Source organism: Macrotis lagotis, chromosome 7 (genome assembly GCF_037893015.1).
Source record: "Macrotis lagotis isolate mMagLag1 chromosome 7, bilby.v1.9.chrom.fasta, whole genome shotgun sequence".
Classification (NCBI taxonomy): Eukaryota; Metazoa; Chordata; class Mammalia; order Peramelemorphia; family Peramelidae; genus Macrotis; species Macrotis lagotis.
In genome coordinates, this window is record NC_133664.1 from 180,052,466 (window position 1) to 180,124,554 (window position 72,089).

Consider the following 72,089-nt stretch of genomic DNA (forward strand, 5'->3'; position numbering starts at 1 on the left):
GAACTAGTCAGAGAATAAAACTTTTACCTTAAGGGAGGGTCATGGTATCAACTCTGCCAAGGCTGGTGGGATCCTAAGCTTCTCCAAAAGTATTCTTCTTGGATAGACTGTGCAAGACATTTCAGTCTTGTACTTTTCTTGTTCTCTGATCAATTAGACACCTCTCTTCAATCTATATTTCAATGAAATTTAGTTTCTTCCTGGAGATATCCATGGCTCAAGATTCCTGAAAATTCTTCAATCTTCTTGAAGCACACACACACACACACACACACACACACACACACACACACACACACACTCACACACACACATACACACATATATCAAAACTATAAATAGAGTCAAGTATATAGGTCAAGATTGACTTTGTCCTTTAGTAAAGCTCAACTTCTTTGCATAATTTTCTAAGCTAATATCTAAGAATAGACTCACCAGAGGCCACTTAATCACCAGAACAGATTTCACCTCTTTGTAACCTCCCTACACTTGTGAGGAGCAATGCCAGAACATTCATTTATAATTTTGTAGAAATAATTTTTCTATTGAATGTTTTACCTGAAGAAACTTTTGCTTTTTAAACAGCACATCACACAATAGAACTCATAAACAAATCTGACTTCTATTTTAAGCAGAGAATGTCTGAAGCAGCAAGCTGCATAGAACATTTAGCTAGATTCAATCTTAAAAAGAAAACTTTAATACACTTGTAGGTGTCTGACTGATAAACAAATACCTTTGTTTTTAAATCCCCCATATCTCAAGAAGACAATAGTTTGTTGTATTATGAAATATGAGGCTTGATGCAGAGGGAGTTTGTTTGGTTCAGATAAAAGTCAAGAATTTATATGCCTGTGTTTCTAAATGTATGTGTACACATGCATTGTCTTTAAATTATACCGGGAATTAATCTAACATAGCTTCTGTATTTGCTTCAGAAGAATTTAATAGTGTTAATTTTAAGCATTTTAGGTATCATCTGTCTGACTCTGGCCCCAAAAGGCATCTGTCTTTTTCATTGAGTGCACATTCTCTTAGACTCAAAAGTGAATAATCAACGATCCTTACCTCAATAATTGGTCTGAAATCAATATCCTTTTCAACTTTTAATGCAAGACATTCAAAATAACAAAGACAACACTGTGCCTACATACATCAATCAGAAAAAGGAAAACTGAAAAATTCAATCATCCAGGAATGTCTTAAGTGCATGACATCAGAAAACAGAAGATCCAGATAATGATATTTTGACAAATCTCATATGGAGCTATAACACTGCCTAAATAAGGATGTGCTTGTACTTTGCAGAGTTGAGTCCACAATTACCAGTACAATGTCACAACCGGACATGCAGTTTGAAATACTTCTATTTTTTTCCATATGTCTTTGATTAATTTCACAATTTTTCCCCTAATCTTGTTTCCCTCCCCCCACCCTCCACAGAAGGCAGTCTGTTAGTCTTTACATTGTTTCCATGGTATGCACTGATCTAAGTTGAATGTGATGAGAGAGAAATCTTATCCTTAAAGAAGAAAAATAAAGTATAAGAGATAGCAAAATTACATAATAAGATAACTTTTTTAAAATTAAAGGTAATAGTCTTAGTCTTTGTTAAAACTCCACAATTCCTTCTCTGGATGCAGATAGTATTCTCTATTGCAGATAGTTCCAAATTATGCCTGATTGTTGCACTGATGGAATGAGCAAGTCCATTAAGATTCATCACACCCCCATGCTGCTGTTAGAGTGTACATTGTTTTTCTGGTTCTGCTTATCTCACTGAGCATCAGTTTATGCAAATCCTTCCAGACTTCCCTGAAATCCCATCCTTCCTGGTTTCTAATAGAACAATAGTGTTCCATGACATACATATACCACAGTTTGTTGTCATTCCCCAATTGAAGAACATTAACTTAATTTCCAATTCTTAGGCACCACAAACAGAGCTTCTATGAATATTTTTGTATAAGTGATGTTTCTACCATTTTTCATAATCTCTTCAGGGTATAGACTCAGTAGTGGCAATGCTGGATCAAAGGGTAGTAACATTTTTGTTGCCCTTTGGGCATAATTCCAAATTGCTATCCAGAAAGGTTGGATGAGTTCACAGCTCTACCAACTATATATATATATATATATATATATATATATATATATATATATATCCCAAATTTCCCACATTCCTTCCAACATTGATCATTCCTTTCTGGTCATATTGGCCAGTCTAAGAGGTATAAAGTGATACCTCAGAGAAGCTTTCATTTATATTTCTCTAATAAGAAATGATTTAGAGCAATTTTTTATTTAAATTTATTTTTTATTAAAGATATTATTTGAGTTTTACATTTTCCCCCAATCTTGCTTCCCTCCCCCACCCCCAGAATGCACTCTGTCAGTCTTTACTTTGTTCCCATGTCTTACCTTGATCCAAATTGGGTGTGATGAAATAGAAATCATATCCTTAAAGAGAAGTCTAAGAGGTAACAAGATCAGACAATAAGCTATCTGTTTTTTTTTCTAAATTAAAGGGAATAGTCCTTGTACTTTGTTCAAACTCCACAACTCCTTATCTGGATACAGATGATACTCTGGTTCCCGATTATTGCACTGATGGAATGAATAAGTCCTTCAAGCTTGAACATCATTCCCATGTTGCTGTTAGGGTGTACAGTGTTTTTCTGGTTCTGCTCATCTCACTCAGCATCAGTTCATGCAAATCCATCCAGGTTTCCCTGAAATCCCATCCCTCCTGGTTTCTAATAGAACAATAGTGTTCCATGACATACATATACCACAGTTTGCTAAGCCATTCCCCATTGAAGGACATTTACTGGATTTCCAATTCTTTGCCACCACAAACAGGGCTGCTATAAATATTTTTGTACAAGTAATGTTTTTACCCTTTTTCCTCATCTCTTCAGGGTATAGACCCAGTAATTGTATTGCTGGGTCAAAGGGTATATACATTTTTGTTGCCCTTTGGGCATAGTTCCAAATAGCTCTCCAGAAGGGTTGGATGAGTTCACAGCTCCACCAACAGTGCAATAGTGTCCCAGATTTCCCACATCCCTTCCAACACTGATCATTATCCTTCCTGGTCATACTGGCCAATCTGAGAGGTGTGAAGTGGTACCTCAAGGAAGCTTTAATTTGCATTTCTCTAATAATTAATGATTTAGAGCATTTTTTCATATGGCTATGGATTATTTTGATCTCCTCATCTGTAAATTGCCTTTGCATATCCTTTGACCATTTGTCAATTGGGGAATGGCTTTTTGTTTTAAAAATATGACTCAGTTCTGTGTATATTTTAGGAATGAATCCTTTGTCAGAAACATTAGTTGTAAAGATTTTTTTCCCAATTTACCACATTTCTTTTGATCTTGGTTACATTGGTTTTATCTGTGCAAAAGCTTTTTAGTTTAATGTAATTGAAATCATCTAATTGGTTTTTGGTGATGTTCTCCAACTCTTCCATAGTCATAAACTGTTCCCCTTTCCATAGATCTGACAGGTAGACTAGTCCTTGATCTTCTAATTTGCTTATAGTATTGTTTTTTTATGTCTATGTCCTGTAACCATTTGGATCTTATCTTGGTAAAGGGTGTGAGGTGTTGGTCTAATCTAAGTTTCTTCCATACTAACTTCCAGGTTTCCCAGCAATTTTTATCAAAGAGGGAGTTTTTATGCCAATGGCCAGACTCTATGGGTTTATCAAACAGCAGATTACTATAATCATCTCCTGCTTTTACACCTAGTCTATTCCACTAGTCCACCACTCTATTTCTTAGCCAATACCAAACAGTTTTGATGACTGATGCTTTATAATATAGTTTTAGATCTGGTACAGCTAAACCACCTTCTTTTGCACTTATTTTCATTAAGCTCCTGGCAATTCTTGACTTTTTATTTCTCCATATGAATGTACTTACAATTTTTTCTAAGTCATTAAAGTAATTTTTTGGAATTTTGATTGGTAGAGCACTAAACAGATAGTTTAGTTTTGGTAAAATTGTCATTTTTATTATATTAGCTCTACCTATCCATGAGCAGTTGATATTTGCCCAGTTATTTAAATCTGATTTAATTTGTGTGAGAAGTGTTTTATAATTGTTTTCAAAAAGATTCTGAGTCTGTCTTGGCAAATAGACTCCCAAATACTTTATATTGTCTGAGGTTACTTTGAATGGGATTTCGCTTTCTAGCTCTTCCTGCTGTTTCTTGCTAGACATGTATAGAAGAGTTGAGCATTTCTGAGGGTTTATTTTATAACCTGCAACTTTGCTAAAATTGCTAATTGTTTCCAGTAGTTTTTTTACATGATTTTTTGGGATTCTCTAGGTAGACCATCATGTCATCTGCAAAGAGTGAGAGTTTTGTCTCTTCCTTCCCAATTCTAATTCCTTCAATTTCTTTTTCTTCTCTAATTGCTGATGCTAACATTTCTAATAAAATATTGAATAGTAGTGGTGATAATGGGCATCCTTGTTTCACCCCTGATCTTATTGGGAATGCCTCTAACCTCTCCCCATTGAATATAATGCTTGTTGATGGTTTCAGATAGATGCTGCTAATTATTTTAAGGAACAGTCCATTTATTCCTACTCTCTCTAGTGTTTTTAATAGGAATGGATGCTGTATTTTGTCAAATGCTTTTTCAGCATCTATTGATATGATCATATGATTTCTGATAGGTTTGTTGTTGATATAATTGAGTATACTAACAGTTTTCCTAATATTGAACCAACCCTGCATTCCTGGAATAAATCTTACTTGATCATAATGTATTATCCTAGTGATGACTTGTTGTAATAGTTTTGCTACATTTTATTTAGGATTTTTGCATCTATATTCATCAGGGAGATAGGTCTATAATTTTCTTTCTCTGTTTTAACTCTTCCTGGTTTAGGTAACAGTACCATATTGGTTTCATAGAAAGAGTTAGGCAGAGTTCCATCTTTCCCCATTTTTCCAAAGAGTTTATATAGGATTGGAAACATTTGTTCCTTAAATGTTTGGTAGAATTCACTTGTGAATCCATCAGACCCTGGAGATTGTTTTTAGGGAGTTCAGTAATGGCTTGTTGAATTTCTTTTTCTGAGATAGGGTTGTTTAGGTATTTAATCTCTTCTTCATTTAACCTGGGCAACTTATATTTTTGTAAATATTTATCCATTTCACTTAGATTATCAAATTTATTGGCATAGAGTTGGGCAAAATAATTTCAAATTATTACTTTAATTTCCTCCTCATCGGTGGTGAGTTCACCTTTTTCATTTATGATACTAGCAATTTGGTTTTCTTCTTTCTTTTTTTTAATCAAATTGACCAGAGGTTTATCAGTTTTATTGGTTTTTTCATAATACCAACTTTTGGTTTTATTTATTAATTCAATAGATTTTTGCTTTCAATTTTATTAATTTCTCCTTTAATTTTTAGAATTTCTAATTAGGTACTTAATTGGGGATTTTTGATTTGTTCTTTCTCTAATTTTTTTAGTTGCATGTTTAGTTCATTGATTTCCTCTTTCTCCAATTTTTTCATATAAGCATTTAGAGCCATAATATATCCCCTGAGAGTTGCTTTGAATGAATCCCATAGGTTTTGGTATGTTGTTTCATTATTATCATCCCTAGATAAAATGCTTAATTCTTTCTATAATTTGTATTTTGGTCCACTCCTTTTTTAAAATGAGGTTATTCAGTTTCCAATTTGTTCTGGGTCTATATCTCCTTGGCCCAGTATTGCATATGACTTTTATTCCACTATGATCTGAGAAAGATGTATTCACCATTTCTGCCTTTCTGCAGTTGGTCATTAGGTTTTTATGTCCTAGTACATGGTCAATTTTTGTATAAGTTCCATGTACTGCAGAGAAAAGAGTATATTCCTGTCTATCCCCATTCAGTTTCCTCCATAAGTCTACCATATATAATTTTTCTAAGTCTATTTACCTCCCTAATTTTTTTCTTGTTTGTTTTATGATTTGATTTATCTAGATCTGATAGTGGGAGGTTGAGGTCTCCCACTAGTAGAGTTTTGCTGTCTATGTCTTCCTGTAATTCTTTCAGCTTCTCCTCTAAGAATTTGGGTGCTGTCCCACTGGGTGCATATATATTCAATATTGAGATGATTTTATTGTCTATGGTACCTTTTAGGAGGATAAGGTTTCCTTCCTTATCTCTTTTAAGGCTATCTATTTTTGCTGCTGCTTTGTCTGAGATAAGGATTGCTACCCCTGCTTTTTTTTACTTCAGCTGAAGCAAAATATATTTTGCTCCAGCCTTTTACCTTTACTCTATATGTATCTCTCTGCTTCAAATGAGTTTCTTGTAAGCAGCATATTGTAGGATTCTGGTTTTTAATCCACTCTGCTATTTGCTTACGTTTTAAGGGAGAGTTCATCCCATTCACATTAAAGGTTATGATTACTAATTCTTTATTGCCCTCCATGCTGTCTTCCCTCTGTTTGTATTTTCCCCCTTTCCCCCTTTTATCCATATTCCCCAGTCTTTTGTTTCTGAAAACCACCCCCTTCAGTGTGTTTGCCCTCCTATATCATGCCCTCCCCTTTCTTTCCCCTTTCCCTTTTTCCCCTTTCCCTTCCCTTCCATTTGTTATTTCCCCTTATTTCCCCCACTCCCTTTCCCTTTCTCTATCCCCCCCTTGCCTTTTCCCCTTTTAATACTAGAAAGGTTAGATGTTTTATAAGTTAACTGAGTATGTGTAGGTTGACTTTAAGCCACGTCTGATGAGAAGAAGATTCAGGTGTTTCTCCTCTGCTCCCTTCTTCCCCACTATTAACCTTTGTTTTTTGTACCTCTTAGTGTAATGAGATTTACCCCATTCAATCCCCTCCCTCCTCCCATCTCTTTTCTGCCCCCTCCCTTTTTAGGGCAGTAGTGTTTTTTTAAGATCATTCTATCTAAGTCATAGAAAATTCTAAGTGTCTGTCCCTTTTAGTTCTGTATATTCTATCGCATAGAGTCAAAATTCCTGAGAGTTATTAGAGTCTTTCCCCCAAGTAGGGTTAAAGCCAGTTACCTCCCATTAGATAGTAGTCTCATGGATAGGTCGTGAATGTCCACCATTTCTGGCTAGGTGTATTCTCTCTGTTAGAGTTACATTTCTCAAGGTTTATGTGAATCTTTTTTTTTACCCCCATGCTGGGATATAGCCAGTTTCAAATTACTGGATTGCAATTTTTTTTCTTTTACCCCCCCCTTTTTTTACCTTTTCATGTGTCTCTTGAACCTCCTGTTTGATGCCCAAATTTTCTGTTTAGCTCTGGTCTTTTCATCAGAAATTTTTGGAATTCTTCCATTTCGTTAAATGTCCATCTTTTTCCCTGGAAGAGAAGGCTCAGCTTTGCAGGAAAATAGATTCTTGGCTGCATTCCAAGCTCCCATGCTCTTCGAAATATCTCATTCCAGGCCCTTCAATTCCTTAAAGTTGATGCAGCCAGGTCCTGCGTGATCCTTACTGTGGCTCCTTGATATTTAATTTTTTTCTTTCTGGATGCTTGCAGGATTTTCTCTTTTATCTGATAGTTCTGCAGTTTGGCCACAACATTCCTTGGTGTTTTCATTTTAGGATCTTTATCTGGTGGGGATTGATGTACTCTTTTAATAACTACTTTGCCCTCCGAATACATGATATCAGGGCAGTTTTCCATAACTAGATCCTGTAATATTAAGTCCAGGCTTTTCTTTCTCTTCAATGTTTTCAGGAAGTCCTATAATTTTCAGGTTGCCCCTCCTTGATCTATTCTTGAGGTCAGTGGTTTTGTTGATGAGGTATTTTACATTTGCTTCTATTTTTTCTATTTTTTTGGTTTTGTTTAACTGACTTTTGCTGTCTCATGGAGTCATTAGTTTCTGTAGACTCCATTCTTTTTTTGGGGAGGAGTTTTCTTTGTTAACCTTTTGCAACTCCTTTTCTAATTGGTCAATTCTACTTTTGAAAGAGCTTTCCATTTGACCAATTGAGGTTTTGAGAGAATTAATTCCTTTTTGCATTTGCCCATTTGAAGATCTGAGAGATTTGTTTTCTTGTTGCAAGGTATTAATTATCTCCCCCAAATTTTCTAGTTGATTTTTAAACTCCTTCCTTATTTCTTCAAGGAAGTCTCTCTGTGCTGAAGACCAGATTGTATTCTCCTCAGAGATTCCAGGTCTCTCTGAGTTAGTGTCTTTCCCTTCCAAGAATTTTTCTATGGATCCACCTTTCCGCTGACCCTTCTTCATTTTGCTGAGATCTGAGTTTTGGAGGGGCTGGTTCACAGGGGCTTGGGATCGCTAAAGGCTTTACTCACTGAGTGCGGTTTCTCTGGCTGGCCAGTAGGAGGTGCTGGTTGCTTTCTCTGGAGTGTCTGTGACTTTGGTTGAAGCCCTCTCCTTTTCCTTGAAGGGAGGAGTTGGAGCTATTGAATTCTTTTGCCTTCAATCAGTGGTGGGCTTTACCCTGGCCTGAGGTCATTCCTCAGCTGGGCTGGTTCTTCTGCTCACACACCTGGGCCTGAGGCAGAAGTAGTTTGCATTTGTTTGTTAGGGGGAGAAGTCTGAGTTGTAATGGGACTCAGACCAGAGGAGCCCAGGGATGGTGTCTGCCACTCCTCTGCTCCAGAATTCTGGAGATCTGGGATCTCCAGGGGGACAGCTCCAACACCAGTGCCTCTGCTCTCCCACAGACTCACGCCCCCGTGGTCCAGCCCCACTTCTGATCCAGCAGGTCCAGCTCTCAGGCCCTCAGACTCCCGGTTCCAATTCAGCTGCTAGTCTGGTTGATCGGGGCTGATCTTCCCTCTGGGCCCAGACTCACCCGCCTGAATTCAGCCACAGATCCTGCTGGAGACAAATCCTGAAGTAGATATTCTTTCTTCTGGCTTTTCTTCCTGGGTTTTTTTTGACTCGCATTTCTTTTAAGAGGTTTGTTTCATGTGGTAGATGGGGAAGAGATCAGGAGACTTTAGAACTGTGCCTGTCTTCTCTCTGCCATCTTGGCCAGAAGTCCCTAGAGCAATTTTCCATATGACTACAGATCATTTTGAAGGAAAATACTTTTATATCAATTGATCTATGTATTCTCTTTCCTTTCCTTGTCATTCTTGTGCTTTTGTTTATTTAAGGCTGTGTCTCCCTATATCTTGCTCAGGTTAGGAGTTTAGGAGTCCAACTATTTATTGGTATGAATTTTTGTTATTGTTTTTAGCCCACTCTGATTCCAATCTAGAATTCCAATCTAGAATTCCAAAATAGAATGGGTCAACCTCATAGACTTAACGGTGGCCTCCTATTCCAAGGAACTCCTCACTTTGATGCCAAACATAATTGAACACCTCTCAGCTTAATTTACTTCACTCTGAAATCTTGAGGACAAAAGATCTACCAATCTCAGTATTCCAAAAATAAGGAATATATAGGTGTGTTCTACCATGACTAGCTGTTACTTTCTAATAGTACTTGTCATACACACATAAATACACACACACATGCAAATTCACACATGCACACAGAGTTTTAGTCTCTTCTGGACTGTATTTGTACTCTAGAGAGTTTTGTATTTGTGTAAATATAGGATCCTAGACAGTATAATATAAGCAATTTTAAGAGTTAAAAAAAATAAAATAAGTGGCAGAGGGTTATTGACTGGTCCCCCTTGGGGCATAATGATCAGATTAAGAAGGAAGATAGAAAAAAAAGACCGTGTGCGTGGATGTGTGTGTGTGTGTGTGTGTGTGTGTGTGTGTGTGTGTATGTGTGTGTGTATGTGTGCATGTGTATTCTACTACAAGAAGAATATATGATAGACTGGAAAAATCAGAAATAACAAAATATTAACCACTGGGAATGGCTTAGAGAAGATAGCAGTAAGCACTAATGTGAGAAACCACAAATGTGCATGGAATGTACCGAAGGCAGGGATATTTTCAATACAGTTCTATAATATAACAAAATTGTAAATGGATCTTGCCTGTTATGGAATAGGTTTCTTATTGCATTCTGTCATTGGTACCCTCAACTCCAAAATTATATAATGACACATTGCATGTAAGTGCAGAATAACCTCAAGAAATAACTTCTTTACTAAATCACTTAATTACTAAAATACTAAAACCTGAAAAGGTAAAAATTGAAAAATCCAAATCATTAAAAATCTTCAGTTGATGTAAACTCAAGAAATTGTACCAAATTATAAATTATAAAGCACATTAAAATGATTTCTCAATGGATTTTGCTTTGCGGAGATGCTCTACTCCTATCATTTAATTGTTGAAATTTTCTTTTTTTTAGGTTTTTCTTTTACAAGGCAAATGGGGTTAAGTGGCTTGCCCAAGGAGACACATTAAGTGTCTGAGGCCAGGTTTGAACTTAGGTACTCCTGACTCCGGGGCCAGTACTCTATTCACTGCACCACCTAGCCGCCCCCAGTCATTGAAATTTTGAAGAAAACTTGCCCCAAGAACTTGTCATGCTCAACCTTGGTTTTGTTTGGATTAGATGAAACTCACATCTTGTTTGGTAGTCAGAAACTTGACCTTGACATCAACTAATGGTCTCAAATGATTTTGAAGATCAATTTCAAAAAGTCATTTTTTAGTTCAATGGCAAGAATTCAATTAGTAGACCATCTGTATGAAAAAGAATAATTCCAAAAAGCTGAAAAATATTTATTTGAATATTTTATTTATTTATTTACTTATTTGTTTGTTTATTTGTTTATTTCTTATTTTAAATATTTATCCAGTTTTCCTTTTAATCCTCCTTTTTTATCATCTCTCAGGTAAGTGTAAGCTTAGTTCATTCAATCCTCCATTCCAAATCCTTTTTTAAAACTTTTTTTCTTTTTTCTGTATCTTTTCTAAGAAGGGTTTCTTTATATTGTTCTCTAAAATCCTCCTAATCTAAACTTATATTTTTGATCTTTGGTCTCTAAACTTATTTATTTCTTCTTTATATTTTTATATTCCTCATAAAAATAAAGTTTCTAAATTACCAAGTGTAGTTTCCCCTTCTAACCAGTTTCTAGGTAATTACCTTATATATCTTGTTACCTCATGGCATTTTACTTTATAAGGTTTATTCCATGGTGCTTCTGACTTGTTTACCAAAAATCACTTCTCATATATCTTTTAATTCTGCTTTCATCTTGAAACCTAGTGTATTTATAGAAAGGAATTCTTTAATAGTTTTTCTGTTGTTTATTTTTGTTAACTCAACAGATATCTTTTTCTTTAAAAGTTTCTAAAAAATAATTTCTAGAGATAATTGAATTTATTTTGTTATATCTGCTTTCCTTCAAAACTGAATAGAGTATGGGGTGGCTAGGTGGTGTAGTGGATAAAGCACCGGCCTTGGGGTCAGGAGTACCTGGGTTCAAATCCGGTCTCAGACACTTAATAATTACCTAGCTGTGCGGCCTTGGGCAAGCCACTTAACCCCATTTGCCTTGCAAAAACCTAAAAAAAAACTGAATAGAGTAAAAAATTGGAAAGTTAAGGAGAGTTATTGAACTAAGTAAATATTTTTCATGGCTTTTTCTAGAAATTCACAATGGATATTTCTTCCCCTCTCTTGTTCTTAGAAAAATTATAAGGTCAGTTCACTATTCATTTATTAGAACCCCTTTATATAAAGTCACCATTCATTTGTTATAACTTCACTGTGGAAACATAACCAGTGGTAGAGTGGCAAGTGCACTAGACATGTGTAAGAAGACCTGGGGAACAGTTCTTGTCCAATCACAACTTAGTTGTGTGACTTCGAGTATATCACATGTCTTCTCTCTTATTCAATACAATCATGGGCACTATGAGATGTAAAAAAGGAGTTAGTGCTGGAAAATTATATATCTAATAATAGCATCTTTGTGCCAAAGAGTAAAAAACTTCAAAGTTCCAAAACTTAAAATTTCTTTATCTTTTTAATATGTAAAAACTTCAATTTCAATAAAATAGTAATGTTTTGACACCAGGTCAAATGATTTTTCCAATGTACACTAAGTCATGATTTTTTTTTCCATTCTTATGTTTCAGAGCAACATGAAAAGAATAGAGCCTTTGTTTCTTTATATGAAGTAGTTTGACTTGATAACACCTTGACTCAATGACACTTTTCAGTTCTGAATCTTAATATTCTATAATTCTACATTGAACCAACATCAGAGAAATTAACTCTATTTTGATCCACCATGGAGTATTAATAGTTTTTGTAGAAATAATACCCTCACAAAGACCACCTTTGCCTTGGACACTCAATCAGCATATTTTTAGTGCATAAGCTCTTACCTAGGTAGTTTTATCTTGTAATATGTATCTGCCCAGTCAACAATGGAAAATTTCTTAACTGAGAGTTGCCAAATTTCACACCCCAATTCTGTAGAAACTTTCATTTTCACTCTATGCATTTTCTGTTTTAACTCTCAAAAAAATCCCTGGAGTGGAGTAATTAGAAAAGCAATTGTACAAGGTGAAATAAAAATTCATAAGGATTTCCTGAAATAGCAGATATGTGTGTGTGTGTGTGTGGGTTCATGCATATATATATGTGTTTGTGTGTGTGTGTGTGTGTGTGTGTGTGTTTGTGTGTGTGTGTGAGTGTGCATACATTTTTCAGCCTAAAGAAACATTCAATGCTTATGTCTATGGATCGTCGTTCTGATACCTTTTAAAATTTTTACTTCCAGTTGTAGGGTGGGTCCCCAGAGAGTGGTTGCTCTGACAACGAAGAAACAGGAGAAGTTTATTATAGTTCATGATCTTCCCCAGTATGCTTTTCACTTGCATTCAAGCAATATACTCAATCAGCTCTTAGCAAAGACATATTTTCAAATAAAATAGAAAGAGCAGTAATTACAATCTCCCTCAGTTAACCATAGGAAAAGTAGGCTCAAATTTAGAGTTTAATAATAGTGAGGTATATGTTGAGAATACATGTGTGGCAAAGGTAATTTGATTATTCTGGGCCATCTCTGACCAAATTCACTTAAGTGTGGGTCAGGAAATTCCTTCCTTATAACTATGACTTATGGTTTATTTCTATAAACTGTGGACCTAAAGTACAGAATTTAGTCTTAGTGTTGTCTACCTACCCCCCCCAACTCTATTATATACACATTCTTTTTTATTTGCTTTTGGTTCATTTTGTCTGCACTCAAAGTTGCCTCTGGGGAATATAGCAATGTATCCTTAATATAGCCATTATCTTGGTCTTCACAGATGTGGTTAAAAAGGTGCTCAGCTCCCACTGAATTACTCAATGTAAGAATTTTAAAAGCACAAAAAGAATTCTTATTTGTTAATATATGATTTATAGAATTCTCCCCCCCCCCCCCCGGAAAAATGTATCTTGCCCACTGGTGCCCCATATAGGACCATCAAATGTCATCCTGTAATAGTCAAATTTTGATTTGTCTTTCCCTCTAAATGGAAATTAACTTGAGATTACAAGAGATGCAGACCTTTGGCATTTCCTTTAAGTCTGTTAAATAAAATTCTATGGCAGAACATAAATGTGATTTATCAGTATAATCTATGATTTTAATCAATCTGTATTTTGATTACCAATATAATCAAATTACATTTCTTAGGCTTGTAAGTACATATGATAAGTAGTGTTAAAAAACATTTTTACATGCAATTTATCTAGATTACTTCAAAGTAAATTTTAATGAAGGTTTTATTACACATATAGTTTTGCACTTGCCTGGACAGATCGGACATCCTTAATAAAAATAATAAAATAGGTATATAGAAGTAAAATATCTAATGAGGGGGTAGTGAATGAACAGTAAAAAGTTAGAATTGGAGAACTGTTAAGGCTTCTTATTTGCAAAGCATTTGCAAAATAGGATTTGATAGAATAGTACTAAGGGAAAAGAGATATCCATACAAATCTAGAGAAAATTGCTAGGTGTTTCTCAACTTTCTTTCATCTGAACAAAATACTCTCATTATCAATTACTAATATCTATTACCATTACCAAAGAGTATAAGTAATATTAGCTGGCTCATATTTGTTAAATAATTTAAGTAACTTGGTATGGATGAAGGCTTATACATATATGTTAATATATCCATTCATACATATTTTAAGTTAGCAATGATTCAACTCAAAGGACAAAACAAAATCTCAGGTTCTTTTCTGTCATTGTTTAAAATGAAACATAAATCACTTCGAGGGAAAACAAAGAAACTGATAAAAGTACATGAAAATACACACTTAAAGTTTTGGTATTTGAGGGTATCTTCTACTATATATGAATATAGTTTAGGAAATATAGTCTTTGCATACTCTTGGATTCTGAGACTGAATATTCTTTAAAGATAATGTGGGTGATTCACTGATTAGTTCTAGACACTTTTAAAAATGATAATGGAATCATTTCTTGTTCTTCTTTGGCTCTGATGTCAGAGTCAAAACAGCTTTAGCTATGACAATGCTTTCCAAAATACTTGATTGTTGTATTTCTATATCAAGACACAGTTTTGCTTCTTAGAACTCTCTAGCTACAAGAAGTTTATTACAGTTCATGATCTTCCCCAGTATGGTTTCACTTGCAGTCAAGCAATAGACAATTAGCTCTTAGCAAAGACATATTTTCAAATAAAATAGAAAGAACACTAATTACTGCTACAGCCTTCTTCAACTTGGGGAATGTGAATAAACCACTATTGCTCACTCTAATACACACATATGCATACACATAGCTATTTTTATGTTAGACCTTATTTTTATATTAGAACTTAGAAAATTAGAAATTTGTTTAGAAAATTTCCTGTAGTAACTGAGTTAGCCTTTAGTATATAGAAAGAAACCCAAGAAAATAAACCATGAGAATCTCTGATTTCTCACTTGAACTAAATATGAGGGCACTCTCCTGCTTTAAAAAGAGAATGTCGCCCTGTCTCTGTCTCTCTTTCCTTCTTTCTAGGTGTATAAATTTGAAATATATATGATAACATGTATATGATTGGCAAGTCTATCAATGTGACATTTACTCACTTTGAACACATTCCCATTAGGCATGCTTTGACCTGCTCAAGAAAAATAATTTTTTTTCTGCCTGTAATATCAGTCTTCCTCATGTCATTGGGTCAGCAGAATATTTTAGAGGAGATCTTACTTAGATTGGGCTCAGCTGAACATAAAGTTGTTGAAATCAAACAAAAAATAAAATGTGACCTGGTTGAATTAAGTAGTAGCAAGATTCTGTCAGCCGTTATTGTTTTTCTCTAAGTATCCATTTTCTGGGACTAACTACTTTCAAGCCTGGGACATTTATCTGATCACATAGGTAGTAGACTTTCTGATCTAAGTTGTACTCTAAAAATGTCAAAGTTTAAAAGTAGATACATTTGGGACGGCTAGGTGGCGCAGTGGATAAAGCCCCGGCCCTGGAGTCAGGATTACCTGGGTTCAAATGCAGTCTCAGACACTTAATAATTACCTAGCTGTGTGGCCTTGAGCAAGCCACTTAACCTCATTTGCTTTGCAAAAACCTAAAAAGAAAAGTAGATACATTTTAACCTGGCTACAATTGGCTATCAGAAATTCTTTAAGTTAGAAGAGATCTTAATGGCAATGCATTGAAACTTCTCTATGCCAAAAGGATTCTCTTTATAAGATACCTTACAAAAATGGTCATTCATCCTTTGCTGATTAGGGGGAAATTCACTGCAATCCAAAGAAGTTCATTCCATATTTGGTTAGCTCTAATAGGTAATACTTTCTTATATCAAACCCCAAACTGCTTTTCTCCAACATCCATCTATTTCTATAGGAAGCAGATGGTATGGTGGTTGAAAATTAGGTTTAACCATCAGGAAGACTTTAATTCATATCGGTCTCAGACATTCAATATCTATAAAACCTTGTAAAATCATTTAACTGTGCTCTTGTTCCATTTCCTCATTTATTAAATGGAGATAACAGTGTCGGGTTGTTGTAAGGATGAAATGAGATAATATATGTATAGCAACTTACAAATCTTAAAATGTAATATAAACATTAGTTACTGTTATTACTGCTCCTACTTATACCTTCTGGACCAAAAAGCACAAATTTATCACAACCCTTCAAACATTGGAAAATAGTTCTCACATCTCCTCAATTTCTTCTCTTCTACATTGCTAGCACCTCCATTCCTTTCAATAGGTCTTCATATGGAATGATCTCAAGGTCTTTTAGATTATCAGCATCCTTCTCAAAATGCAGTTTTGAAGTTGAACTATCACCTGTCTAATCTTAGACCTTATTCTGTTATAAATGCTATCTATTCTATAACACTGTTGATGTAATTATCTTGAAGTCTCCCTAAATTTAACATATCTTTTTCTCAAAAGAACTGCTATTATTAGATTTCTTCCTTGCTGGATATTTTATTTATTTATTGGGGATTTTTGTACTTAGATATATAGATGGATGGATGGATGGATATATAGATTGATAGATGTGACTTATCTCTATAAAAATAATTTTATTAAGTTCAGACAAATGTCCTATCCTACAAAGTTCTTGCCTGACTTGATGAGTGTGTTTTACCTTCTGACTTTGTTTCATCTGTACATCTGATAAACATATCATTTATGTCTTTAATCAAATTTTGGATAAGATCACTAAGATTTGCAAGATTTAGAACAAAGCTCCAGAATACTCCAACAGAGAGCTTCTTCCAAATTAATATAAAATAAATAGTGACTATATTTTAGATTAGGTCATTCATTCAACTCTGAATCTACTACTAAAACTACTATTTCATTCACATCTTTCCATTGTGCCCAGAACAACATAAGAGAGTTTGTCAAATGCTTTGCTAAAATCTCATTAAACTATATCCACAACATTCCTTTTTGTTTGTCCTGTCGTGTATTGCCCCTTTCAAACCAGGAAATGAAGTTAGTATGACATGACCTGTTCTCATACAAGCTGTGCTGCCTCTTGGTGATCATTCCTTCCTTTTCTAAATGTTCACCCAATTATACTGTTCTTAAATTTTGAAAGAATTTGAAGTCACTTTTTCAGGTTTCTATTTAACAAATCCCACTGCCTGCATTTTAAAATTAAATTATTACTCTCTTTTTTTAGCACTGTGATACTTCTTTTATTCTCCACAATCTTTCAAGGATCAATGGCATCGAGTCAGCAATCAAATCCACCATTGCTTTCAATAACTAAGGATTATGCTCATCTTGACTTGGTGATTTGAATTTCTTAAGAATGGCAGGCTGCTCTTGCTGTCTTTTAATGATCATCTCCTTGGAATAGAACAGAAAAAAGTAAAATATGAATTAAGCAGCTCTACATCTCAGCCTGTGCTAGTCATCATACTGCCATCCACCCAGAATGGCAAACCTATCCTTTCTTTTTTTCATATTTTCTTCCATAAAGCTTTTTAAAAATCTTTTTTTGTCTTTACCTTTCTTTGCCAACTTTATCATATTCTGAATTTTTCAGTATTGAAACTATTCTTGCAGGGGCAGTTAGGTGGCAGTGGATAGAGTACCAGCCCTGGAGTCAGGGAAGACCTGAGTCCAAATCCAGCCTCAGAAACTTAATAATTAACCTAGATGTGTGACCTTGGGCAAGTCACTTAACTCCTTTTGCCTTGTAAAAAAAAAGAAAAAGAAATTATTCTTACAAGACTGAACCATGCTTTGGTATCTATCTATACTTCATTATCTATTTTTATCTTTTATCTTCACTGCATAATTAAAAAAATCTTAGTTGTTCATTTAGTTACCAGTATATCTCTATTGTTGCCTTCAGGAAATTCCCCACTTATCTTCAGAATTGTTTTTGAAGATTGTGTTTCTCACACCAAAAAATCATCATTTTTTTCCTATCTTCAGAATTGTTTTTGAAGATTGTGTTTCTCACAACAAAAAAATCATCATTTTTTCCCCAATAGTTGTTTTGTTTTAGTTTATGAAAATAATAATTTCTGGAGAGACTATGGGAAGTGTACTATAAAAAAAATTGTATGTAAGCAAACTGTAGAATCCAAAGTAAACCATTCTTAAACCATCACCTAAAATGAGGATTGGTTTTATATATATTTCAATTCCAGCAAGGGATGCAGCCCTACTCCATAATTAAAACTATTAAAAGTTTATATTTTAAACATTTTCAACTTTTCCTTACTTCATTTTCAAACAAAAAGGAACCAATAAAAATTTACTGGTTTTCCAACTAATCTTTTCAAGTTACTGGTTTGTCAGAGGATATATGTGAAGAAAAAAAATTACAACTAGATTTCAAACATTGAAAGAAGTAAAATTCTGAATCCAGCAGAAGAATAATGAAAGAATGTGGGGGGATGATGAATGTCAGGATCTATCAGACAGATGAAATTGCCATAGCTGATTTTCATTATGAAGGGAGGATTCTAGTGAGAAAGGGGAAGAGAAAAAATAAGTAAGTCAATATAAATAAAAAACAAAGACAGAAGTAAAACTTTTATTTTTAGATTTAAAAAAAGTATAATTAGGTTGGTTAATTTTAAGTGAAAAGTCAGATTCACTCAGGAGTTAAAAGATAAAACAGACAAAGTGATTTCCCTCCTGTGGATAAAAAAGGATTGGAATGCTTAAGTAAAATTTAACCTATACTGCAAATATATGACCCATTTTTTTTCATTTCTATAGTCCCATTTTAAGCTCATTTACAATGTTTTTGGAGATCCTGTGTGCAAAGGAGACCGGAGTGACATTAAAGGAGTCACCATGAAAAGAATAAGCCTTTGACACTAGTGAGGAAAGAAGTTTCTTCTAATTTTGAAATGACAGCTACCCTGTGATGTGCGTATGTTATTCCTGCATGCCTATACAAAACAAGAACCTAAGCCTGGGCAGTCACACATACTCAGCCGGTATTAAAGGGGATTTAGAAACAGAGGTGGAGACATTCCCTGGAAATATTTAATAGCACAGTCCTTGTCAAAAATCCTTTCCTGCTTGCCAGTATGCAGAAGAAAAATGTATTTGAAGTCGATTCCTTGTTGATGGCAGTTGTTGTTTCTTTTTTCATGTCATTCTTTCTGTTCTATAAGATATTTCCTATGAAGAGAGAAAAATACTGATCAAAAATAATTAACATATTCTTAAATCCAATTTAACTGTCTCCACTGAATTTTTTTTTGGTAAGTACACTCATTACAGATGTGTTTTTTTTTTTCTCTTAAAGCTGCAACTTTGAGCCAAATGCAGTAGTACGGATTATGGGCATTAGTCCTTCCCTTTCCAATCTTCACTCAACTTCATCCTGTAATGGGGTAGGGAGATACCAGAGAGATTGGGGAGTCTTAGGATGTCTATTTAATCTTAAACTTCTTACTAACCATTGGGACTTTGCCACAGATGAAGACAAATTTTAGCCATAATGTAGGATAATGGCCATTTGGTTGAAAGCAATAATAGTATGGACTTCTATCATCATATCAAAGCCCAAAAGCCCAACATAAATCTCAATATTAGTTATATACACTCATACACATTTTATATACTGAATAAATACTGGAATGGATCATCAAAGACACAGCTTGTGAACACATGAAGGAGAAGCCATGCTCATTAAAAACCAGGCTAGGTTCATTAAGTAAAAAGTCATGCCATATTAACTTCCTTTCTATTTTTAGATAAGATAATTAAATGAGTAGTTCTAATAAATTAAGGGAATCCTGTGGAAAAAATACATCAGTTTCTAGAAAGACACTTGATGAAAATTTTTCATAGTTTTCCTTGTTTAATAAGATCAAAAGATCTAGATAGTAATGTGATTATATAGATGAACTCAGAGATGATTGACAGACTAGAGTCACAGACTTTATTTGCTTGTTTTAACTTTTGCTAAGAAGTATTTACTTCTAAGATATGATAAGAACAGAAATACAAAATTTTTCTCTCATTATCTTAGGGGATATACTTTATCCTATGTCTCTTGATTTCTGGGAAGAGTAGATTCATGCTTAGCTCCATTTCTTCATAGTTTTGTCCCTACCAACATGTTATCCAAAATACAGCATTATTGCTCCATGAGTACTCTCATCTTCTGCTGAACTGTTTCCTGAAAATAGCTTCTGAGACTTGAGGTCAAGATGAGGGAGTAAAAGCAGAGATACTACTAGCTCTACCCCAAACCACTCCAAATACCTTTAAATAAATGACTCAAACCAAGTTCTAGAGAGGCAGGATCCACAAAAAGACTGAGTGAAACAATTTTCCAGCTCAAGACAATTTGGAAGATCAAGAGGAAAAGTCTGGTGCACCTTGGTTAGAAAGGACTCACAGAGCAGCCTAGACCACACTAGACTGGACCATCCCCAGTAAGCCAGGAGCAAGAAGCAGGATTACTGGGTCAGTGGCAGCAGCAGTTGCTTCCAGACCTCTCAGTCCAGGGATTGACAAGTACAACTTGGGAGGTCAGCAAGAAAACTCTGTGGCACTGGGGTGAGAGTGGATCACAGTCCAGCCCTGGCCACAGCAGTGTAGACTCAACCCTAGTAGACTTGGGGTCTCAGCAGTGAATCATCAGAGGCAGCTACTTCTAGAACTCTCAGTCCACAAATGATTAGTGGGGTCAGAAGGAGATAACAAGGGTCTCATTGCCATCACTGACGCAGGACTATGTTGCTTTGCCCATACTACGTTTGGGTTATATTCTAGGGTCCCAGTCCCAGGAAGAAGAGCAAAAGCACAAGAGAGCTTACTGCCTTAGAGAATCAGGAACCCTCCTCACAGGTCCAGGGAAGAAAAAAAAATTACTTGTTATCACCCACAGACTAGTATAGACCAGGAGAGTTGTGCAAACCTCTTCATAAATCATAATACCTTGGAAGAATTGGATAAATGCAGGTTCCTAGGAGTAGATCTGAAAATTTCTGCAAAAACACTCAAAAATTTGGGACAGTGTGTCCTCTACTCTGGAAGCAGAGCCCCTTAATGAAGGGATGAACTCAAGGCAAAGACTAAGGAAATAAGAAAATAACAGAAGAAAAAAATATGATATAGATGTTATTTGATCAAATGGAAGATCAAAATACATACTCAGAAGAAGATAATAAAGTCAAAGCTTCTATATTCAAAGCCTCCAAGAAAAATACAAATTGGGTTCAGATCATAGAAGAGCTCAAAAAGGATCTTAAAAAATCAAGTAAAGGAGTAGAAGAAAAATTGGGAAAAGAAATGAGAGTAATGCAGGAAAATCATGAAAATTGAGTCATCAGCTTGTATTACCAAAAATATTGAAGAAAATGACATCTTAAAAATTGAATAAATGGAAAAAGAGATCCAACAAGTCAATGAATAAAAGAATACCTTAAGAAACAGAACTGGCCAAATACAAAAGGAAATACAATTGCTCACTGAAGAAAATAATTCCTTAAAATATGTAATGGAGCAAAGGGAAGCTGATGACTTTATAAATCAAGAAGCAATAAAAACAAAATGAAAGGAATGAAAAAATAGAAGAAAATATGAAATATTTCATTGGGAAAACAACTGACCTGGAAAACAGATTCAGGGGAGATACTTTAAAAATCATTGAACTACCTGAAAGTCATGGGAAAAAAAAAAACTACATGTCATTTTTCAAGAAATAACCAATGATAGCTACCCTGATATGCTAGAAGCAGAGGGTAAAATAGAAATTGAAAGAATCCACGGATCATCTCCTGAAAGAGATTCCAAAAGGGAAGCTATCAGGAATTTTATAGCCAAATTTCTGAGCTTTCAAGTAATGGAGAAAATATTAAGGTCAGAAAGAAGCAATTCAAATATTGAGGAGTTACATTCAGGATTACACAAGTTTTAGCTTCTTCTACATTAAGGGATTGTAAAGCTTGGAATATGATATTCTAGAAGACAAAAGAGCTTGGATTACAACCAAGAATCAACTACCCAACAAGACTGAACATACTCTTTCAAGGGAAAAGATGGATATTCAATGAAATAGAGACTTTCAAACTTTCCTGATGAAACAATAAGAGGTGAACAGAAAATTTGATCATCTTCAGTTACAAAACTCAAATGAAACATATAAAGGTAAACAAGAAAAGCAAATCATAAGGGACTTAATGATGTGAATTGCTTATATTTCTGCATGGGAAGAAAGTTCATATGAACTTTCTCATTTATTAGAGCAGTTAAAAGGAGCATATGTAGACAAGGCAAAGCTGCAGATTGAATTTGAAGAGATAATATATTAAAAATACATTTAATGGATGAGAGAAGAATGTCCTGGGAGAAGAGAAAAGGGGAAGTAGAATAGGGCAAGTCATTTCACATAAAAGAGGCAAGAAAAAGCTTTTACAGTGAATGAAAGAGGGGGAAGATGAAAGGGGGTGAGTGAACCTTATTCTCATTGAAATTGGTTCAAAGTGGAAATAACAAATACCCTCAATTGGGTATAGAACTTACCCTAGAGGAAAGTAGGAGAGGGGAGGAAAGGAATAGTATAGAGGAGGTAGGGCAGGACATAGAAGGGAGAGAAGATTGTGAGAAGTAATGAGATGCAACACACTTTTGAGGAGGGAATGGATGAAAAGAAAGAAATAATAGAATAAATGGGGTGAGGCAAATGGGATAGAGGGAAAGTAACTAGCAATAGCATCTGTGGGAAAAATTATTGAAACAAGTTTCTCTGATAAGGACCTCATTTCTCAAACATAGAGAAGGTGAGTCAAATTAATAAAAAAAAATAAGAGCCATTCCCCAATTGATAAATGATCAGAAATTATGAAGTTTTCAGATTAGGTTATCAAGTTATCTATGGCCATATTAAAAATCTATCCTAATTTACTATATTGGCAGGAGAAGTGTAAATTGGAATGATTCTGATGTATCTTATATTTATTTGATTGACTAATAGGGCAGAAAGAGAAAATGACAAATGTTGGAGGGAATATAGGAAAAATTATGACATTAATGCAGTGTTGAAGGGGTTGTGAAAGGATTCAACAATTCTGGAGAACAATTTGGAACTATGACCAAAGGGCTGCAAAGTCATGTCTAGTAAAACCTTAGACCTAGTACCACAACTACTTGGCCTATAGGAAAAGAAAGGAAAAGGACCTTTATGTATAATATTTATAGCAGTTCTGTTCTTGTGGCAAGGAACTGGAAATTGAGGGCATGCCCATCAGTTAGGGAATGGCTGAACAAATTGTGACATGTGATTGAGATGAAACGCTATTCTGTTTTAAGAAGTGATGAACAGGATGCTCTCAGTAAAAACTTAAATGAGCAGATGCAATGGAACATGTACAATATACAAAGTTACAACAATATTGTAGGATGATTATCTATGAATGACTGACCTCTTCTCAGCAATGCTGTAGCCCAAGACAACTCTGAAGGACTTATGATAAAGATATCATCTATCCCAAAGACAGAACTGATGGTGTTTGAATTACAGATTGAAACATATTTTTTGTATTTTTCTTGAGGTTTCTCTTTTTCGGTGGGGGGGAGATTTACTTTTTCATGACTATTGTGGTAATGTTCTTATAAACGTATATATTTCTAACCTTTATAAAATAACTTCCTTCCTCAATGAGGGGGAATGGAGTAGAAGGAAGGGAGAGAATTTGGAACTCGAGGATTTAAAGATGAATATTGAAATCTTGTTTTTTTACATGTAACTGGGAAAAATAAAAGAAAAAGAAATAACTTTAAAAAGAAATTAATCTAAAAAAGTAGTTTCTGGGACATCTATCCAGGGCTGGCTACAATCCATTGAGGATTCAACATTCTGCTACTTGGACCTTGCAGAACTAACCCCTTTTGAAATTCATTAGGTCATAGCCTCCTATACAATTACCTTCACCTAAAAAGAAAAGAATAAATGTAAAGGCAGAGATCACATGCTGACTTCAAAGAGAAAGAGAGGACCTGAAGCCTTATGGTACTGTCTTTCTGTGGAGTCAGTCAGCCAGGAAGAAGTTAACAAGGAAAAGTAATCAAAGTAAGAGCCAAAAGCATTGAGGTCAATGTAGGGAGAGGTATTAAGCCAAGTGTCAACTGACTCCATGATTTTATCAATTACATGAATAAAGGTGTTAATGACATCTCTAAGTAAATTAGAGAAAGACAGAAAAAGAGAAAGAAGAGAAAAGTAGACGCTGAGACCAGGGAATGCTCCTGTAGAGTATTCAGATAAAGTGTATAGAGACACAGACTGTTCAGATGAAAGACAAGTAATATCAATTCTGATGCCTCATCACAGTCTTGTTGTTACTAATTCCAAATACCATGTCAATGGAGTTCAAGCTAGGTTGTTAACAAGCTGAAAGGATATCTAGCATGGGTCTATGAGCTAGTTTAGCTAAATTTGGAGAGGCTCATCACTAGATTCAAAGATTATAGAATTTAAAACCCCTGATTTTAGAGATTAGGGAACTGAGACTCAGTCAACTAATCAAGAACATTTCTTAAGTGCTTACTATGTTGAAATGATTCTCTGAAATCACAGAGGTGATAAGGTGCAAAGCCAGGATTTAAACATCCCAGATCTTCCAGAAGTTGACTATGGAATGATACAAAGACTTATTCTTTTGGTCTTAGCATGATACATTTTTCAAAAGACCACAAAAACTTACTCTTAAGTCATGGAAGTGCTATGATCTACATATAACCTGTGTATATATTTGGACTCAAAAGCAGAGGTTCTTAACAGTTTTTGTGTCATGAACTCCTTTGGAAGTCTGGTAACATCTATGTATCACTTCTGAAAATTATGTTTATATGTGTATAAAATAAAACATAGGATTACAAAAGAAGCCAGTCACCAAAAATAGTCATCAAAATATATTTTGTCAAATGCGGCCTCAGACACTTAATAATTACCTAGCTGTGTGGCCTTGCGCAAGCCACTTAACCCCATTGCCTTGCAAAAATCTAAAATACATACATATATATATATATATATATATATATATATATATATATATATTGATATTGACATCAATGTTATCAAATATAAATATTTAAAATATATTTATGTACTCTGAGTTTAAAAAGTTCTTAAAGTAATGATTGTTTTAAGAAAATGATAGAAGGTAAAATAATAATCACTACTTTTATGTATATCTCTGGATTTCTCCACAATAAATTCACCAATTCACTATTTCTACTCATATCTTACTTAACCTTCACCATTCACAAATCTATTGTTTAATCAGGACAGCTTCATTGAGGACTTGTCTTGAGACAATGATTACAGATGTAAACCAATTTCTAAATCAAGACATTGTGGTATGACCCTCTAGGGGAAATAAAAGATTGTCTCTTAAGTAATGGATCTGGTGATGTCAAGCAGTGTGACATAGGAGAGACTGATGAACTGGAATCAAAGAACACCTGGGTTCAAATCACCTCTCACACATACCCGAGCTGAGAGATTCTCAGTAAATCACTTAGCATCAAATCACTAGGCTTCAGTTTTCTCATCTGTAAAATCAACTCCCAGAGTTGATTTGAGGAGACAATATTTGCAAATTGATTTCCAAATATTAAATGTACTATGGTACTATGGGAAAATGACCTATTTTCATTTCACTGACAAAGGCATGGTGACTTCCACATAGGAGACAATAAATCATACAATGTCAGAGCCTCAGTCTTTTCAGACAAAAAAATCATTGTAAATATAAGGAAACTAATACTCAGAGACATAACCAGGATACATGACTAATAAGTGACAGAAATGAGATTGGAACCCAGATCATCTAACTTCAGTCAATAATTCTTTCAATTTCATCAATGTCTATTTGCATGACCGTCATGATTGGTGTGAAGAAATTTTAAGATAAGCAAAGAATTTTAATATAGCATGTAGTTAAGCAGTTCATTATCTTCTAGAGAATGTTGGCATTAAAGTACATCAAAACTTCTCACCTTATAAAGGATGACACTAATCAAATCAAAGTTCTATTACCCTACAGAGAATCTAGTTTAATCTTATTGTCTTGAAATTTCTCAATAACTTGTCAAGTTACAGAGAATATGAATTTCCAATTATCCTGACTCTATAACTGAGGTCATACAACCAGGATTTTACCAGGATTTTTCTTCACAACCACTCAGGCAGTTTAAGTATTATTAGTCTCATTTTTACAGGATAAGGAAACAGAGTCTAAAAAAAAGACTAATAAACTATTCAAAAGTTGTTCAGTCATTATCTCAGAGGCAGGTTTTCTGACCCCCCAAATTCAAATCCCCGCCATTTTTCTACAATTTGAAGAGAAAACAATTTAAAGTTTAAGATGATATTCTTCCTTATTTTTGGTCTTCTTTTTTACCTTTCCTCTTACCTAAAAATTTTTGTGGTCAGAATATATATAAGCCTATATTTGCAAAAGACTAAAGAAGCCAGCCTAAAGGGAATCTCTCCAAAGAGAAACCTGTATCAAAAGATAATTTTGGTTAGCTAGGTCAACATGACATAGTAGAGGGAAAGAGTTGGGAAATTCTATTGTTAAATCCTGTTTCTGACACATATTACTTTTGTGACTATGTGGAAATAATTTACTTCCTCATTGTCCCACAAAGTTCTCTAAGATTTTAAGTTATAGACAGAATGCTGATGACTTGCCACAAGGGTAGGAGTTTCCCTTACTCTAAGGATTTCTTTACACTTATGAAATCAGAGGTTTGAATTAAAAAAAAGAAGCAAAGAAAAAAGAAAAAGAATCCCTTCTTTTACTTTGAATTTTTTATAATTTTCAGTCCAAAAAAGTCCATTAATTCATATTAATTCAACAATTCTAGAAATCTTCTGAGATTTATATTTAATCAAACTTAGACACCCTTCATATGCTGTTTATTGGGATACTCATTAAAAATACACTAAAATCTGAATAATGGTTTTGAATGCCAATCCAATTAGATTGGAAGAGTGGGAAGGATTAGAAAAGAATCTTCATAAAGATATTGGTAGGACCATTCTAAAGACCTATTAATTTCCTCCTTTGAAAGAGGGAACCTTTACCTGAATGACAACAAAAACTATTATTTCTGCCCTCCCCACTCCACCCCCATAGTAGAAAGCTTTATTCTAAGAACTGTATCTAAATGGGAAAAAAGAAATTGGGCCACCAAAAGTTACACAAGGTCGGGTTGCAATTTCTGGATCAGAATTTTAAAAAATTCATTCTGCAGTTCTTTGTATTTCTCTCTTTCTTTCCAAGATAAGTAAAATGGAAAATGACTGTTAGGCTGCCTACTTGTCTATATAGAATAGAAACATTTCTTTAGGACCAAACTAAATAGAAAGATTTATAATTTATCAAAGAATTTTTTCTATATGTTCCTACTACAAACAGGACAGGAGAGCTAATGGTGTCTATAGTTATATCTCTATTTCTATATCTATCAATAAACAAATATATGTATATGTGTACTTTGAAATACATAAACTGAATACAGAGAAAAATAAGAAGCAGACATGGGAGGGAGAGACAGGTATATGGTCCCTTTGGGACTAGGGATACATCCCGATGGTCCACACAAAGGGTCATGCAAAGAAAGTCACTCAATCTCATCTGTTGAGAGAGCAAGCCACACACAAGAACTGGCCCTCATACCTCTAAAATCATAGTTAAAGATAATTCTTGGTTTAACCTGCATCTCAGACTCACTGAAGAGTTTTAACAAAGTCGATTCATTTTAAAGCCAATCAGTTGTGATTACCCCCCCAAAAATACTGTGCATTAATTTATTCTGTATACATATAGGATTATTGTTTCTAGGTTTTTTATACTTTGTTCAATAGCATGTTCTGGGTTCTATTCAATTTGTTTAATAAATGAGGAAAAGATGGCAACAATAAAGTTGCATTTAATAAAGTAAAAAAATGGATGTCAGACTTGTTCTAAATTAAAGGAGTTCTAAGAAGATTGAAACAATTCATGTTTCACCTTGTTTCAGATTGTACTGTGAATTCACTTCTGACAGTTCAAATGATGTCCCATTTCATCTTCTAGGAAATGCTGAGCTAGTATTAGTCACCAAAACTCAAGAGATCATTGGCAGAGACTTAAAACAATGCCGCTCACTATGACTGTTGGGCATCATGAAATCATTCTAGAATGAACAAACTGAGGGGGAAAAAAGAAAACAAATCAAAATAAAGGGAGAGATACAGGCAGCAGCAGAGATACAAAGATAAAAAAGGAAAGACAGACAGAGAGAGAGAGAGAGAGAGAGAGAGAGAGAGAGAGAGAGAGAGAGAATAGTATACATTTTATTGATATTAAATACTGAACTAGACTTATGTGGACATCAATGATCAGACTAAAAGCGATGATTATAGCAATAAATAGTCTATTATAGGTCATATTTGCAGGAATTATTTAGTAGGTTATAGTCTATGTAGGAAAATATGGTTATTCCATTTTTTGACCATAAAATATTTGCTAAATCCATCACTAAAATTTATAAAGCTAAGGCAGTATATAGAGCATTCTGAAACCAAAAGAAAGGGAATCTTCTCTCCTTCCCCACCCCCCATCCAGTTGCTGATCCAAAAATTCCCCAACATCAAACAGCTGTTTCAAATTAGAAAGGATGGTGAATATCCATTTGAAAATAAAAAGAGAATTTAAGCAGGTAGGATGCAATTAACCAAACTGGAAGAAAGCCAGAGCTCTTCAGCTAACATCTCTGCTCATTATTAGATAACATTATTCCTGCCCTGCTTAACTCTGTGTAAGGAGCTGAAAACATCCTGGCTTCCCTTCCTTGTTGGTAAATATCCAAAATTAAATGAGATTTTTCAAATTGAGCATTTAAACCCAGAGTATGTTCACATTTATATGTAGTCACAGATACAACAATAGCAACAACTTACTGAAAAAAATTTCTAGAGCACTTTTCTCACAATATACTGTTGAGGTAAAAAGTTCAACTATTTCAGTCTTTCTTAGAAAAATTATCAATGGGATCTAATTTGGTGGAATTTATGCAGGATTGTATGTTTAGAGGTCGAAGAAATTTTAAAATCCATCTATTACAACTTCCCTCTCCCCTCTTTTATTTCAGATAAATAAGCAATGACTGTAAATTGTGCAAGGTCACAGAGATATTAACACTTGAACCTAGGTCTTCCTGACTAAAATATAGGTTATTGTCTAAAGAGAAGGCAGGATCAATTATTTGATTAGTAATAATCCATGAGTAAATATTTTTTCCAATCTAAAAGTGACTTGATTTCTCCCTGGTTTAAAGAATGCAGAAATTTAGAAGAAAGGGATTATATAAAGAAAATGTTTTAAAATATCTTCACATTATCTCTACATTATTCTTCATGAAAGTCATCAACAAAAGTTCTACAAAGTATTAATGATAAATAAAAGACAAATTAAAACTCTAAGATTTTATTTCACATTCTTTCACATTCTTTCCTAGTCAAGTGACTTAAACTCTCAATGTTCTAGGTAAATCTGTAAATGATCAAAGAATTACTGATACACACTGGTATAATGAGTTTTCTTCCAAGAGCTGCCTAAACTGATGAAATCACAGATATAATCCACCTGTAACTATTGCCTCCAAAATATAATTATTTTTTAAAAAAGCAAAACCTTTTTAGTCATTGCACTTAAAAGGAGTAAAAAAGGCTAAGATTTATTTTATTGTTGAAACAAAGTTGAAAAGGATAAAGTAACTTTCTTCATCCTCATCATTATCATCTCATACCTAAATAGCATTTACAATTTACAAAGTACTCTTTCACATCAGTCATATGAAGTTATGATGAAGATAAGAGGAAAATGAAGTTCAGAAAGGTCAAGTGATAGTCACAAACCTATTAAGTGGTAGAATAAGGAATCAATCCCACGTCTTTCTTCAACCTTACTCTTCTACCATTCTGCCTTTATGATGGCATATGCAAGTTCAACTCCATGGATTTTATATAATGTAATATATATTTTCCAGGGACTACATAAGGGTGTGACATTGGCGCTTGAATTCTAACCATGAACCATCAATACATTATGCTAGAAATCTTCCTTGTCTCTGTAACATAAATCTCAAACCCAGAAGGAATTATGATCATTATTATTTTCTTCCAAAGCCTCATGAGTAGACCTTAGCCCATCTCAAATAATTATCAAATGAAAACACTGAGAGGCATAATGAATTCAAATGGGTCTCAAGGACTTCATTATGGATGTGACACAGTAAGTTTTTAATAAAAAATAGACGAAAGGCACTTGTCCCAATTTGCCTGTAGCAATATGCAGAAACTTTACTTAGATGCTTACAATTTTCTTAATTGCTAGCACTACAAAAAGGTTGAGGGTAAACTTGGAATTTGTAGATTCATTTTCATACTCATGTTTCATGCTATGGCAATATGTGAAATGTTGATTTGCTCATTCTTTCTTCTTAATATCTGAATTGGTTCATAATTATTTTCAGAGTAATTTTTAGCAAATACCTGAAAATAAAATTTGGTGTGGGATCTATATAATTTTGAGCATTTGATAATGCTGCTATCAATATTCTGATTTCACAGACTACTTACTATGTCCCATATATGAAGTATTGAGAAAGTCTAACAACTTAGAATTATTTCTGCTACTGTTTCACCCTTAAAACTGTTTCCAATTTTTCAAGAAGAAATTCTCAATTGTCTTGGAGTCTATGCACATTTTTTATTTGATTATGTCTTTTGAAGGACTAGGTATGAGATACCAGATCTGATTTACTTTCTAATGAAATAGACAGATGATGTTACATTAGCAAGCATTCTCTAAGCCAAATGAGCAGCCCTTTCCATCACAGAAATCCATGGGTCTTCCCTATTGTCAGGAAATGAGCTTTATAGCTAAAGCACACTGGCTTGAGACAAGGAGGGAAAATCATAAATGAGTTTTGATAGGTCTTTACAAAATATAACCAATTACCAATTTAAAATCCTGCTTAGCCACAACAGAACGCTCTGCGATCAATTACATTTAGGGTTTTAACCTATAGATTGAAAAAATGAAAAGACTGTGTTAATGACTTTTTCAACTGGCCAAATGATATCCCTGGGAAAAAAAATGTAATCCCCAAACCCTCGGTAATTTCCAATTGTTGCTGTCACATTTACTACTGGGGGCAGAGCTTCCTACTGCTCAGCCAACAAGCTACTCTAGACCATCACTTATGTTTCTACAATAAAAGACCACTGCAGACCATTTTTTTCTCCTTCTCAAATACTACTGATCTTCCTATTTCCATGGCAACCGACTCCTGCTGGCATGATCAAGAAAAAACTGATTTGGGATTTTAATTAATTGCTTAGAAATGGAAATGTAACAGCGACTGGCAGTTCAACTAAGCACGTTTTGCAAAGTGAATAAAAATAGAGTTTCTGAAATACTTGAAATTGTTTCAGTGGCTGTAGCACATCTTTTGCTAGACACCTTAATTTATTCCATTCTCCAAAATAAATCTGCCAAATGTACTAAGCCATTTTGTCAACACAAATCATTTTGGCAAATACTTTAATCCTTCTTCTTAACAAAATGTATTGTAATTTTAAAAAATCTAACCCATCAGTGTGAACCCACTGGGTTCCATCTGAAAATACTCATAAGCCATTAGTAGGTCATGTTTATAAAGAAGCTGTCAACTACTCTCTGTAAAGGAAGAACCCTATTTCCAATCTTGTGAGTACAGTCTAAGCACTCAAAATTAGCAGTTCCTACAACTTCTATAGGGAGGGAAATCTAGTAGGTCTTTTGAGGTTGTATCTTTCAGTATATTTCATATTTGGGACATCCAGAGAAGGTTTTGAAATTTGTAAATAAGAGTAGGACCAAGGAATAAGGCAGTTAGATATCACAGTGAATAGAGTGCTACGAAAAAAGGAAACTAAAAGATCAGAATTCAAATTCAACCTTAACGATTTAGTAGCTAAATAATACCAAACATATTTAGTCTGTTTTCCTTAAATGTCTTATCTGTTAAATGGGGATAACAACGGTCTACTTCCCTGGGTAGTTAGGAATATTAAATGAAATAATGTTTATAAATCAAAGGACCATTTAAGGGGATAACAATATATTTACAAACCATTTGTGATCTGTCTGTTATCTTTCATGTGTGATTCTATTGCTTGAACAGTCACAAAATTAGAAAATTCTGAACTTTGTGAATGATGAAGTACAGTATAATGGACTGAACACTGTATTTGAAACCAGAGGGATAGACCTCAAAATTTGGTTCTCTTAGTTGTTACCTATATGTCTGTGGCCAAGTTACTTAACATCCTTGAGTTTTAGTTACCTCATCTATAAAATAAAAGACTTCCAGTTCCAATCCCTTCCAGCTCTTAATCTATACTTTCATGATCATGAAATATTTACAATTCATTTTTTTATTAACAACAATAAAAAAGTTAAAACAATTCCATGGACATTGCAGATAAAAATGCCACTTTTATTTGAATTATATAATTATGATTGCATAGATTCCGGTATGTTACAAGTAAAGAAACATTACCATGATAAAGCCTGGCATTTCTGACATACGGCAATATTTCTTCTTATTAATAAAATATTCAAGTCGATATACCATTATCATATATGACATCAGTTTTCAAAATGAAGGGAAGGAGCTTTATATATGCATATACACATTCTATATGTAAAACTTAACTGACCTTAAATTAATTTCTTTTGAATTTGTTCCAAAAGGACTTCAGGGTCTTACAATACCTTAAGATCTTCCTTATGCGTATTGGTTAATATTACATTGACAGTGGTAAGAAATGTCATTTAACTGGTCTCTGGTTAATGGAATACACAAAATAAAATTGTCAGCAATAATATTCAGCCATATAAACAAGAACTTTATGGTTCTGACCTTACTATGTCAAACTTAAAATTGTAATGGCCAATATTTGATGAAAGAAGAATTTATGGAAGGAATTCAAAAGGGTAAGGAAGATACCAAAATCTATCATAAGCAATTAAAATTTAGCAAAAAACATTAATTGATGGTAAGTTTATGAAATGTATATTGCATCAAAACAATTACACCTACAATAAAAAACAAATCACTTTAAAAGGTGCTTATACCTGCTGACAAGGAAAATAATGTTTCATCATATACCACAAATTTGTGTTCAAATATTTTTATATTTTGATGGATGCGTGATTTCATCATTGTCATTCAATTTCTAAAGATGCAAATCCTAAGCCATCCATGACTTCTTATCCTATACAGTTATTATCCGTATCTTACCATAAATAATTTACCCAACCTATTCTTGGCCTTCCTAAAGATTTCTTCATATTGTGTAGAGTAATGTATGGGAAAGAAATTAGCATTCATGTAGTACTTACAATGTTTGACAGAAGTCCTTATACCAATAAAATCATAGATACCTATATATTCACTTAATGATTATTCCACTTTGATTAAAATCTATATATGATAAATTATACTTTATAACTATAGTCTATACATGGTTTCTTATATAATGATGATGTCAGAATTCCATGGATATTTTCCCTAGATGTTAACAAAGTTTTTGATAAAAAAAAAACATCTTATGGTATTCTTCTGGTGGTACCACTTAATTTATAGCTCCAGTCTCTATTTCTCTTCTGTTGAAGGTGGAGAGATACAATTTGGTAATATCTAATGAGTTCATAATGATTTGGATGGCTGAAACAAAGAATAGTTATTAATGGTTCAATGTCAGTATGGCAGGATGTCTCAAGTATAGTAGCCCTGGGATCTCTGCTTGACCCTGTGTTAGTGAATATTTTTCTCAATGACTTTAATTAAATTCTACATGATAGAGTTATCAAGAAGGTGATGCAAAATTGAGGTGTATATCTAACACTCTGGATGATAAAGTTAAGATAAAATTGGATCTTAAAAAGTCAGAGCTTTCAGTTGAATCTAGCAAGAAGAAACAATTAAAATAAGTAAAGTTTTGAACTTGGGTACAAGAAGTTATCTTCACAACTATAAGATGAAGGAGGCAAGGTGACTGCAATCCTGACTTTTCTATAATTAACTACATGACAGCCAGTTGGTTGAATTCTTGTGGAGTTTGCTCTTCATGTTACAATTTCATTCTTCTCTTTAAAGTTAGTCATTTCATACACTCGGTTTAGAGATTAAACTCCATCCATTTATATTCAAAAATCCGGTTGTCACTCACTTTGTGAAGTCTGTTTATTATAAAACTATTTTTCTCAAGTGTTTAAGCTGTTTGTCATTAAGTTAGATAAAATCTATCAATTATTATCCTCTTTGGGGTTAAAGGAAGTGTTCATCTTTCTAAAGTAGCCTTGCTGCCACAGTCCCTATATTTCATTAATACCATTTTATTTTTGTTTTGGATAAATTCAAGATCTACTGTCATCCATTATACTATGCCAAAAGTATTCACTGCATATATGTCAATTTGTCCTAGCATGTTATCCTGGTATGTTTTAACTTGAGCATAATAAAAAATCTCTTCATACTCAGCCTCAATATTTTCCTTAAGAAACATACAGATTGCATTCACTAGCAGAATATAGGATATTTTGTATCACTTGTGATCATTGGTTCAATTTGGTCTCTGGAGTCAAGCTCACATCCCTCAATATCTAGTCTTCCTTAGCATACAAAAAGCATTTTTCATTTATTATTTACAAAAGGCATTTTTGTATCATGAGATAAAGTAACTTTTTAATGTGCTTTTTAAAGTAACAAAATAATTTAATGTCAATCAGTTAAATCAAATTATAAATAAAGTGTTTTTGTATAACTCCCTTTTTGAAAGCTATGCTCACTTCTCTTCAAAAGAGATGATAATGAATTTAATGATAGATGTCCAGTTGACATCTTAAACTTATGATGTTCAAAATTAAACTCATTACTTTTCCCTTCTCTCAAATCTCTGGTCTTCTTATACTTCCCTTTTTAGGAGGACATCCTCCTCCTCCTAATCATCCAGACTTACAACCTACATATTATCCCCAACTCTTCTCTCCTTTTCATCTCTCATAGCCTAAAATCATTTGTCAAGATCTATCCTATCTAACTTTGGAACACCTAGAATACACCTAGTTCTCTCCACTAATGCTGCAATGGCATTCATTACCTCAAGCTTGGATTATTGCAACAATCTGCTTGTTTACCTTCCATTCAACTGTCAAATTGACCCCCTTAAAGTACAGTTCTGACCCTGCCATGCCCCCATTTAGTGAACTCTACTGATTCCCTATTAACTCCAAGATAAAAAACAAAATCCTTTCTTCATCTTTTAACCTGCCTCTTTTTTACCTCTCCAGTCTTCTGACAATTTAGCCTCAACTCCACCACTTAAATGTGAAATACATTCTTCCAGTGTTTGTCATAAGATACTCTTCTCCCACTTTATGCCTTTTCAGTGACAGTTCCCTCCTCCTCTGACTTTCATAGTTTCCTTCAAGTTCCAGTTAATGTTCCACCTTCTGCAAAAAGTCTTCTCAGATCTGGCAGTTAACATTACTTAATTATGTGATCTTAGGCAAGTCATTTTACCCCATTGCCTTGCAAAGACAAAAAATAGAACAAAACAAAAAAAAAAAAAAATGAAGTCTTCTTAGGCCTCTCTAATCACAGTGATTTCTTTCTAAATCTTTTCCCCAATTTATTCTGTATATAGCTCTTACATAAATGGTCTCCCCCTTTAGACTGTGAGCTATTTAAGAAAAGGGACAATTTTTTTGTCTTGCTTTGTATACTCAGTACTTTGTACACTGACTGAAATTCAGTAAATGCTCAATAAATTCTTGTTAAATGGTTAATACGGAAATGTTTTGCAATACTGAACATGTATAATCTCTATGAAATTTTTTACTTTCTCAAGAAATAACAAAAGGGGAGAAGAAGGAAGGAGAGGATTTGGAACTTAAAATTTTGAAAAATTAATGTTAAATTCTGTTTGTATGTAATTGAGAAAAAAGTAAAAATTAAATGTAAAATGAAAAATAAAGAAGTACTTGTTAACTGACCAAGTTAAACCATAATTTTCATCTATGTCTCCAAAGGTTCCATGTATTATATTAACTTTGGCATTGTTATATAAGAGATGTGTTTTAAATAAAAAATAAATTTTCCAATCAAATATTATATATGTGTATAATATGTATGTATGGATATAATTATACAAAAAACACTAATCTATGAGTGATGAACTGAGTTGAAAATATTGCAATAAATAATAACAATTGGTATCAATATCATAGAACTTTCATGTGATACATTAAATAATTAGCAAATCAATGAACTATTGTTCACATCCCTGAGACTTTTGGAGCATCCTTTCTGCTTCTCAATAAATATAGTTTCTTACAAGTGTTTCTAAATTTAGTAATATTTTAATATGCTTTTTAAAAAGTACACATACATAGTAGTAACATATTTGCAAAAGTCCCTTTTAAAAAAGCTTTGGATAATAGATATGCTGTAATTTCTATTAAGAAAGATTTAAAGAAGCTTGCATCACCAAGGAAACTGGCAAAGTATTCTTCTAGTGATTTATCCACAATTATGATGAAGCTGAGTTCATAATTATGGATTTTATCTGTACCTTTCCAGCTTTGTGGACAATTTAGAGTTTTAGTTGCTCCTTTGACATAATCATTTTTGTCATTCATTGTGATAATGGTACAAAAGCTTTCTTTTTCAAAGCTGATTCAACTCACATTTTGCTGGATTTTTTTTTATCATTTATTTGGCCATCGATTATCTATATTATCCTATATTATCCTTCTTCCAACTGAATTGATTCTCGGGACCATCTAACATATTTAACATTTATTTTGAGGGAGTTGTTTTTGATGATGTTCTTTGGCTTCTCTAACTGATTTTTTTACCTTAGCCACCTGACTATTGCTTTCAATTGATGATTAAGGATGCTAATAATTTCTGAAATACTTTTGATTTCCAGATTCCATTTTCATATTTTTCTGTTGTATATAACTAGACAATATTGTGTTCAAGTTCCCTACTGCTTGTTCCATTCAGATATTGACATAATCTTTCATTGTTTTTCCCACAAAACTTTAAGAGTTTTCTCAAATTTCTTCTCCCATGGTGCTATCTGAAGACTAAATGAGAATTTTTTAAGAGATTTATTTTTCCACATTTGGATCTCCATTTAACATTATAGTATAGCACTTGTGTAGGAGCTAAAATATTTTGTACATTTTGTGAGTGAATGCATAAAGTAAAAATGTTAAAATGGATACCAGAATTTTTAATTGCTCCATTTTGATACATTTGGCTTATTAGTTGGATTCATTTTTTCAAACTCAGAATTTGTCAACATTCCAAGATAAATATGTCCATCTTCTGTGTTGAATCATTATTTCATTTTGAAGCATTATTTTTTACCACCCAATTAATTCCCATGCCTATTTTATCTAACCTGAGTTCATGAATGCAGTTCTTACAATAGCTCTGCACTGATCTGTAATACATCATCATGCAGCTTAGAATTGAGGTTATTAATGGCAAAAATACTGTTAATTCCTTGCTAATAAAGGATAATATGTGCTTCCAATTTCATTACAATGAATGCACAAAAGAAATGCAGTCATATTATGGTTGCTATACTCTAGTGGTTGGTACCCTTTGCACCACAGCAGGTGAGGTATGGATGGTTCTAATTTATTTTGATATATCTTGCCTACTTATGGTATTAATACATGGAAATGATACTTGTTCTATTACCCTCTGTGTAAAATTGACCATCACAATGATTCTGAGAAAGGTTAGACTACAACACTATTCTGCTCTGCTTACTTTATAGAAACAATTTCATCATATAGCCAGGGTAATAATCAAATTAGTGGCATTATCAGATTCTATTATCCAACTTAGCAAGGTTCAGTCAAGACCTTCATGGTCACTCCAACTACTACAGGAAACAGAGAGAACCTGCTATATATCACTGCTTTCTTTCATTTATATTTCCATTGATCTCAACTTTTCAATCCCACTGGATGGAGACAAGATAGTGACAGGAAGTTAGAAAGCTTTATGAGCTTTTTCAGGAAAAAAACTTTAAATAAAGTGCAAAATGGACTCTAAGCAACAGAACTCACAAAAAAATAGAGTGAAAAGTGCAGAAAAGGTCTGTCTCATGAGGGTAAAAGCTGAATATAGTCCAGGATAGTCAGGAGAGCTGGGAAACCAGCAGAGTGCTCAGTCACAGTATAGCTCAGGTCCTGCCAGTAGTATAGCAGGCCTGCACCAAGGGTCCCAAACCAAGCTCATGAGGTAAAGTTTGAGCCTGGAAATGCCATACAACAGACAGTACTGGACTGGACTACCCTAACATAGTGAATCAACTGCAAATACTTGAGAAGTCTAAGTGAAAAACCAGGGACCAGATTCCCCCTATCCCAGCACAAAAAGCTTGGGAATATGCTCCCAGGAATAGGGCCCAACTATCAAAAAGAACAATAACAACAAAATATATATAAAAGTGTGCTAACCATAGAAAGCTACTATTCTCATTGAATGATAATAACATCATCTCAGAAGAGGAAAGCAAGTGACAAAATGCCTACATGTGAAGGCTCAAAGGGGTTTATGATTTGGTCTCAAATCTAAAAAGATCACCTTGAAGGACTTAACAATAATTTTAAAAATCAAAGAAGAGATGAAGAAGAAAATTGAGAATGAAATGAGAAATGAAAAAATATGAAAAGTTTACTGGAAAAAACCCAGTATCTTTAAAAGTAAAAATGGGTCAAATAAAAAATTAAACAATTCCTTTAAAAGTAAAATTGTTGGAGGCGGTGCTAAGATAGTGGCAGGAGAAGAGCCTCTCTTAGGTGATCTCTCCAAAATATTTCAAAAACCTTAAAATTATGACTAAATTTTTGACAGAGAGAGAGAGAGAGAGAGAGAGAGAGAGAGAGAGAGAGAGAGAGAGAGAGAGAGAGAGAGAGAGAGAGAGAGAATCCACAGAAAGATCCAATAAGTCAATTCTCCGGTTCAAGGTAACCTGGAAAATAGTGAGAAAACTGTCTTCCTTGGGGTTGTAGGGATAGCAAAGGAACTTCAGAATCCTGGTAACAGCCCCAGGGTGCCTGGAACTGCTGGCTCCTGGCAGTAGAAGCAGTTCCCTGACTTACACCCCAGGGAGCACCAAGGACAACTTGGAAGATCATCAGGGAGAACTCTGCCAGAGCAAGGGCAAAGCTCGGGCCAGTGTGGGCCTCCTCAGCATAGCCATGGCCCTCAAAATAGCCCCAATCCCAGGAAACAGAAGCAGGCCCTGGAGTCACCCAGCAGAAGCCTCCAGACAGTTGTGCCCTGAGTGCTCAGCCCATCGAAGGTAAGGAGGTAGACGGAGACTGCCAAGGTCTGTCCTATATCCCTGGAACAGGACTCTTGGGCTTTGACCACATTCAGACCCTGGTCGCAGTCTGGGCCCCCCATAGAGCAGGAACCCTCTTCACAGCCTCTAGGGCAGAGGGGTGAGCTTGTGGTCATTCACAGACCAGGAGAGCAGTCAGAGCCTCACACACTGAGGTCCTTTGGGGGAGTATCCCAATAATATTCAAAAGCTCAGGAAGCACCCCAAAAGCAGGCACAGGCTAGGGAAATGAGTAAACAGAAAAAAAAAAGAACCTGACCATAGATAATACTTTGGTCCCATGGAGGAACAAAATACTCAATCTGAAAATGAGAAAGTCCAAGTTTCTGCATCTAAAGACTCCAAGAAATATAGAAGTTGGACACAGGCTATGACAGAACTCAAAAAAGATTTTGAAAATTAAGTAAGAGAGATAGAAGAAAAATTGGGAAAAGAAATGAGAGAGCTGTAGTAAAAGCATGAAAATGAAGTCAGTAGCTTAATCAAGGAGATCCAAAAAAAATCCTGAAGAAAATAACATGTTAAAAACCAGCTTGGGAGTGGCTAGGTGGCACAGTGGATAAAGCACTGGCCCTGGAGTCAGGAGTCCCTGAGTTCAAATACAGGCTCAGACGCTTAATAATTATCTAGCTGTGTGGCCTTGGGCAAGCCACTTAACCCCATTTGACTTGCAAAAACTTTAAAAAACCCAGCTTAAGTCAAATGGATAAAACAATTCAAAAAGTTATTGTGGAGAGGAATGCTTTAAAAAGCATAATTAGCCAGATGGAAAAGGAGATAAGAAAACAATAGTTCAACAATAGCTCAACACCAAAAGAATTAAAAATTTGAAAATGTGAAAGATATCACTAGAAAAAAAAACTGATCTAAAAAACAAATCCAGTAAAGATAATTTAAAAGTCCAATAATTTGATGAAAGTCATGATCAGGAAAAGAGCCTTGACCTCATTTTTAAAGAATTTCTACAGGAAAATTTGCTCTGATATCCTAGAAGCAGAGGGTAAAATAGAAATTGAGAGAATCCACCAATCTCTCCTGAAAAGAGATCCAAAAAAATAGCCCCCCCAGGAATATTATAGCCAAGTTCCAGAATTTCCAAATCAAAGAGAAAAATATTACAAGCAGCCAGAAGGACACAATTCAAATATCATCGAGCTGTAGTCAGGATCACACAGGATTTAGCAGCAACTACATCAAAGGTTCATAAGACTTGTAATATAATATTCTGGAAGAGAAAAGAGCTTGAAATGCAACCGAGAATCAACTACCCAGCAAAACTGAACATTCTCTTCTAGGGGGAAAAAAATAGACTTTCAGTGAAACAGGGGACTTTCAAATGTTCCTGTTGAAATGACCAGAGCTGAACAGAAAGTTTGATCTTTAAGTACAGGACTGAGGTGAAGCATAGAGAGGGTGGATGAGAAAGGTAAATTATGAGAGACTTAATGATCATGAACTGCATGTATTCCTGTATGGAAATATGATATGAACCTTCTCATTTAATAGAGCAGAAGGAGCTGTTATAGATGAGGCACAGAAGAGAGCTGAATTTGAAGATTTAATATTTTGTAAAAATGAAGTCAGTGGGTGAAAGGGAAATGTACTGGGAGAAAAAGAAAGGAGAGGTAGAATAGGCTAAGATATTTCATATAAAAGATATTTCATGTCGCTTTTGCAATGGTTTGGAAGGGGAATGAACAAACTTTCATTCTCATTGGAAATGGCTCAGAGAGGAAACATTGTACACACTCAATAGAGTATAGACATCTAGAAGAAAAAAGGAGAGAAGGGGGATGGGGAGGGTAGGGGGGGTGATAGAGAAGAGGGTAGATCATAGGAGAGGATAGTCAGATATAACACCTTTTCTTTTTACTTTTTTGCAAGATGCTGGAATTGGGAGGTCTGTCCAGGCCATGGGGCTGGGTACTTGCTGGGTCTCTGGGGTATGTAGGCTTGAGGTCTCCTGGCCCCAGAGCCAGTGCTCTGTCCGCTGTTCCCTACAGCACATTTTTGAAGAGGGATAGACTGAAAGTAGAGAGAAAATATAATCGATGGTAGTGGGTAGGAAAGGATGGAGGGAATTACATTCAGCAACAGCAAATTATATATGGAAAAATATGGAAGTAATTACTATGATGGACTTATGATAAAGAAACTGATCCACCCAAGGTAGAGCTGATAGCATCAGAACACAGACTGAAGCATATTTATTCTTTTTCTTTTCCTTTATTTCTCATGAGTTTTTATATTTTTGTGGGGGAGAGGGTATTATGTTTACTCTTAAAGCAGAATATTTTAGGAATGCATAAATAAATTAAAGAAAAATTTAAAAATTTAAAAAAAAGAAAGGGAACTTGACTTGATGGGATGAAAAACATAGGTATCTTTTTTCAGTTTGAATTTTTCTATTTTCAACTTGACAAACACCAAATCAAATGGAAATTTCCATAACAGAAGTTCATATATAAAACTCTGAAACCCTACTGTGTACAGTTTGCCTTTTTAAAAAGTATATAATACATTCACCATGTAACTTTCATAAAAAAAAGTAAAATGGACCAATTGGAAAAGGAAAACTATTCATCTAAAAGAAAAATTAATCAACTGGAAAAGAAAACATAAAAGTTAACTGAAGAAAATAAAACCCTAAAAATGACAACTGGACAAATGGAAACTAATGACTCTGTGAGACACCAAGGTCTCATCAACCAAAATCAAAAGGCTGAAAAAAATTTTAAAAAATTGAAAAATACCTCTTAGGAAAAATAAACAACCTGGAAAACAGATCCAGAAGAGATGATTTACAAATTATTGGTCAAGCTGAAAGCCATGATAAAAATCCCATTCAATATCTTTCAGGAAACTGTGATGAATTCAGAATATCATGTTTTGGTCCTCTGATTATTTGATGTTGAAGCTGATAAATCCTCCCTGACATTTAAATTGCTACATTTTTGGTGCTTTTGTCTTAGAACAAGAAAATTTTTAAAAAATCCATCACTTCCAGCAAGAGTTAATAATAAAATCTCCAAGCAATATTATAGCCAAATTTCAGAATTATGAACTAAAGGAGAAAATACAAAAGCACAAAAAAGAAGCAATTTAAATATCAGGGAGCCACAGTCAGGATTATGTGGGTCTTATCAGCTTCAACATTAAAAAATTGGAGGACCGAAGCATTATATTCTGGATTCAAAGGAGCTTGGATTACAACAAAAATCAATATGGATTTTCAGCAAAATAGAGGACTTTAAAACTTACCTGATAAAAAGACACAATTGAACAGAAAAACCTGTTCTTCCAAAACAATACTCAAATGAAGCATAAAAAGAAAAATGGAAAGAAAAATTGCTGGTCAATAAAACTAAACTGTCTATATCTCTATCTGAGAAGACAATACTTATAAATCTTGAGAACTCTCTTGGGACAGTTGAAAGGAACATGCTTAGAAAGAGTGTGGATAATAAACAGATTATGATGTAATGATATGACTCTTGGGAATTATATTTCTTTGGGACAATAGAAAGGAATGTACTTGAAGGGTAATGGCAAAAACTGATTATGATGTGAGAACTGTGTTCTAATGGAACAGTTAAGGGGAGTATACTTGGATAGAGGCTGTGGATATAAAGTGATTATAATGTGATCATACTGGTAACCCTTAAAAACTGTACTTCTATCAAAACAGTTGAAAGTATTATACTTTGATAGTGAGTGTTTATACAAGACAGGTATAAAACAATTAGGACCTAGAATTATATTGGAAAAGGTTAGAGGTATTAGATGATAAATAACATCACTTGAAGAGGAAAAAATGACCTATTATAATAGCAAGAAAGAAGGGAGAATGTGTCCCAAAGAGAGAATAGATACCTTCCCAATCAAGTTTAGAAATTTTTCCTACCCAAAAGGGAAGTAGGAGGAGAAAAGAGAAAGAGAGGGGAAAGGGGTTAATAGGAAAAGGGAAGATTGAGGGAGGCACCAGTCAAAAGTAAAACATTGGTGAGGAAGAATAAGGAGAAAGTAGAAAGAAACATACAAACAGCAGGAAGATATAATTGAGGAGAATACAGTTAGTAATCAAAATTATGAATGTGAATGGGATGAACTCTTCTATAAAATGGAAGAAGACAGCAAAATGGATTAAAACATAATCCTATAATTTTTTGTTTACAAGGAACATATTTGAAGTAGAGAGATATGAACAAGGTAAATGCAAAAGACTGGAGCAGAATATACATGCTTCAGTTTAAATGGGTGGTAATCCTGATCTCAGATAAAACAAAAGCAAAAATGGATCTAATTATAAGAGATAAGGAAGGAAACAAAATCTTCCTAAAAGGTTCTATCTACAGGCAATGAAATAATATCAATTTTAAATACACCAGGTAGTATAAAATCCAAATTTTTAGAGAAGCTAAGTCAATTACAGGAGACAGAGTAAAGTTATATTAGTGAGCGACCTCAACTTTCCTTTCTCAGAAGTAAATAAATCTAATCAAAAAAATAAACAAAAAGGAAATGAAAAAGGTCAGTAGAATTTTAGAAAAATTAGATATGATATAGATTTCTGGAAAAATTGAATGATAGAAAGGAATATGCTTTCTCTGCAGTGGATGGTATCTATACAATAATTTACCATGTCAGAGATAAAGCAGAAATATGTCATAATCTTATGCAGAAAAGCAGAAATTTCAAATGCATCCTCTTTAGATGCAATAAAAATTACATCAATAAGCATGATATATAATGAGGATAAACTTGAAGCATTCACAGTATGAAACAAGGATGTCCATTGTCACCACTATTATTCCTAGTGTATTGAAATGGTAGTAAGAGAAGAAAAAGAAATTGAAGTAATTAGAAGTAATCAATGAGGAAATAAAACTCTTACTCTTTGCAAATGATATGATGTTTATTTAGAGAACTCTAGAAAATCAACTTAAACTACTTGAAACAAAAAACAGCTTTAGCAAAGTAGTAGGATATGAATAAACTCATAAATTATCTTTTCTATTTACTATCAACAAAGAGATAGAAAGAGAAACATCACTCTTAGGTGTCTATATCCTAAGGGGATCATAAAAAGGGAGAAAAATCCACATGTACAAAAATTTTTACAGCAACTCTCTTTGTAGTGGCAAAGAATTGGAAACTGAAGGATACCTAGCTAATAGGAAATGGCTGGACAAGTTATGGTATATTAATATTATGGAGTACTATTTGTGTTTAAGAAATCATGAATGATCAAGCTTTAGAAAATCTTGGAAAGACTTGCATGAATTGATGCTGAGTGAAGTAAGCAGAACAAGAAGAACATTATAAATATTAACAGCAACACTGTGAGATGATCATCTATGAAGGATGCAGCTTATCTCTGCAGTTCTGTAATCAAGGACAATCCTAAGAGACCTTTTATGAAAAATTTCATCCACATCCAGAGGAAAAAAATTTTTGGTTTTATATGCAGAGCTAGTCATGCTATGTTAACTTTTTAAAACTTCTGTGTGTGTGTGTGTGTGTGTGTGTTTTCCCTTAGTTCTAACTCTTATTTCACAATATGACTAATACAAAAGTATGTGAAACATGATGCTACTTGTACAACCTAACTCAGATTGGTCTTTGTTATGAGGAGGGGGAAAGAAAGGAATGGTGTTTAAAGAGCTCAAAAGCTTGCAAAAGGATGAATATTGAAAACTATCTTTGCAATTGGGGAAAAAATAAAACCAATAAGATCAGGTGTGAAACAAGGAAAAAGTAGCAATAGTAGTAATCACTAGCTGTTTATTGTAGCAGTGAAAAAACTGAGCATCAGAGAGCTTAGAGGATTTCCTGATTACATAGAAAATTAGTAACAGTCAAATCTGATGATGTTTTGTGGCTTTGTAATCTAATACTAAATATGTGTGTATGTGTATTCACATTCACATTCACATTCACAAAGAGATATAGAATTAATTGAGAATAAACCTACTTTCAACAGCAACAGATTCCAAAGTTTACAGGAACATTCATTCAGCTAAATCTTGTGTGCACATACTTCCTAAGTGCAATGAGATGAGGTTGATTGGTAACCTGAAAAAGGTTAAGCTGGGTTGATAGCCAAGTTTTTCTGATCTCATATCAGCTCCCAAGAAACATCATTCACATGTTTTTCTACTTGCCATGGGCCCAGCCAGACATTAAGAGTGTGTGGGATTGGGTCTTTTTTTCTTTTTTCAGTAAGTACTCAGGTCACAACCTGACTGGGACCCCTCACCTCTAATCAGCTGATAATAAAAACAAAAAATCTGGGCACCCCTAGAGAATTGGCCTGTACTATGCTGCCTCAATGATTCATCCCACTTGCGAAACAGCTTTGTTGACATGGCTGAGAGCCAGTTCAGGTGGTTCATTTTTTTTTCTCCTTGTCTTTGACTCTGCCAGACAGCTGAGCAATGATGATAATTAATGTCAAGACTTTCTGCATCTCTGAGGCAAGGAGGCAACCCTTCAGAGAATGATTCCCTGCCAGAGTGCAAAGAAACTCAATGAGGTGAACCAAGATTTATGTGTTTGTTACCACCACCTGGGAACAGAACCGTTGAGGACAACAAAGGTTGGTGCAGCTTCAACTCTTTTTATAATGAAAAAAAAGGTTGCTTCTGGAAAAGGAAGATGACAAAGTTCCTAGCAACACATCTGTGATGACCACAGGTTAAAGCAAAGGGACTGAAGTCCATGGACTACCTATGCAATGCTCCAATTTCCCCTGAAAAGAGTTATATCTAAGTCACATTTACATATAAGGAAATTATTCTTTATACATCAATGTTTTCATTTTTGTAGCTTTGGGTAAATGCTTGTAATCTCATTACCAATTATTAGAAAGTCTTGGGATCATAAAATCTTAGGATCATAGTTTTATGATTAGAAAGTACTTTAGAGGTCAATAAGTTCAGTACCTTTTCCAGATAATGAAATAGCATTCCAAATCAATTAAGTGAGTTACCAAATGTCACACAGTGAGTGGCAGCCAGCATTCGAACCCAAGTTTTCACAACTGAAAATTTCTTCCATGAGATGTCTCATAAGATTCTAAATTTAGCTGGGTTGATCACTGGATGTAAAGCATACAAGATTCCCTCTTTGAATCATTTCTTGTTTGACTTGACAGAATTCCTGTTTTCCTAGTCTTTGAGGGTCAGTGGTCACCTCCACATCATAGTAAGGTATCAGCAAAATTTTCTAGAGGAGGACTAACAAAGAAAATCAGGAAAAATTAAATAAACCTCCACAAATAAATGAGGCCACCATAATTTCTCTGTTTCCTAGTAATGTAATTCAATTTCCTAATCTCTTTGAACTTCAGTTTCCTTTTCAGTATCACGCATTTCATACTAGTATTTAAGACAGTAGTTGATTTTGCTCCTTAAAGGTGAATTTTGGCCATCATCATCATCATCAGTATCATTAAATTATTATTATTATTATTATTATTATTATAGAATATTTAAGGAAATACCAATAAATTTACTATTTATGTTATTTAAAATGAATCAGAAGATGTACCCTATATTTTACAAGATCAAAAAAGATAGGAAAGTCTTTAGCAAAAGGAAATCTGCAAAATATTTTAAAACCACATCTTTAATTAAAATACATATATAAAGAACTTTTAGATAAAAAATCAATAAAAGGCAATGGTAATTATTTAAATGGAAGTCATCAAGAAGTTTATGATAATAAAATAATAAAAATAAATGACATCTAGAAATGTCAGGAGAAAATGTTGGAGGGAGAAAAGAGGGATTTCTAGGTAGTCTTTGATTTCATCTTGATGAGTGGTAACTCTTGGAGGATTAAATATATATATGTAAAATTGTGGGACTTATTTTTCAGTTTTACTACTTCATTAGATTTTTAATCTAATAGAGTTTCCAGTAGAAAAATAATTTTATCATTTTTGAAGTATATTTAAATTAATATACATTATCTTCTCATTTTCCCCTTATATGTTGAATAAGTTAATTAGTTAAACTTGAAATCATATCCTCCCAGGATACCTTTAGCCTTGGGGACTTTCTTTGACCATTAATTCTTTGTTTCTAAAGACATTTCAATGAATTAGAGAGCATAGGACACAATAATACTGTATCACAATTAAATGATGAAAAATGAAGTTTGGGTTTTGTTTTCCCTTGCTAACACTGGTATTTAAAAATCATGCTCTAATCAAAACCAAAGGAAAATAAAATTGTAGTTTCTCCAGTTCATCATCCATGATTGTTTAAGAAAATTTTGGTTTCTAGTTGCCTTATCTTATAGATGCTGTATAAATGTATTATAGATGAATGCTCCAGTAAACAATAAGATGGTACAGATGAAAATAAAATAATCATCATTTGTTATTATGAATTTTCTAAGCTATTAAATTTTTCATCCCTCCCAAATTTGGAAACTTTTTCTAAAAATATTTTGAAATGGAGAATTTACTAATATAGTGAAGCTTTCATAGTCCCAGAAATAAGGGAGGTCTATTCAGATTCATTGTTTTATTACTCTGATATAACATCTCATTCTCCAACCCCAGATACCTCTGATATTTTCTTTATTGTCATTTGCTTTTGTCTTTCCCATTTTTTTGACAAGGGTTGAGATCTTCAGAGGCTCAGGAGAAGTGGAAGTAAACTTCTGTATTAGGAGATATGAACCCCAGATACAGGGCTGAACAGTCCATATCCTACAGAGGTCTGTCAATATAAATAGGAGAATCACATTATACAAAAGCATTGATTATATCAAAGAACTGAAAAGGACCTTTTCAATCATAGTAACCCTGATTCTTAATTTTAATATATTGAATTAATTTTAATATAATAGATTCTACTTTTAATCAGATACTCTAAAGAAGTCAAAGGCAAAAACAAAAATTCTAAATATGCATAACAGCAACTTTGTAGTAATAAAAAAACAAAAACTTTTGATGGTCCATCTATTGGGAAGTCGTTGGGAAAAAACAAATGATGATATGTGAATATGGTTTAATATCTTATGGTTAAGAAATGATGATTGTAAAATTTGGAACCAGAGAAGTAATATATATAGGGACTCCAATAGAGTAAATGAAGTGATCACTATAAAGGAGTAACTGAAACTCCAGTTATGGTTCCCATGAAAAAAATTATGAAGCAAATCCTTCATCATGGTTGACAGGTGGAGGACTAATAGTGATAGAATATTGCATACATTGTCAAATATATCCTTTATCTGATATTTTGGTTAATGATTTTTCCTTGTAACCAATGAGTATTTAATATTGGAGGTGGGGTAAGAAATGACTAATATAAAGACTAAAACATCAATAAAATGCATTTTTGAGGTGGGGAAGTCCCTCCAGCATTACACCCCCCCACCCCCCACCCCCATAGGCTCTGTGGATCATATAACCTTGGGTTCCTCTTTACTCTTCTAAGTAGTTTGGCTATACTTTGAGATGGTAGCTAAGAACTCCACACGATATAATTATATTAGTCTCCCTATGAAAGATAAAACAAATTTAATAGCTTACCACATATTGAGAATACAGTTCACAGAAATTCACCAACTGCTTCTTCATACAAGATAAGATCTCTTAGAGCAGTGTATATGCTGAACGCCAATAAAACATTACATACCTGAGGGCATTCATATGGAGCCCCATAGAGTGTCCAGCAGTAAGGTCAAAATAACCTTAGTTAAAAAAAAAAGTCACATTTACTATAGAACCACTTCACAAACTGTTTACTTTTTAGTCAGGTAGAGAGCAGGTAGAACGATGCAATAATTTGACTACTTTTTCCAATATGATTTTTTTTATGACTCCTGGCCATAAACAAGACTTCACTGGAAAAATTGCTAATATTTATTATTCCCATTGGTACATCATTTCTGGCTGGTCTGTTTCTAAATAGATCCTGCAAATTAAGAAACTCTGAGAATGGAAAACTACAGAAAAGAAGGAACAGGATTCCCACCTGAAAAAAAAATCATTTAAATGTGGGTTAAGAGCTTTTGATAACTTCCAGACAAATGTATTTTCTTTAAACAAATTATCTGGATCTACATTCAGACTTTTCTTGTCCTAAAAAATAATGTGAACAACTTCCCTCAGTACATATGTATTTATTTATGATCAATTGATTCATTTATTTATTTGTATTAAGTCCTCCAAATGGACACATCAACCTGGGGACTGGGGGAGGACTGGAGACTCCTTAATGCTGAAGCAATCTGTTCTTTGTTAAAGTAACTAAGAGCAGTGGGTGGGCCATTTTTTCAGGTGAGAAAACGCAAGCTGTGAAGTGAACACCTCGGATTGCTTCTGTTTGTTTGAGGCCCTTATCCTCAGGGCTGTGTTCTTTTGGCTGAGCTTACCTGTTGATCATACTGCTTAACTGTAATTATTCCAGACAGCTTTTTGGCTCCCAGTGCTGCTTCATAGGCTTCATAAATCATACAAATTATTACCGCAATAGAAAACTATAATTACCCACAAACCCTGACATGCCAAAAGGTGTATTAATTAGATAAGGTAATAAATACTTTACTGCACATAGCTATAATTATTACTTCTAAAGTGACACATATGCATATACCATCTTGATATTCCAGCAAATGATTCAGTGAAATGCTCAGTTCCTAACAAAATTGTTATCTAATTTGATTAATTTGTTAATGCTTTGCAAAGCTCTTCAAATATAGGGAATGCTTCAGAAGTGTTATGCTGGAAAGTTATTGTGCTTTCCAAAGGGACAAACTATCTGATTAATGTGTGAACTGTGATTTGCAAGAGCTGTCTCAAAGGACTAGATTGGGAAAGTTTGGATTGCTGGTCTCTTATGAGGCATCTAACAAACAAACACAATGTTTAGATGAGAAATTTCTGATAAGGGTGGCAAGGTACAAAAATGCTAATAATTCTGGACTCTGAGAGAATGAAATTCTCAATTTACTCTTTATGAAAAAAAATACTTTACAAGTTCATAGAAGAGAAGCCTCATATTAGGTTAGATCTAGCTACAATAATAGACATAGCTTTAAATTTAGATGGGTAAAGAACTGCCAGCAGAATGATTTTTAAAAGCAGAGGATATTATTAGATTTGATGATAGAATGGTTCTTTCAGGCTATCCCATTTAACTCCCTCATTTTATAAATAAAAACTGGAGTACACAGAAGGGAAGTGAGTTACTTAAGGTAACAAAATACTGCCTCCCTGTTTAAATATATATGAAAAAATAGAGTTCATATTTTCCATAATGCAATATTTCTACTTTACAAGATAGTTATTTCAATATCTATCATTTCAATGTCTTTTAAATAATCTAATAATATTTTTAAATGCACAATGGACGAATTGCTTCGGGATTAATATTCCAAGATGAGAATCCAAGAACAATATGCTCTGGGGAGAAAAACTACATGACCACAATAGTAACTAATTAACCAATTAATATTGATTTGATACTGGATTAAGTCTGTGAAACAATTAGGATCTAAGAAGAAAGCCAAAAGATCTTCCATGAGCAATCTCTACATGAACCCTACCAACAGTATGTAGACAAAGAGATTTCAAATAAGTGACAGGGCTGTCTATAGAAATGGAGGGATTTAGAAATCTCTAGAAGGCTGTCCTTAAGAATCCTAGACTTACAGAATGATTCACAATTTGAAAGACACTACTCAACATATCACTGCAGGTTGAAAAAGATGCAGGGAAAAGATGCTGGAAAGCCACAATGAGTTTACTGGAATTATACATCAAAAGATCACTATGGGGCAGCTAGGTGGTATAGTGGATAAAGCACCAGCCCTAGAGTCAGGAGTACCTGGGTTCAAATCCGGTCTCAGACACTTAATGACTACCTAGCTGTGTGGCCTTCGGCAAGCCACTTAACCCCATTATCCTTGCAAAAAAATAAAAAAAGATCACTATCCTTCATAAACTAACAGAAGACAACTTTCAGAGCTACAAATACAAATCCCAAGATATACTTAAAGAGTTCAATAAATATACTTTAATTAAACTTCATCATCATTAATTAAGCTTCATCATTAGACAAAGCTACTGACCATAATGACCTACATATAACACAGAATTATAAAAGAACAATATTTTTAATGGAAGTCACCATATGAAATCCCCAAACTACATAAAATGAAAAAACTCTTAAATTATAAAGATTATTTGAAGAAATAAAAAACATATGGGAATAGGATAAAGTGCATATTATCCCTAATCTCTTATCTCCATCAGGGAATGTCCAAAAAATACTTTGTGTGAGCCTGTAGAAGTTAAGCTTGCATTCCAATCATTTTTATTATTCGCATCAGTGAAACATAAAAAAATAAATAAATAAGAGCAAGATAGTGATGTGTTCCAGGATTCTATTTGAACTCCATTGAATAGATAAGATGAGAAGAACAAAGAATAAATAATAACACCAGCTAGTGTCAGGATTGTTGCTCTCAGTATAAGTGTTACATGAATAAGCAGATGGAGTAAAGATCTTGAAATCTGGAAGTTGAATCAGGTTCAACTGGTCGCTGACACATACTGATTGTGTGATATTGGGCAAGTCATTAAAATCTTTGAATATACAAGGCACTTCTTTGAAACTTCAAATTGTTGCAGCTGCCACTCTGAATTGGTGTTCCCTATACCAATAAAGTTAAAGACTTGTCAAAAAAAATCCTAATAGTGATTTATGACATGTTAGAATTGCTATGTATTTTCCTTATAACTGCATTGTGAAAGAAGTAGCACAAGTGAAACAATGAAGGGAACAAGCATTCTCTAAGTATGCTAGACAATGTGCTAAGCACTTTATAAATATCTCATTTGATCTTCACAAAAGCTCTGTGAGATAGTAACTAATAATAACTAAGATTTATAACAGCTTTTACTTCGTTCCAGGCACTAGGGTAATTGTTTTACAATTATTATCTCATTTGATCCTCATAATCTAACCAGCAGCATATCTAGAAAAACCTATATTAAATATCTCCCTCCATTCCAATCACTTTCCAAGCAAGACCTTATATTAATTTTGTTTGTTTTTCCTTTCTGAATATGTAAAGCCTTTAAATTCCTTACAGGTCCCCGAACCATCATGTTCTAATTGCATACTAATAAGATGTAGCAATATCACAAAGATAGAGTAATTCAACAGCCTTTACAAAAGAAGAAATGGTTGGGCAGGTGTGTTATTGCCTTAGCCATGGGTGGGGCAGAGGGTAAGGGTGAGGTGAGAGTGAAATCAAGAGTGGGAGGGACTCATCTTAATCCTTTCAGAGGATGTTCAGCAATGGGTCCTACTGGATTTCTTTTTCATGTGGCACTCCCTAATGAATTTCTCAATAATGGCAAAAATGAGACTGCCTGAGTCAATTCTCATTAGATTTTTAAATGGTTCACACAGTCTAAATTCTCAACAGGAAATCATATTGGGGCTGCTTAGGTAAATACATGCTAGATCTGTTCTTGAATGATCCACTTAAAAAGCTCATTTGAAAAGAACTATACCTTATGAAAAGCATCCTTGCTTATACTTCTGGAAATAGTTTTAATTCACAGCATCAATAATACCTTCCTAAAAATAATAATATTTTAATAAATAAATCACAAATGAATGTCAACTGAAATTTGAAATGCATTGGTTTTGGTGTCAGAAAGTTTGTGGATCAGGAGAAATTGTAGTTTAATCATATCATAAAAAAGAAATATGATTTCTGTAACAAAAGACTGAACCTGAGGTTGGAAGGCTTGGATTTGAATCCTGTTTCTTCTTCTTCCATTACTTTTTGGACTGGACCAAATGAAAAAGCTTTTTTGGTCTTCACGCCCTCTTCCTTAAAATGAAGGACACAAACTAGATGACCTAAATTCAAATCTCAGCTCAGCCACTTCCAACTGTGTGGTTCTGGTCAAGTAACTAAACCTCAACTTGCTTCAGTTTTATCTGTAACACTGGAATAATAATAGCACTTTACCTCCCAGGGCTATAGTACGAATAAAATTGAGATAGTTTTAAAGACGTTTTCAATCCTTAAGATGCTATAGAAACTGTTCTTCTATCATGATCAACATCATTATTCTAAATTTTAGGATTATCTTATGATATGTTACAGTGGAATTTCTAAAGGAGTCATATCAATATCCTCTAACCTGCTGCTGTTCCTACTATGATTTCTCTTAGTAGGCCTCTCAGGGAAGCATTGTGGCACAAAAGAGTCATTGTGATGCATTAGGAAGACTGTTGATTCTATCATCAGAGATCTTGGGTTCAAATTCTGACAATGGGCAAGTTGACAACTCTTGGGGTCTCAATTTCCTTATCTGCCAAATCAGGCATTGGATTAGATGATCTTCATGGTTACTTCCATCTCAGCATCTGTGATTCCCCTTAAAAAAGGAGCCAGAATTTTGTTTAGATTCAAACTCAAATTCAGGGATTATATTCCATTGCATATTTAAAGCAAATAAATGCACGTGAAGCATTGTGAAATAAGTAGGGCATGGAAGGGGGCTGTGCTGACTTTAACAAAATCACAATACTTATTTTCTTAGATTGACAAGATTAAAGTAGTGCTGCTTATTTTCCCAGGAATGAGTTCAGGACCAGCCACCTTGAAATAACATTTCTGGATTGACTCTTCCAAAGATCTTTAAAATTTGCATTTGGTTCACCTCTCAACATTTTCATCAGTGAACCTTCCCACCCTTCCTTTCCAATAAGAATATTCTCCTCTCTCACTGCATGCTTCTTGATCATTTCACCTGAGTTTTATGGAGCAGAAGGAGGGTCTAGATTATCCAATATTTTATTTTCTCACTTGATGTATTGCTTAAAGGATGTCCCCTATTCACATTTGCATGCAATAGAGAACCTAGCAGACTCCAATGTACTAAATCTGAGTCTAGAGGCTTAGAAAATTGTACTGGACTACCAAAGTACTTCCCTCTTTGGAAGAATCAGTTTTATGAGATAGCAATAATTTCTGGTCAAATGACCTGGAGTCAAAGAACTTAGATTCACATCATCATCATCATCATCATCATCATCATCATCCATTTATATAAAATTTTGCAAAGTGCTTCATAAATATCATCTCATTTTATCTTCACAACAGTCATTGATCAACATCATTATTCTAAATTTTCTAAATTATGTAGATGCTATAATTATTCCTATTTTACAGCCAACAAAGGCAGGAAGGGTTGCCTAGGGTTATATAGTATGGGTGGTATGTAAGACTGAATTTGAAACTCATGATTTCCCAACTCTAATTCCAGAGTTCTATCCATCCTGTCACCTAACTAACTCTACTCTTACCTCTAACTTTGAGCAAGTTAAACCCCCCCTAGGTCTCAGTTTCCTCATCTGTAAAATGAGAAGAATAGTCTAAATGACCTCTGACTTTACTTTCTGTTCAAAATTTGTGTGATAAGATGTGATTCAGTGCTAGAACCTTTGGTTTCCTTGATCCTCAAATTCAATGAATTAAAATCATTACTGGAATTGAGTACTTATTTCCTAACAAATTAACTTAAATTCAAAGAAGCTTACTTAATAGATATTTGTATGGTTGTTTATCATCTAGTTAGGGTCTAATAGATATGATACCAGTTAGCTGGGATACTTATTTTCTTCATATAAATTAAACAAAGAACATTTGGATTACTTAAAGTCTCATTTTAGTGACTGATGATGCTAATGTGATTCATTATGTTCTTGTAATGTTAATTGACCATGATTATCCATTTCATAATATGATAACTGGTGGTGGTTGAAATGATTCATAATGCATGATTGTTAAATATATCTGAAAATGTTTTCATTTTAGCTTTTTTTTTTTTATAAAGAACAGTTAAGAAATCATGAAAATGGAAAAAAAGAAACCAAGTTGTCATTCAGTTTTATGTGACTTGAAAGGTTTATAGTGTGGAGCTGTTGGATGTAATTTCAATGAGCAAGGATTTGGTGGAGAGATTAGATCAGTTACAAATTGTTAAATCCGATGGCTTAGATAAAAATTTAACCAGAGGCTTTAAAAGAGGTGGAACACATTTTTGGGGGCAGAGAAGTAATTGCCTCTGTAGATTGTATGCACTATACATTTTTCAAAGCAATCTAAATTTGGAGTGATTATGTAACAGGATCCCCAATTAGAAGGTAACTGTTATATTTCCAGCCAACAGGAGGAAATGGTATTTATTATAGAGTATGCTTTTCCCCACATAATTATATTGATATTTGTTTCACAGTTCAGGCTCTAAAATATTAATAAAAGTTAAAATGACAACATTTACTTTTATTGCTGATTGTAAGAAAGCAGAATTTTTCCCCCTTGCCTCAGGAAAATTTTCAAAGCATAATTCTTGTATGGTACAGGCATATTTCATATTTTCATTTCTCCCTTCCCTGAATCAACTTATTATATTCTTCATAGTATGAGTAAGAGTGTTAGCGCTAAAATATATTGAATAATTAATTTTCACAAAATATTCTCTGGTTTCATTATTTCCTTATTTTGTTTTTCTTTTACTCTCTGCTGTAATCTCAGGAATAATCTTTCAGTGATCTTTTGCTCCTCCCAATATCACAGGGTGAAATTAACTAACATCCATTTCCTCTGGTCCCACTAAACCCCTCCAGTTGTTCTGGTAAAAAAATCACCAGAATTTTTATCCTGGAACTTTGAGAATGGTCATTTCTGTTTGGATTTTTATTGTCTTTCTCATACTTTCTGATCAACAGTAGCTGAAGGCAGAGAGGTGAAATCACTCTAAAGAGGAACAGAACACATTCCCTGGAACTGAATGACCAGTGTTGCATAGCCACTTTCTTTATTTTCATCCAGATTGACTAATTTGTCAGAGACTTTAAGGGATGGCTTTCATCTTTCTTAAATTGTGCCAAACTTGATGCCATGCTCTTTAGCTTCTCTGTTGATGGCCATAATGCATTCACTGGCATGAAATAAAGCCATTGACTTTTTCTTGTGGAAAGCATTTTACAAAAGCAGATTGGTTATAAGAGATGCTTAGTTTAAGGGTTAAATATGCTTGCCTTTTATTAAAATGGACTGATTAAAGTGGATCAGAAAACTTCAAGAGAACTTGGAATTTTATAAATATCTTAAAATATTTCCCTTAGGATATTATTATCTTCTTCCAATGTCCATGTTGTTGGAGTTTTTTTGACCATGTTCCTTAGGCCAGTAATTACTGGAAAGAACCTGTTACTCATTTTATGACATATACAGCTGAACATTACCTAACTCATAGCTGGTATTTTATAATACATGTCTAAATATGTCTAGTCGAATCCTGAAAGACTAATTGATAGCTAAGTGATCTGTTCATTTGTATGTGCCACAATCTATAAAGAACATTCATGAGTATTAAAGGTACACTAATAGCATTCCTAATATTTTATTTTCTTTTTCCTAAACAGAGTCCACAATAAAACTGAATCACAAAGTTAGGTCAATTCATTCATTCAGTTAGAATCAACCCTTTATTTTAAAACTTGACTATTGTCAAATACATTTATAATGTTACAATAGGAAGGGAAAAAAAGACAAGTAGACCTTAGAATGAGAAGACTTGGGTTGAGGCCTAATTCTGGTATTATCTTATCCTCTCTGAGCATCATTGAACTGATCTATAAAATAGATAATTATATTTACAATGTTTTAAGAGTTTTAAGTGAATTGCTTTGTGTGAAAGTTAAAAAAACCTTAAACTACTACATAGGTCATAGAAGCCAGAGCTAGGGGAACTTTAAAAGCTTTTTAGTCTACCCCCTTCATATATTTTTCAGTCAGAGGGGATTTTTGTTTTTAATCTCAGAATGAGTTACCCAAGTTTGAAGTGGCCCCCTTTCTGCCAGATCTAATACAAAAAAATAAATTATATATCAAAGACTGGCTTCAATCTTCTTCTAGGAAGGACTTCCTACTCACTATGTGTCCTCTAGGTTGTGACTGTGATTCTGAGAAGATAATGCAAATAGGTAAGGCCCAGTCCTAACTGACCTCTGTAAGGTTTACCCCCTTATTTTAATGATGATGAAGCTGAGATCTAGAGATGTTCAGTGACTTGCTAAAGGTTCCAGAGAAGCAACCCATAGGCAGTAGGATCATCTTGGTTTTATAACTGGAATGGAACCTAGAGACCACTTAGCCAAACTTCCACATTTTGTAGATGAGAAATTGAGACAGAAAGATCTTTCTAACTAACTCAAATTCACAAAGGTAGCAGAGTAAGATTTAAACAAGATGCTTAGCCTTCAAACCAGTCATCTTTTCTCCCAAGTTTCATTCTGTTCTGGCAGCATGAAGGAAAGTGGTTTAGAGTCCCAGGCCCATTTTTTTCAAACTAATTTTTTAATCATTTATGACTCTCAGTTTCTATTTAAAGATAAGGAAACAGTGACCAGAGGAGATTATTTGATTTGCCCATATCAAACCTATAAGTGTCTAAGTGCTTGAAGCAAATTTTAAACTCAGATTTTCCTTTTTGCACTTCCATATGTACACTGCACTATTTGACAGTAGTTGTATTGTCCTTCGAGTTTTGCAAAGCGCTTTACATCTCATTTCATCCTCATAGCCATTCTGTGAAATCTCATCCCTCCTTCTCTCTGCTCTGGATGGGTAGGAATGAAATACAAAAATGGGATTTTAAAAATGTCATTATAGGGGCAGCTAGGTGGTGCAGTGGATAGAGTACTGGCCCTGGAGTCAGGAGTACCTGAGTTCAAACCTGACCTCAGACACTTAATGATTACCTTAACCCTATTTGCCTTGCACAAACCTAAAAAAAAGTCATATTTCTTTTGCCATATATTGTAGAGATATTTTTTTCAAGACTAAGTGCTATGAAGTGAATGACTATATCTTATCTGAACTTTGTAACTCTTCCAAAACTGGTGTAATGGTCTACATATTTAATAAATATATATTGAATGGATGAATGAATATTGCACTAAAATAGGAGAAAGGAACTGATTATAGAGTAAGAACTACAAGGGGCCTCAGAAACCCTCTAGTCTAATGTTCAGTGTTCAATCATTTAAGTCATGTCTGACTTTTCATGATCCCATTTGAAGTTTTTTTCTTTATCAAGAGTAGTTTGCTTTCTCCAGCTCATCTAACACATGAGGAAACTCAGGGAAAAGGTAGGACCAAGTGACTTTCGCCAGGATCACACACATAAAAGTACCTGAAGCCTCTTTTGAACTTTGGAGTCTTTCTAATCCCAGATATATTGTTCAACAACATTCTAAAGCATGAGCTGCATATAATGTGAAAAGGCTCATACTTCAAGTCTTTGATCTAATCCCACTTGAATGCTTAATCTTTTTGGTTTCAATTTTCTCACCTGAAAAATGATTGAGTGGACAACATGATCCCTGAGGTCCCTTCCAGTTCTCAACCTAAAATATAAATTTTAATAAAGAAACTAGAACCTTCAAGAAGACCCTAGGAAACCCTATCTCAGTGCCATTGGTTTACCATTCCAACATAGGCTAGGCTTCAAATATATTGATCCACTTCCCACTCTGAAATCTAATTATCTAAATCCAAACTTTTAAAGTTATTTTCAGTGTCTTTCATAATATAATGGGATGTATTCAAAGGCAAAAACTTAATGTGTTTAAAATAATGTTCATTATCTTCTCTCCAATTCCAAACCTCTTCAGAACTTCCTTATTATTACAAGAAGAAAGCAAGTATATATTAAGTATGTGTTAAGATAAATATTATCTCATCTGATCCTCACAACAATTCTGGATAGTAAGTACCATTATCATCCCTACTTTTTGTTCTTTAGTCATTTCTTCCAGTTCCAACTCTTCATGATTGTCTTGGTGAAGATTCAGAAATGGTTTGCCATTTCACAGATGTGGAAACTGAAGCAAAGTTAAATGATTTGCGGAGGAACAAACAACTAGTAAATGTTTAAGGCCAGATTTGAACTGATGAAGATGAATCTTCCTGACTCTAGACTCAGCACTTTATCCACTGTGCCACCTATTTGCCCAATCTCCACTTTACAGCAATTATCTTGTCCAGGATCTTTTGACTAGTAAGTATCTGAAGCTAGATTTGAGTATGTGTTCCTTAATCTAGACCCAGAACTCTATCTTCTTTGCCATACATAGAAGGCACACCATCCTCCCAAGTCACTCAGGTCTGTAACTAATTCTCTCTAATATCATATATCCCCCTTGTTTAAATCATATCAAATATAATGTCATATATATATATATATATATATATACATATATATATATTTAAATCTCTTTACAAGTTGGATTTTTTAAGAAAAACTGCTCCATCTTAATGGACTTGCTCTTTTCATAAGTGTAACAATCAGGGACAATTCTGGGGTATCTGCAATGCAGAATACCATCTGTATCCAGAGAAAGAATTGTGGAGTTTGAACAAAGACCAGAGACTATTACCTTTAATTTGAAAAAAAAACGTATTATGCAATTTTGCTATCTCTTATATTTTATTTTATTTTTTTCTTAAGGACATGATTTCTCTCTCAACATATTGAATTTAGATCAATGTATAGCATGGAAACAATGTAAAGACTAACAGACTGCCTTCTGGGGGGGAGGGAAGTGAGATTAGAGGAACAATTGTAAAATTCAAAAATAAATTAATTAATTAAAAAAGGAAAACTGTTCCAAGCTTCATATTTTTAAACTCTTTTTCATATTCTATAATTTGGCCATATCCTCCTATTCGTTCTTCTTTGCATATGCTATCATAACCACCCCATTCTAATTATTCTGAATCTTATTGTGGCCATTGTTCAAATCCCATCCCTCATACACCTCTGGCCAATCCCTTATCCTTATTTTCTTTACTCAAACCCATCCACTCCCAACACTCAACTCTAAAATCAACTGACTTTCCTACTGTGCTCTCTGGAATGCTTGCTTCATAAATAAGAAGTTAGTTTTGATTTTTTTTTCTTTTTTCTTTCTTGCTCTCCCTACCTTCTTACTTTCACAAAGACTTGACTTCCTCCTGATCAAATAACTTCCCTGGGTATCCTTTCCAACATTGATTGCACTTTTGTTCATAACCCTGACTCATTGTTTATGGTGAAGGAGGAGGAATACTCCTTACTTCTCATTTCTACTTCCAGGCTCTCCTATGCCCATCATTCAAAATCTGTTCCTCCTTTGAGGTCCATACAATTTATGTTTATCTCCCAATTACAATTCTGGTGTCTCTTGTTTTTATACCTCTAATACACCACCCTTACTTCTTCAGTGACTTCAGAGTCAGGCTCATACTCTTTCTCTCTTCCTCATTTTAGGTAATATACATATCGTTACTCTTTTGAACATTCTAATCTCCAAATTCCTCAATTTGCTCACTTCCCTTGATCTACTACACATAAAACTATACACAGATGTGGTTCTGCCCTGAATCTTACCATCAACAGTAAATGCCCTTTGTCCATTTTTATGAATTCTGAAATTCCTTTTCTGATCTCATCTCTTGTTTTTCTATCTCCCACTCTACCTTGTAACTCCAAATGCTGTTCTTTGGTAATGTCTTATTACTCCAATTCTTCATTTTTTCCTCATATCATCACATCTTCACCATTAATATTTTCCTCTCTTCTCCACCTTGATCCCTTGACTCCCCTCTTTTCTTTAGTCCCTTACTCCTTTATTCTTTTAAAGATCTTGCCCTGACAAACCCTAGCCTTTGATTACTACTGCCATTTATTGCCTTTGTTATTCATATGTTATTAAATAAAACTATAAAAATATTAAAATTGTATTAACTAGTCTACCAATAATTTCTGTTATACAATCCCAATTGGTCTCTCACTTCAGCTAGTCAAGATTTTTAAATCTTCCTAATTATTTCACTACCCCATTTGTTCTAAGTGATTCTTTTGAACTTTTTTATTCTTTCTCAACCATAATGCCATTCTTTCCCCTCTCTCCCAGATGAAAATCTGACCTCATATGTGTCACTGGAAAAAAAATGACTCTTTCACAAATGCATACCTTTTCTGCCATTCCTCAATTCATATCAATCAGGTGTCCTTTACAACTATATCCCCCCCCATTGTTGAAAATAAAAAATTGTAAAGGCAAGTAGCCTTGTTCTACCAGAACCGTACTATACTATAAAGTGGCAGTCATCAAAACTGTCTGATTTGGTTAAGAAATAGAGTACTGGATCAGTAGATTAGGATAGATTCAAAAGAAAAAGTAGTGAATGACTACAATAATCTATTGTTTGATAAACCCAAAGACATTAACTTCTGGAATAAGAATTCACTATTTGACAAAAATTGTGTTAGGAAAACTGGAAAATAGCATGACAAAAATAAGGCATAGCCCCATATCTCATGCCTTGTACCAAAAGAAGATCAAAATGGGTATAGGATTTAGATATAAAGGGTGACACCATGGATACATTAATAGACCAAGAAATACTCTATCAGATCTATGGAAAAGGAACAAATTTATGACCAAAAAAGAGAGTACACTATAAACTATAAAATGAGTGGTTTTTGACTATATTAAATTAAAAAGTTTTTGCACTAATAAAGTCAAAGAAGGAAAGCAGAAAGCTGTGAAACAATCTTCACAACTAGGACTTCTGATAAAATGTCTCATTTCTAAAATATATAGAGTACAACATCAAAATTTTAAAATTACAAATCATTTCCCAATTGATAAATGGTCAAAGGATATGAATAGACAGTTTTCAAATGAAGAAACTATATAAAATCACATTAAAATGCTCCAAATTATTATTGATGAGAGAAATGCAAATTAAAAGAACTCTGAGGAATCAGTTTACATCTATCAGATTGGCTAAGATGAGAAAAAGGAAAAATGATCAATGTTGGTGAGGTTGTGGGAGGATTGGGACATTAATTCATTGATGGTAAAGTTGTGAACTGATCCAACCATTCTGGAGAGCAATATGGAACTATGACCAAAAAGCAATAAAAGTGTTCATACCCTTTGACCCAACAATTCCAATTCTGGGCCTATATATAGAAGTAATCATAAAAAATGGTAAAAGTCCCACATGCCCCAAAATATTCATAGCAGCTTTTTTTGTAGTGGCAAAGAATTGGATATTGAGGGAATGCCCATCAACTGAGGAATGGGTCAACAAGTAATAGTATATGAATATTATGGAATACTATTCTTCTATAAGAAACCATAAATGGTTGGACTCTAGATAAGCATGGAATGACTGATGCTTGGTGAAGGGAGTAGAACCAAGAGAATAATGTACACATCAACAACAACATTGTGAGATGAACAAATCAGATGGATGCAACTGCTCACAGCAGTTCAGAGAGCTAGGACAACTTCATTAGATCAGCTATGGACAATGCTATCCCTATCCAGTGGAAGAAAATCAAAACAAAACAAAAAAAATTAAAAAAAACCTTTAAGAATCTGATGAACACTACATTCACTTAAAAAAACAATCTCTTCTGTATTTCTTTCCCTTAATCCTAATTCCTCATACCAAAAATGACTAATCTGTCAACATGTGTAATACAAATGTGTATGTACTTTAACCTGACTGCTGAAGTGAGGGGTGGATAGGAAGGAAGGGTGGAAGGAAATTTTGTAACTTAAAAATATACATATGAATATGGATGAATGTTGAAAAGCTTTCATAACATGTATTTGAAAAAATAAAATATCAATAAAAACAAATATATCCCCCCTTAAATTATATTTCAACTGAAGAGCTAGCCCTTTTAAACAAGTCAAACCCATTGGCATGTACAATTGATTCCTATCTGCTCTTTCTTTTCCAGTAGATTGCCTTTTCAATCAACCCTACTCTCCCACTAATCTTTAATTGCTCCCTTTCTACTAGTTGCTTCCCTATTGCCAGCAGTATTGTAAGTTTCAAATGCCATAATAGATATAAAGCATTTTGTAAATATTAAAGTACTGTATAAACATCAGTTACTATTATTGTTGTTCTAATTTTTACCCTACAGTCACCAGATCTCCAGTCTAATGATGACTGCATTCCTGAAAACTTGAGCAGTATGTCTATAGATCAATACATGGCTATGTTTAACCACAGAATTCTCTGGAAAAATAAAAATGCATATACCACAATTTTAAGTTTAATGTGCATTAATAACATTTCCTCCATCATTTTCTTAGTCTAGACAATCCAACAGAACAATAAATCAATCTCTGATTTCTAGGTAGAAATGTCCCCAATTTAACAATATGTTTTCTCAAGCAAGTTAGAGCTGACTCCATCACACCCCTGCCTGCTGCCTACAAACAAGATTGTATCTTCTCTCTTCTCAAAAAACCCTTAACTAATCCATTCATTCCATATTGCTCCTCCCTTTTATGACTAAAGTCCTTTTGAGACTTACATTGATAATAGGTTCTGATACTTCCTCTCACTCTCTTCTTAATTCACGATAGTCTTATTTACAATCTCATCATTCAGCCAAGACTATTCTGTCAAAATTATAAGGGATCATTTTAATTACCAAATCTAATGACCTTATCTTCACTTTCATATGTTTGTACCTCTCTTTAGCTTTTCACACTGTTGATTACTCTCTTTCTAAAAATAATCTCTTCTCTGGCTTTTTATGAAACTATTAAATTTTGATTCTCCTTTTTTCTCCTCTTCTGACTCCATTGTTGGATCTTTGGCTAGGTTATGCCTGCTAACAATCAATGTCCTCCAAAACTGTCTTTTACCCACTTCTCTATACTATTTTAGACTATTACAGTTCTTAAACTGGACATATTCAGTGTCTTAAATTCTACATTTTTTAATCTCAACTTATTTTTTCCCCCAAAGAGTCTCTTCTTCAAAACTTTATCACTGTCAAGGTTATCATCATCCTCTTAATCTCTCAATCTCACAAACATATATAAAGTGCAGAACACAGTACCCAATTTAGTAAGCACTGTATGAAAATTAGATAATGTCAATGTTATCATCATCATCATCACAGCAACAGCAACAGCTGAAGCAACAACATCTCTTTCCTATTTTACTCTCTTTTCTCTGACACTGCCACCATCATGATTCAGATTGCCTCAACTGCCTCAACTCTCTCCCATTCCAATGTATTGTCTATTCAGTTATCTAATTGATTTTCATAAAGTGCATGTTTGACTATATTACCCTTCTATTTGATAAAACTCCAATGGTCCCCTGTTATTGTCTGTTATTTTCCTTTGTTCTCAAAGATCATGACATCAAGAAGGTGATGCCATGCATGTGAATTTGATTTGAGTGAGGTGACTTGTACAGAGTCATCAGTCTCACTTTCTCCTTCTGGATGGATATGACCCTAGATGCAAGGCAACCCTTGCCCAAAGTCACACAGCTGTTATGTGTCAAGTTTCTGAGGTTGGATTTGAACTCAGATCCTCCTGATTCCAGAGGTGATGCACTATGCACTGCACCATCTAGCTTCCCTTGTTCCCTTTTGCCTCCTGAATCAAATATAAAATCTCTTTGGTGTTTAAAGTGTTTTATAAACTGGCACCTTCCTATACATTTCCTGTCTTCTTATACCTTACTCCCCTCAATATACTCTAAGACACAGTGACATGTCTCCTTGTTCTTTGAACAGACATTACATCACATTACTTTGTTTACCATGGTTTTTCCACATGCCTAGATTTTTCTCCCTTATCTTTGTCAATTAGTTTCCTTGGCTTTCTTCAAAACTTAAAGTCCCACCTCCACTTTCCTTTAATCTTATTACCTTCCTTCCGAAACTATTCCTAATTTTTTCGCTATATACAGCTATCTGGTTTGTTCATACTATCTTTCCTAGATTGTGAACATCTTAAAAGCAGGAACTATTTTTTTTATCTTTTATATTTTTAACATTTAAAACTGTGTCTAGTACACATAAATCCTTTAATGAAGTCTTGTTGATTCCCTTATTGATTGATTGATTGATTAGTACCTAGTTTTACTAGGGACTATTAGGAAGAGTGACAACTTCTATTACTCTTGTGTGTCAAAAATAAAGGATGAATTCTTTAATTAATTTGTTGAGGGCAGATTTTTTCAATTTTTACAACTTGTAAAGCATGTCTGACCATGTCTCCTATTACGTTCAAAAGAAGCTAAATATTCAGAATAATTCTTCCAGGGGTGAGGAAATAGGAAAGCATTAGATCCATAGTATCTATAACCTATGAATCATTTCTGGAGAGATTTCAACTGGTAACTTCCCAATCCTCATGCAGAATTTCTGCCACATGAGTTTGTGCGAAGCTGTCCCTTGGTGGTATAGGTGATTAGAAGCTGTACTAAGTTTTCCCCAGTGGGAAGTCACTTTCTTAGCCCAAACTGTCTGTCTGGGAACTCTTTTCAATCTAGTTGCAAATAAGAAAAGTTGGACTTTTGCAAAATCAGCAGGAGAGACTCCCACCTAAGGGTGAGGCAAATTGGAATTAAGATTGTGAAATAGATGCCTACAGCATCAAGTAGAAATATTTTAAAAAGAAAACGTGAATAAGACGGATGTGTGAGTATAGTAATGGCTGGAGAATGCTTCACTTGGCATGGGGCTCACTTGGCAAGAGCTAAAATCAGGTCATGGGGATTGGCTGTGGTAACTAATAAAGTCTAGGGACACAGTCTGTTCATGAACAGAGAGAAAACTAGAAAAGTCATAAGAAACCAGAACACCACTGAGAGTTACTGAAAAAGATTTTTCCTCAAAGTGTTATCCTATTTATTATCTAATTTCTTCATACAGTATAACATTTCAGTGAAATAAGGCAAAATAGGTATTAGGACTGTCTCCTTTGAAGATAAAGTAACTGAGATCCAGAGTGGTTAAATGAATTTACCAAATTCACACAGTAAATCAGTGACTGTTCCAAGAAGTTACTACAATTTCCCTGATTTGCAAGTCAGTGCTCTATCCCCTGAAGGTGGTAAAAACCCATCATTCTTCATCTTCCCTTGTCCTCCTTCCCAACCTTTCATTCATTAATTTTTAATCTGGTTCTTAATTTTCTTTACTTCTCATATTTGGTTTGACTATTTCCTCAATCTCAATACTACTCTATTACCACCACTTGCCTCTGTATTTTTTCCCCTAGTAAAATGTAAGCTTTTGGATGACAGGGACTGTCTTCCTTTTATGTTTGGATCTCCATTACTAAGTGGAGTGCTTCCACTTAATTCCTTTTCATTCATTCATTCATTCATTCATTCATTCATTCCTTTCTGAAAATATTTCACAAGGATGGTAATTTCATTTATGCTTCTTTCATAAGTCTTACTATATTTCCCCAACACCATCTCCCTTTTACCTTTTTTCACCCACTTTCAATGTTTTGACTCAATTCTTATTTACTGTCAGTTCCCATTCTGTCTTCCCCATGAATTTACCCTCCCCACATGTATACTTATAACTAGAAAAATCTAATAAAATATTTTCTAAATTCTTATTCCTGGAGTACTTTAGGGTAGTTACATAATTTTAACACCATTAAAGAATATCTAACTTGTATATTTAATCAAAAAATATATTAAATGTTAGAGAGGAGTTTCTTTTCTTTCCATCCCCCCCCAAATTAAACAAAGGCACTATCAAGCCATAAAGAAAGCAGGAAGAACACTTGACAGTTAACACTTATGACCTCTTCTTAGCCCCTACTCTATCCATGCTTTTGCCAAATAGCAACTCAGAATTTTGACATCCTTCCCTTGCTCACCAGAACCAGCCCAATTGTCTGTCTAATGTTTCAAAGGCTTTTTTAGTTCTGACTCCAATCACGTCCTTATGTCTTGAGATTTAATTCTGCTTAAGTTTAGGGGAGAGTAGGGATAATTTTATAGATCTTCCTCCCCCCCCCCAATCCCAGACACCATCACACTTAACTTCATCTACTAACTGTCAAGGGAGATTTTAATGGAAAAAAAATTCTTAGGGGCAACTGTAGGGAGCAGAATCAAATCTCTAAATTATGGTAAATTTAAATCAACTTAGCTAACAAAGGAAACATTTGAAGTTATTCAGAGCTTTGAAAATGTAAATGTAAGCAGCCACAAAGATCCTGAGGGACTTCCCCAATAAATTTTTATTTAAAGAAGCACTTTCAGTTTCCACATGGTTTAGAAGTAACTTTTGAAAGAGGTAAAGTCCAGATCATCTCCAAAATTAGGAGAAAGTCAAACTATCACTTCTCTGCAAATGACAAAGAACCAAATCAATAGAAAAATATGTTTTTAGTTCATTTCTTTGCAATGAAAGAATTGCATAGAAATTGCATAGAGGGGCGGCTAAGGTGGCACAGTGGATAAAGCACTAGCCCTGGAGTCAGGAGTACCTGGGTTCAAATCCCGTCTCAGACACTTAATAATTACCTAGCTGTGTGGCCTTGGGCAAGCCACTTAACCCTACTTGCCTTGCAAAAACCTAAAAAATATTGCATAGAAAGCAATTCAACACATTTTGTGGAATGGATAATATTTTAGGTTAGTCAATATGCCATTTGTACTTATCTGGTCACCTCTTATGTATATTTTTATATTCTTAAGTGATTATTTCATTACTTTGATATATATGTGATGTAATTGAGGTAGATACTTCCTCCTTCAAAATAGACTAAAATCCATCCACATACATTCTCATCTTGGAAAATTATTGACCATTTTTTTCTTAAATGTTCTTTATAGAAAATCTAACTAAATCTGGGATCTGTCATGCTCTAAAATAGACCTTTATAACTTTTGTAGAGATCAAGTAGACCTTGAGCTGTCTAATGGCCCTTGTGCTTGTAGCCAGATGGTTCATTCCCTTTATAGAATATACAGACACAAATGTTAATAGTATTAAAATAAATCCTTGAGGACAAAGAAAAAAATATGTTACAAGAGATCTTGAATGAAATATCCACTTCAAGCTTTTCACAGACCTCTGAACAAGTTTAGAATTCTGAAACTGGGCTTAAAGGATATTAGATCTAGGATTATTTCTTCTGTATTACTTGGAAAAAGTATATCATTGACATGCAAATATTATTCACGAAAGAATTGAAACTATATCATTATTTTTAAATAAAATTTTTTGCTATCTCTAAACTATTTAAGTTTACTTCACAGGTTAAGGTTGTACATTTAAATAGAGATAGATAAACTCAAACATATATACATTTATGTAATAAAGCAATAACTTTTACTAAAATCTAAGTAATTAAACAATAAAATGTTATTCAATATCTACCAAGTGCTAGATACTGAAAATAAAAAGATAAATGATAAATAGTATTTTATTCCGAATAGATTTGATTCAAATGGGGAGTTGGTCATCATGATTCACGATTCATTATACATGGACTTTGTATCTGATCTCTTTCCTCACTCTCGTCTGTGTTTCAGGCATGGTACTCTCTAAGTTTTGGGGATAAATGTCTAATGATGATCTTAATACTAGACTAATCCTCAGATGTCTTTGCAATGAAATAATTGTCTTTTTTTTAATCACTATTGCTACATAAACATGTGGATGTAGGCTTGAGACTTCTGTGGATTTAAAGAATATTGGAAATTTTCAGTAACTATGTGCTGGAAGACTAGTCTTGTAAATATGAATTAGAGGAATGCCTTTGAGTTAATGACTGATTAAGTAATTTTGATTTTGTGTGAATGCTATATTGTATAATGAAAAGACCATTGAATTTTTTACCCAAAAAGGCATCAATTCAGTTCCTAACTCTGTCAATTATTAACTTTGTGACCTTGGGACTTAACTTCTCTGGATCTGTTTTTGTCCCTGTCAAAAAGGGAATATCAAGTGAGAAAAATGCATAAAAAGCACTTTCTAAATTGTAATGTGTTAGATTAAAGGCCAACTTTTTCAACAACTAGAAAATTTTCCCAAGTGTTTTTTTTTTTGTCCTATATAAAATACATGGTACGCTATCCTTCAATCTAAGTAGTCAAGAATAAATAAGAAGGAAACATTCACTCGCCTTGATTTCCCTTATTCTTTATTCGTTTCTCTTGCAGAATATTCACAGCCAGTTCAGGTAATCAAACAAGCAATCACTCATTCAACAAGCATTTATTAAGTGACTTCTTTGTTTAAGATATGCTGGCAGTAGAAACACAATACACATGAGAGACAGTTGCTCTCTCCTTAAGGGGTGTACATTCTTCTGGAATTAGGTAGTTCTGCTATGTTGTAAAACATATATATATAAATATATATATATATATATATATATACATATATATATGTATGTATGTATGTATATGTGTATATATATATATATATATATATATGCTGTTAAAACATATAGGATAAAACAATTTCATAGCCATAACCTGAATTAATAAAGAAAATTCATTCCAAATCCAGATTTTGTTATCACCTCTTCTTTTATAACTCTGATCTACCTGGAATTCTTCCTTCTTTAATCTTCTCTAGCACTTAGAAGAATTCCAAAACTTTTTATGTCATAGAATCTTTGAATATAAATATTCTTATAAATTCTGAATATAAATATCTTGTAAAGTCTATGAATCTCTTTTCTTTTTAAAATATTTTATTTGTTTTCCAATTATATACAATAGTATTTTCTACCTATCATTTTTTGTAAGGTTTTGAATTTTACACTTTTCCCCCCACCCTCCCTTCCCTGCCCCCACTCCCCCACAGGAGACAGTTTGATAATTTTTATGTTGTTTCCATGCTATAAATTGTTTGAAATTGAATGTGTTGAGAGAGCAATCATATCCTTGAGGAGAAAATAAAATATTAGAGATAGCAAAATTATGTAGCACATGACACTAAAAAAAATTGAAAGTAATAGTCTTTGGTCTTTGTCTAAACTCCACAGTTCTTTTTCTGGATATACATGTTATTCTCTGTTGCAGGCACTCTAAAATTGTCCCTGATTATTGAATTGAATGGAATGAACAACCATTCAGGTTGATCATCACCAAGTTGATCATCACCCCCTGTTGCTGTTAGGGTGTACAATGTTCTTGTAGTTCCGCTCATCTCGCTCAGCATCAGTTCATTCAAGGCTTTCCCGGCTTCTCTGAAATTCCATCTGTCTTGGTTTCTAATAGAACAATAGTGTTCCATAACATACATATACCATAATTTGTTCATCTATTACCCAGTTGATGGACATTCACTCAATTTTCAATTCTTTGCTACCACAAACAGTGTTGCTATGAATATTTTTGTACAAGTGATGTTTTTACCCTTTTTCATCATCTCTTCAGGGTATGGACCCAGTAGTGATATTGCTGGATCAAAAGGTAAACACATTTTTATTGCCCTTTGGGCATGTGGATCACTTTTCCAAAGAATGTTTTTGTCTGTGTTCTTAATAGAGAATCATGAATATATAGGTTCAATAGTTTGTTTTTTTCCTCATTAAAGTTCAAGGTCCTCCTGAGACCTACTATACGTAAGACAATCTAAACTCATATGAGAAATTTGCATTGTTGGGCAAATGATACATTTCTTTTCCTTAGCTCTTTCATGTTTCTGACTCTCATAGTATTTGGGAGAGTATTTTCATTCCTTGATTCTCTGAAACAATTTTATTTCATCAATTTTTCTAAAATATTACCAGTATAATTATGGCTATATGTATATATTTATATGTAAATATAAATTTGTGTGTATAAAATATATGCAATTGATTATGTATAATGATTTGATACATACATATACAAATAATAAATATATTAAATATAATGACAGACCTCTTAAGGCTCTATGGAGCCCATGCTATGAACCCTTGCCAGACCCCTAGTCTATACCCCATAATTTAGCACTCAATCACATAATATTTCATTCTCTAAGAGTTTTGTCCTGCCTTAGCAAAAGGACTTTAAGTTTCTTCAGAAAAGAGGCAGTCATAGATATCTTATTCTCTCTCCCTTATGCTGAACATGCTGCCATGTGGAATTAGTATCTAGTAAATATTTGATGATTGATAAAGCCTAGGATATTGAATCATGTGCTAGAATATTAGATAGCACAGCAACTCTCTACTGGAATTCCTGCCTTGGAACAATTTCTTTTAAGTGTAAACAGATCCTAATATAACCTCAAGTGCTATGAAGAATTCATTGCCCTAAGTGACAGTTTTAGGCAACTAGTATCTCAGTGGATAGAAAGTACTGCATCAGGAACACCTGTATTCAAATCCAAAATCAGACACTTCATAGATGTATAACCTTAAGAGAGTCATTTAACTTCTGATTGCCTAACAGAATGCATTCATTGGGTTCAATCAAGAAGGAAATTGCACACTACTCCAGTATCTTTGCCAAGAAAATTCCAAACGGGGTTACAAGGTGTTGAGCACATGCAAAAAATATAATAATGAATTTTCAAATCCAAGATGTTGAACATGATTGAAAAATGACTGAACAAAAAAGAATTTTACTCAGGCTGAATTATTATCAAAACCTGATTCTCACCACAGATAGTGACTACTTCTCTTCTTGTTCTTATTTGTAATGGGTAGGTAAATTCTCCAGTGCAGTTAATGAGAGACAAGTCTTTAAAAAGAAACAGTTTGAAGTCCAACATGAAAGAGATAGTACTGCTCAGTCAGTTCTGAAAAGAGAGGAAAATAGCAAAGACAGCAAGCTAGAAGTACAAGAACAGAAGTCTAAAAT

At 34.0% G+C, this 72,089-nt stretch overlaps 1 long non-coding RNA gene across 2 annotated transcripts; it reads right to left on the reverse strand.

Annotated features, from left to right (window-relative positions):
- Positions 1 to 18,841: 18,841 nt before the first annotated feature.
- Positions 18,842 to 46,381, reverse strand: LOC141493924 (uncharacterized). 2 transcript variants are annotated; one of them, XR_012470356.1, is made up of 3 exons: positions 46,313 to 46,381; positions 41,242 to 41,393; positions 18,842 to 19,054 (listed from the first exon to the last, which is right to left on the reverse strand). It is a non-coding gene; the product is annotated as an uncharacterized LOC141493924 (long non-coding RNA). The 2 variants fall into 2 exon arrangements; XR_012470355.1 differs by lacking the exon at positions 46,313 to 46,381 and adding an exon at positions 42,630 to 42,781.
- Between the last annotated feature and the right edge of the window lie 25,708 nt (positions 46,382 to 72,089).